At 41.0% G+C, this 72,089-nt stretch overlaps 2 protein-coding genes across 2 annotated transcripts; one reads left to right on the forward strand and one right to left on the reverse strand.

Moving 5' to 3' along the window:
- Window positions 1-5,138: 5,138 nt before the first annotated feature.
- LOC147610311 (uncharacterized) lies at window positions 5,139-16,529 on the reverse strand. The gene is made up of 4 exons (XM_086786336.1): window positions 16,272-16,529; window positions 14,700-15,777; window positions 14,446-14,612; window positions 5,139-5,458 (listed from the first exon to the last, which is right to left on the reverse strand). Exons 1-4 carry the CDS (start codon window positions 16,442-16,444, stop codon window positions 5,242-5,244), a joined length of 1,635 nt encoding a protein of 544 aa, XP_086642462.1. The 5' UTR covers window positions 16,445-16,529; the 3' UTR covers window positions 5,139-5,241.
- Window positions 16,530-63,654: 47,125 nt separating this feature from the next.
- On the forward strand, window positions 63,655-65,406 carry LOC147610312 (cytochrome P450 CYP736A12-like). Its single transcript, XM_086786510.1, has 2 exons — window positions 63,655-64,553; window positions 64,631-65,406. The coding sequence occupies exons 1-2, from the start codon at window positions 63,663-63,665 to the stop codon at window positions 65,270-65,272; spliced, it is 1,533 nt and encodes a 510-aa protein (XP_086642636.1). The 5' UTR covers window positions 63,655-63,662; the 3' UTR covers window positions 65,273-65,406.
- The last annotated feature ends 6,683 nt before the right edge of the window (window positions 65,407-72,089 follow it).

A 72,089-nucleotide genomic window follows, 5' to 3' on the forward strand; every position in this document is an offset into this window, starting at 1 on the left:
GATATCTTCATCACTCTGGTCATGAACTATACACTTATCATCAATAAAAATAACCACTAGGCCTACACTAGAAATGGCAGAGACTAACAACAAAAGTTCTTTTTAATGCATAGAACAAACAAGACTTCTAAGAGAGTGATTGTTCCACCATTTTATAGAAGTGAGTATAGTCTTACCAACTCCTTTCACTAGATATTGAGAAGTTGTTTGCACATGTGACTATGCCTCCTTGAGGAGAACACTCAAGGGAAGGGAAAATAAATCACATTGAGAAGTAATGTGCTTGTTTTAGCACCACTATCAAAATACTAAACATGATCTATCATTTACATGTATACATTATGGATAGAAGGGTCATAATTGCAATACACAATGAATAATCAATCATTCTGTGCATAGTTTACTGACTCTTGTACTTGGTGTTGATGCATCAGCCACCACCACAGCCATGCCTAACTCTTTCTTCTTCTCATTCTCCAATCTTTTTTTGCATTCATTGATATGATGGTCCAACTTCTGACAATAGTTACATTTGACTTTCTTTTTAGGCTTATCACACCCCCTTCTTGGCATCCTTGTCAAAAGACTGGGATGATTCTACCTTTGGCTTGTAGCCATTTTGAAAAAAGGCTTTGCCTTTACCTTTTTGATTGGCATAGCAAATGCATGATCTCCCACACGTATACTAGTCGGTTTTGTGAGATTCTTCTTCTTGCAAAAGCACTATAACCAACTCATCATGAGCCAAAGTGTGAATGGTATGAATCCGGTAAAGGTGTGAGAATAGTAGTCTCCAATAAACTGTCTAGATATGCCTCATCAATACATGCAAGCTGCTCCTTGAGATCTTTGATCCTTGTGAGGAACTCATCCCCCTTATTCATATGCTCGAACTCAAACTAGTTGTGCAAGTAGGCCACTTATTCATATGCTCGAACTCAAACTAGTTGTGCAAGTAGGCCACTTATTCATATGCTCGAACTCAAACTAGTTGTGCAAGTAGGCCACTCGTGCCTCGTTATATATGCACTTGCTAAAGCGCAGCAACAAGTGCATCCCAAGCCTGCTTTGTAGTATTACATGAGCAAATATGAGAAATAATGCTTCTTTTTATAGAAAGTGCCACCAATGCATGTACCTATATATCCGTGTCATCACACTTGGGCTTGTTTTGCTATTGGAGGTGCAGAGGCAGATGCCAAAGTTGCATTTAAACTAGTATAACCATCCAAAGTACCAAAGTACCTGTACTATCTTGTGCTGGCAAGATAGGGCATGCCTCATTGCTAATAACAACATTCCAAAGCACTTTGGCAACCAATACATGACCTATCATATGGACCACAATGGGTAGTTAGTCACATCAACAAGCTTATCCTCAGCTGAATGCATCCTAAGTACATCTTTGCTTGCCATCTTAGCTTGCAAATAACAACTCTCTAACACAAAATGCAAATATCATAACTACATGTATGTATAAACTACCAAGCAATTGAGATGGTGCCAGTAGATCCGTTGGATGATAAAAGAAATCTAAAAATATCATAATTACATGTATGTATTTACTGTCAATACCCACTAAACACAATTGAGATGGAGGCCAATAGATCAGTGATGATGAAGAAACCTGTAAAGTGTCTGAAAAATAGCATAGTGTAGAGTGTAGAAATGGAATGTAGAAATTAATGATAATGACAATGATGCTGTCAAATTGAAACTCCCCCAGGTTATTTGCAAAAACCTTACAGCATGCAAATGTGCCTTGAAACACACTATAGGGTACACCATCACCACCTAAGAGGATAGCCCAAGTTGAGATAATAAAGAGAGCAGCTCGAGGAGGAGATAACAAGGGGGTGAGGGCCAAGAGAACCTGTTTTGATACCAATTATTGGAGTGGAGACCAAGATGGTAGCGACATACACATAGATACAACAAGCAAGTAGAGATGGAGAGAAGCACATCACTCAAAGTAGATTGATGAAAATCAATGAAGTACAAGTGAAGTGACATGATAAGATCACTTACACATACTCATATGTGGTGTGTGCACACGCTTAGAGAAAAAAACCTCCTAATGAGGGAAAAAGTGAGCCGGCCCATTATTATTCTATGTCCAAACATCACTAGCCTATGAATGGCTACATTTGGTTGGGGTTTATGGGTGATGTTCCATTCCCTAATAGTGGGCTTTAGAGTGGCCTTGGGGGTGTGTGTGTGTGACTCCCTCCCCTTACACAAAGAGAAGGTTTCCACAAGAGTACTATCCACCACACCAAAGTACTGAAAAGCAACATTAATTGTAAGGGTGACATTGTTAAAGATGGAGTGTTAAGGGTATTCAACCCATAAAAGTATAGTATGGCTAACAACCTCTTTTGAAAAAGTGTTCTTGCACATAATGTCAACAACACTTTTGAAATAGTGTTTTTGCACATAAATGTCAAAAAAATTATAAAGGTCCCTTCAAGTTCCTACCAACTAGCATGAGAGTTACCCATGTCACAAATTGTTTGTAAAGTGAGCCAATGTGACCAAAGGTTGACACGAAGAACAAGGTGTGTGTGTTAATACATACAATAATTCAACAACATAGTGTATTGAAATAAGAAGAAAATACTTTTTATGCAGTAAACTAAGAGAGATTAATTTGGTCCAAAGTGAAAAATTTACAACCATTTGTAGAACGCTTGCGGTAGACCACATTCCATTGTCCAAACCATAAAGCCAAAGAAAAAGGATTCTTATATACCACCATTTTACTTAAATTGGTTTGATTGAAAGGTATGTGTCAATACCCTTCTCGTATGTTAGGACTCGACAACCCCAAGATACCAGATTTGACACATGCAATAATTTTATAATATTGAAATAACAATAAAATATTTTTACAATGTAATAAGCCAAGAGAGATAAATTTGGTCTAAATTGAAAAAATTACAATTGGTTTAGAGAGGATTTCCAATGCTACATAGTAATGATAATGAAAATTTAAAAGTTGAATTGATGTAGAGAATATCTGAGATAGAGAACATGCCATTGTCCAAATTAGAAAGGATTCTTATATGCCACCATTCTACTTGATAAAAAAGCATGTGTCAATTGTGTCAATATCCTTCCCGCCTCTTGTTTATCAAAGTCACAAATTTATAGAACAACAATTGATTATGGCATACCAACATCATACTCAGACATCATAAAGTGTGAAAGTATAGGGTTTAAAAAAGCCCCATGTGAAGTCCAACCCTTTTAGCACATATTGTGAAAGCTTTCACACAAATTTACACAAGATTCAAAAATAGAATAACCACCAAAAAGGATAATGTTACTAAGGCTACATGGAACCTAATTTTAAAAGGACTCTGTAAGAAAAAGACACAATACAAAGTAGATAATTAGCTCAACCAAATGCGTTCGGATGGTAGCAAACTTTGCAAAAGTGAAGGTAGAGTTCACATGTAAAACACTTGTAAAGTTTGATCACCATTTGAACACATTGTTTATCTTTTTCTTTTTTTTAGATTATAATGTCTAATTTAGATCAAATAAATAAGAGAACATAGCCTTGTGTTATTCATGTAATAAATGCCCAATTTAGATTAAATGTTTAAGTTTTTAAAAATTATAATTATTATTAATAAGTTATAGTCTGCTTTGATAATTTGACGAGAGGAGCCAAAATAAGTTAGATAATGACGAGAGGAGCCAAAATAAGAATGCCTAGTTTAGAGCACTGTGTTCAAAAGAGGAAGAGACTTTGGAGAGGCTCAGGATAGCGACCACATGTGGATATGTATAAAATTGCAAGGGTTTCACATGCAAGACATCTAGTGGAGTTGGGAGTGTTGGAATGGGGACAATAATGGGAGCATGCTTATAAGAATTACCAAGCGAAACACCAAAGAGTGGAAATGAGTACACAAATAAATGGCCATTTATTCAAGTAACCTAGTTATAACCATAATGAAATACCTAGCCCCATAGACAAAAGTGTGTATGAACAACAGTGACTTGAGAAGCACAGTGTGTATGAACAACAGTGGCTTGAGAAGCAGCTTGACCGAAGCATACATCTACTTGTGCTTTGTTCTTATGTTTCATCACCAAGACTAAACCTTTGAAATTAGTATCTATCTAGTTAAAACACACACACACACACACACACACACACACACACTAACACTCAAAGTACTTTCATTGTCAAAAAAAATAAAAATGAGATTAATCATCTTTAAACCATATTCTGCGAGTAGAATTGTTTCTTACTGTAAAAAATACCACCATTAAAAAGATAAAATGAGATTAATCATCTTTAAACCATATTCTGCGAGTAGAATTGTTTCTTACTGTAAAAAATACCACCATTAAAAAGATAAAATGCAGGCCATAATCTCTCTAAGAAAGATTAACTTGTGTATCCATGCATGTTGATTTAAAACCACAATTTACTTTTTTCCATGCAAGTGCCTCAATATTTCCAAGGCTTAGACATGAATTGGCAAGTTGATTAAGTAGATACAGGATACCTAGTTTTATAAATAGTAGAGAGAGAGAGAGAGAGAGAGAGAGAGAGAAGAGAGAGAGCACTAGTTTTCGATATAAAGTTGCATCAAGCATTGTACCTTTCAGATCATCAAATAACCAATTTGCAAGAACTTAGTTCAAACTTCTTCTCGAGTCTTCTATGTATTATAATTGTTGACTAGACCTCACAAGAAGCAAAGCCATATCAGTTCAGTAGCAGAAAAGCAGCATATGCAAGAAGGTGCACGCACAACAACAGGCTCCAAAGCACAGGCTTGCATACTATGCAACATATGCAACAAGGGTGGCCGAGGGCAGTAATAACAAGCATGGGGCAGTGAACTACTTGCAGTCCGGGCAACGCGAGGCCGGAGCACAGGCTTGCATACTATGAAACATATGCAACAAGTGTGGACGAGGGCAGTAATAACGCAGTGAACTACTTGCAGTCCGGGCAACACGAGGCCGGCAAAGGCAGCAAAACAAACGGAAGTAGGAACAAGAAGTAAGTTGTGCATGTGTATAGGGAGCAGCAAGCAGAGACCATTGTTTTCAAGGATTTCACTCGCTTGAGGGCTTACCAGTTTTTTTTAAATTAAGCTGAAGGACTCTTGAAAACAATGGCTTCTGAAAGCCAGAGGGCTCTTGAGAACTCCAAAGTAAACTTGTGAGGCCACAAGGCAAAGTAGTAAAACAGCTTACATTATGCGCATTGCATCACCTACATTTCTCACCCACCAATGCACGGGGTTTATGTTCTAGTACTGACAAAGCCATACCAGTCTGCCTGACAGCTCGAACAAAAGACAAATTAGCTGTCAAAGTAGGCGCCTGCCAGCAGTCCCCTGTTCCAAAAACCACCTTATTCTTCTCTTTAATCTTTCCGGTTTCACAAAGGTTCATCACACGAGCAGATGGTGTGTCGGGGACCACTCTGCAACATCAACGATAGTCAATCACCAACTTTGCAAGAAGACAGCCTCACATCGCCAAAATTATCTATAGCAGTACCATCACTAAATGCAGCATGCTCATCTACATACTATGACAAACCTAAAATAGAGAAAAATCCCATCACATAACATACACACGTTTATCTGCATACTATCACAAGCCAAACATAAATCAACAGCCCAACAAATAATGCAGACCCAAAACAATGAACAGCTGCTGTCACTAATCTCCTACTTTATTAAGTGTGTTTACATGTTAATCTTGGATTAAGGTTTCAGGTTGTGTGGGCCCATGGTGGAAGAAAGGCCCGTTGCTTGTGAGGACTTTGGAAGCTTTGGAGAGACCCATGACTGACTGTCATGGCTATGTGAGTGTGCACACCGTGTGACCGGCTGTCACAGGTATGTGAGTACTCTTGGAACTCGTGGCCAACTGCCACTAAAATTCCTTGGACTTATCATATCTCGGATGTACTTGAAAATCTGGTCAGACTCTCCCGGTCACCCACATCTTGTACAAGGACAATACACCTTTTGGTATTACAAATGGGGGGGGGGGGGGGGGGGGGGGGCGGGAAGTGTTACGTACCTACTATTAATCCTCGAAATTAGGGCCTAATCTAGTAGGCCTAGGGGATCCCTTAGATTAGGAAAAGCAAGCTAATATAGGTGACTAAGGTGGATTATTAGTAAACCCATGGTTATTACTAGCTATTTACGACTGAATGGTTATTTATAGTAGCAATAGTCACTATATGAGTGACTTATGGGTTTATTATTATTGTCATTGACAGTGGGTCTCCGCTTAGACCAAAGATACCCCGCCATGGACTTGGCAAATGGGAGTGAGCCTTAACCCCCTGGCTCGGGGTGGATTGCAATTGCAAACCTACTGTTGGGAGGTAAGCTAGCATGCATCCCCCCTCAGAAGATGCAAAGTCTCGTCGAACACCACATCATGGCTCACAACTTTGCCGGCCTGCTGATCATAAAGACGACATGCCTTGGACACAGAACTATATCCGAGAAAAGTCATACGCAGAGACTTCGAGTCCAACTTGGAGCAATGCTCCTTAGGCACATGTACATACACCGAACAACCAAATACCCACATATGAAAAACAGAGGGCTTCTCACCATGGAAAGCCTCATATGGAGTTTTATCTAGAAGAGCAACAGTAGGAGACCTATTCTGAATATAGACAGCAATAGAAGCCGCCTCAGCCCAAAAACGTCGAGGTAAAGAGGAGTGCTCAAGCATAGCAAGGGCTTTCTCCATGATAGTCCGATTCTTCCTCTCTGCAACTTCATTCTGTGATGGAGTATATGCTGTAGTAAGCTATCTCCAAATGCCGTGATCCTTGCAACATTGCTGAAACTCCTGGGATGTAAACTCAGCCCCTCTGTCAGTCCTGAGAACCTTGACCAAAGAACCAGTCTCTTTTTCCACCTCAATCCTCCAATCACAAAAGTGTTGAAAAGTCTCATCCTTGGACTTCAAAAAGAAAACCCAAGTAAATCTGGAGATGTCATCCACCATCACGAGCATGTACAACACCTTACTCAAGAACGCAGTACTCATTGGACCACATAAGTCTGCAGGAAAAAGAGAGTGATGTCGAAGATCTGTGTGCTGCCTCCTTCGGAAAGGCGGCTCGATGTTGCTTCCCTTGTAAACAAGAGGAACATACAGAAGTTGGAGCCTTGATGGTCGATAAACCCTCAACCAACCCATCCTTTTGAAGCCCGCTGTAGAAGTTGATAGCTCAAATGGCCAAACCGAGCATGCCAAAGAGCTGAAGAAGAACCAATAGAGAGCAAAACGGTCAACTTGTATAAGCCACTATCCTGGACTCCCTAAGCCAAGATGTTACCAGTCTCCTTATCACGAATAGTAATCTCGTGACGAGAGAAGATCACCTCCACACCCTGAGCTGTAAGAGCACTCACTGACAAAAGTTTAAATGCCAAATCTGGAATGTATAAAACGTCAGAGAAGTACCTCTTATCTTTGGAGGAGCGGAAGATGGGGATGGTGCCACGTCCATGAACTGGCATGGAAGAAGAATCACCCAAAGTGATATTGCTAAACTTGATGACGGGATTCCAACTTTTTCCTTGGATGACTGTCATCATCCCATTCCGTTCCGGGAGTCCCTCTGTCATCCATCCATCCCAAGCAAAACTCTCTGAAAACCCGGCCTAGTCTCCAAAAACACTCTGACTCTGAATAAGATCTTTGCATCTGTTCCTTCCATCTAGTCCACAATCCATACCTGCCCCGACTCTGAACACTGTCTTGGTCTTCATTCCTGAGAAATGAGTCTGGCACTCTCACATCGCCCTTGGAGGATAAACCTCCCTTGGGACCGTTGCCCGAGAACCTATCTGGCTCACAGGACTGCCATCCCCTTTGGCTTTGTGGAACACCACCAACAAACCTCCTGGGAGTTCTTCCCGCTTCTGTGCTCCTTGCCTTGGGCTTTGAATCCGTGTACTTTCCTGTACCTTGGACCTGTACACCATCATATGGGACTGAATCAGTGTTTAGCTTTGCTGAGCCTGATGCTCTGATACCAATGTAACACGCGGAAGCTCTGGGAGTCTTCTTTCAGCCCTAAACACTCTTGGAAACCATCTGATGCAAAAGGCAGATATAGAGAGAGAGTAGAGAGAGAGAGATGTGCTGGAAATTCAGTATATTCATATGGTACAAAAAGGTATCCTAATCTACAGCCATAGGCTACCTTACATAAAAGGTGGAACACACCAAAATCTCCTAGTCTAGACCCACACCCAAAGTGGGAGTGAATGATCTATCCTTGAGCACTATTGCCTATTTATAGGCTTCTTGAACAATGAAAGGCCGACTGCTAGTCGGCCAGCCGACTGGACATAAAACTCTCAAATTCTGCTCTGCCTGTACTCCATGCAGCCGACAGTCCACTGGTGTAGCCGACAGTCCCCTTGTGCAGCCGACAGGTCAACCATGTCCTTCTCCAAGTCCAACACTAGCCAAATCTACACTTCATGCTCCATGTCCTTCTCCAAGTCCAACACTAGCCAAATCTACACTTCATGCTCCAAATCCTAGTTCTAATCATCTTTTTCTGGCTGCCCCTTCTGGATTATCTTCTGAGAATGTCCATGGCAATTCTTGCACATGACACTGCCAAATCCCTCTGGCCAGCGTCATAAGTTTAATATGATTAATCACCTATGGTGTGCAATTAAGGAAGATGAAATAATGCACACGGACATTGACACGATCCCACAACTGTGCCTGAGCCTCCCGTTCTTTCCGAGTAGAGGGTAAAAGCTCCCCGTCCTCCAACTCTAGCCATGGAACACCAACCACAATGAAATCAACCAAGTCATAAGACTTCAAGACAAACTCCATCATTACCTTGCATATGCCATAGTTGGTCCCATCCAACTGTCCATCCACCGGAAATGTGGGGAGAGTAGGGATCTTCACGTGCTTCTCAGCCATCTCAAGCAAGTCTGGCATCTCAAGGGTCCACGAGGAAGGGTGGACGGGAAAAAAATGAGGAAGAGACTGCAAATAATATACAAGGTGGCTGTCCAACGGTGATGGCCGCCTTCTACCCAATCTCCAAGTCCCGAATAGCCAAAGCAATCTCCAATCAGCACCACAAATCAGCAAACCCTCAAGCTCCCATTGTCTCCAAGCTTCAAGCCACCTGGGACTCTGATACCATGTCAGAATGCACAGCGGAAATAAGAGACAACTACTGTAGAGAACAAAACGCAGAAGAGAGAGGGAGAGAGAAGCTATATAAACTCTGCTCTATACACAAGATCCAGTACACAATACTAAAGTGGGGGTAGGAGTGGTATTTATACCACCCCCCTATGCTGGTCGGTCAGCCACCAATTGGCTGCAGGGGATCTCCACGACTGCATAGAGGCAGTCGGCTAGGTACAAAACAGATGGCTAGAACTGACAACCCCCCCATGACCAATAAAATAGGAAAAATATATGGAAAAATGGGAAAAACTGAGCAAAGCTCCTGGGCGGGCACACCCACAACAAAGGCCCTCTATGAGCACTATGGTACAGACAAGAGATAACTGCTAACACCATCAAAATCTAGTATGAGGAGAAGGGAGATTACTTAAGAGGACCTTGATTGAGGGCAGGTATTAATTCACATATGATTTAGAGACATTAGATCAACCAAACTATGACACTCTTGCCAAGCAAGAGGGAATTTGTCAATGAGATATGAGACCTAGATGGGAAAGCCTTTTGACCTTAATGACATGGGTGCCACTTTTGCCAAGCAAGAGGGAAACCATCACATTAATGAGAAAGAGAAAAGTCTATACTGTCAACCCTAGCTACATGATAAAACATTATCAAGGAAGAAGGAGAGACCAGAGACCATAAACAATAGCTAGAAACACTTTAGAAACTTCATGAGTTACTACACATGAATATCCTTGTCAAGTACAAATTTACAATGACCATAGTACATGAATTTTAGCCTAGATAAATATATGATCGAATATCATTATTTCCCAAGTGTTGATGAAAACGGCATCTGGTAGAAACCAAAGTGCGGTAGACTAGCAGTCACCCAATCCAATTGTAGTCCAGCCAATAAACAATTAAACAGGACCTAGAGTGCTCCAAAACAAGAAAGAGAACGACACCTGTTGGCCCCAAAGCTTGGCGCCCCTTTCGGTATTTCTTTATTCAAATTCAATGGAAAGATTTAGATGATTACAACATGGCCATCCATGGCTCGTATGTCTGCAGTCCAATCTGCCAATCCTTAGGACCTCTTAGCATAGAGGTTACACAACCTGTGTCCCAAGAACACCACACTGTTATCTCCTCTAATCTGCTAAGTCTGTACATCCATGAGGCCTTGAATATGCAACTGATTGAATCATGCACATAGCCATAAACTCAGCCATGAAAACCAATCCACAAACTCATCCAAAACACCCCACAATCTTGTCATGCTTACACCCTCTAAACTACCAAACCCTTCCTCTCACAAAGGGCTAGAGAGAACCACTCTAGAACAGTCTTGAGCCAGTGAAAAGAGAGACTCCAAAAGACATCATCTGCGGTCTCACTTGCTCACAAAGAAAGAGAGACTTACAGTCTTTATGTCGCTTTCCACAAGAGAGAAAAAGACACGAGGAAAAGCCCCGTTCTGTCCTGCCTTCTTGTCTTGCAGCCGGGGGAGAGAAAACCAATGAGAGAACCTGCTGTCCAGCCTTGTGTTCCCTTCTCACAATTCACAATTCCCAACTGATAACCAGTTTCTTGCCAAAAGCAAAGGAGAGAGAAGAAGCTTCTGTAGGAGACTATTTTCTCTGCAGCATAACAGTCGGTTATCCTTCAAAGACCAAAGAAAGAGAAAGATGGTATGGCATGTGTCTCTGCCCTATAGCGCAGCACAGAAGCCAGTTTCAATCCCTTAATAGCATGCGTGGAGAAGTCCTAGGCTGCCCCTGTAGCCTTAGCAATTCAGCCCGCCTGCAGCCTTTCCAAAAAGCCACCTGTGGCCAACAGCGCAGAGTTCTCAGCATCTGATTTTCCCACGCCTCCAAACAGCGCCGCCTGTCTACTGTCCCTCCAAAAGCAGGAGTAAGAGGGGCGTAGCCTGCAGCCAGACTATTTCAGTTTTACTCAGAAACTCTCAGCTCCACGCTGCCCCTCAGCCGTCTTTTCCAAAAAGCAAGAGAGAGATGGAGAGGGAGGCGTGTACTCTAAAAGTGGAGTAGCCCCCTCTCCCCATAAATATCCTAGGGGCCTCATAAAGTTATTCAAACCTTTCTAGGGGCCACTTATGGATTTTAAAACCCACCTAGGGACCACCCAAGGTTATGAACCTTCAAAACTTTATTCCCTTGGTCCCCCTTCACACTTGGGGGTCCACATGTTAACTTTTTGTCCGGGCACCCAAGTATGAACAATTAAATATATAACTTACTCACTGACCACCATGCTCACACTTATGCTGCACCAATTTCACAGGGTCATGACAGTTGAAAAGGCCTAACTTAGAGATTTGATAGTGTGATGTCTCATGTGTATCTTCTAGACGCGGAAGAAGATACATGTTGGACTATCATTTATATACCTAGATGAATCCAGGAACATACCCAAATTCACCTTATAAGAAAGAGCAATTTATAACCTCATGGTAGTCATCCACAAGACAATAAACCATCAACTCCATCATGCATAGTATGGACTAGATACTACAACATCCCCACTAACGTCATCAGTGCCCAATAGTGGGTGTAGAACTTGATATCAATATATGCTCCCACACACACACACATAAGAGCATACATTCATACAAAGGTCTATGTACTAAGTTTCTGTCAAAGCTCCGGAGATACAGGGTAGACTCAGCCATAATGAAGCCTAGCACTAAAGATCATAACAAATAGAAAGAATTATTACAACAAAAAGGTAGTTGATAGGGCATATGCACCACTAAAGATAGAAAGAATTAACACAATATCAACTGGCTACAACTTGGACGAAAACTTCACAATGTGAAATTTGCATGTCCACTAATACAGCATATAGATATACCTATAGATGAATCCAAGAACATGCCCAAATTCACCTTACAAGAAGAAAGTGCAATTTATAACCTCATGGTAGTCATCCATAAGACAATAAACCATCAACTCCATCATGCATAGTATGGACTAGATACTACGACATCCCCACTAACGTCATCAGTGCCCAATAGTGGGTGTAGAACTTGGTATCAATATATGCTCCCACAACTTGGACTATCATTTGCTATCAAGACAATGACGCACATGTCTCACATGGCTAGCCACTACCGATGAGTATATGTTACTTATTGTCCATTGAAAGAAACTTTTAGAATATTGAACTTTGTTGTTGGGTCTTTTTCCTTGATGTCATACTAGTATGGGATGGCATATCTATTAAGGAATTTAATTGTAACAATCACGATATTCATCTGGACCAACTCGACACTTGATTGTAATTCTTATCACTTCATTTCAACAAGACTATTTAGATATTTAACATTTAGAGTTGGTATTATTTAAAAGCTCTCCATCCTTAAACTCAATCGTGCATTCACTCTAGAAATGATACTTGGTGCACACTTGAGTGGTTTTTCCACACTTGTCTAGACCTCATTATCTCATATAAGCAAATATGCAACTAAGGACGTTAGATATTCCACTCTAGGGTTGATCGGAAACGCCTGAGATACCGTTGTACCCTGCTGGTAGTTGGTATCATGGGTGATACCATATTAATACTGGTGGGCTAGTGTTATTGTTATATGCATTTGGAGCCATGCTACCCCCCCCCCCCTCCGATACACATGCGACGGTTTGAGTGCCTTTGTAGAGCAATCCCAAATTTCGAGGATACCTTTGAATACATGTTTTAGCCCCGTTTTATAGCAAATGTTGGATAGTCAAATCAATAAATACATTTGTTGTATGCCCTCTCCTTAGGCATATTTCTGATGCACTTTTGTCTCGTCTCAGTGGTGTGGACAAGAGATGCAACATAAAATGCTATAGCTTTTATATGTAAGAAGAGGTTCTCTTACATGACTTGCTCATTAGGAGTTTTTGGATCTCCTGGATAGGGCAGTTACATTCAGGTGGGCACACACAAAGGGCAGTTACATTCAGGTGGGCACACACAAAAGGAGGAAGGGTGGTTGGATGCCACCGTATGGTTAGGAACTTCATCGCCTTGGGATTTACTATTCAGGGTAATGCTTAACTGGACAATCGTGATATTTGTCCATGGGTCATTTGATTGGAATGACGAGCCGGTTGTGCTCTTCACGATATTTATGTGTAGACCTTAACTGTGGTGGCAATACTCTCAGACTGGCTAGCCATTTGTTGGATGTAATTTATGCCAGTGAGTGGCTACATGTACAACGTCATTTGGGTGCTGACATGGTATGTCGGTAGTCCCAAGATTGAGAATACCAGTAGGGAACGTTTTGTTCAGCAAATTGATGTGGGGTCAAACCTAAAAGTGACTAACATTCATGTAGAAGTTTGGTTGTCTAGAGACTAGAAAGGAATTGATCACTTTAAGTTTAACGGAAGTCTTATGGAGTATATCCCGGTGGTATGGGATGCTAGGATGTGTTGCATGTAGGGTTTTGGATGCATCTATATTTATGATTGGGTGATAGTCAACCAAAGGCTTCTCATTTGGGTGCTGACATGGTATGTCGGTAGTCCCAAGATTGAGAATACCAGTAGGGAACGTTTTGTTCAGCAAATTGATGTGGGGTCAAACCTAAAAGTGACTAACATTCATGTAGAAGTTTGGTTGTCTAGAGACTAGAAAGGAATTGATCACTTTAAGTTTAACGGAAGTCTTATGGAGTATATCCCGGTGGTATGGGATGCTAGGATGTGTTGCATGTAGGGTTTTGGATGCATCTATATTTATGATTGGGTGATAGTCAACCAAAGGCTTCTCAATCAACTACAAGGGGAAAAATGGATTGGGGATTGCAGATGATTGGAGTGTTGTTGCAAGTTGATTGCAACTATGATTGGATCTAGGATTGAGGTGGTGAAACTCTTTGTTTGTCACTGTTATGGTGAAGTTGTTATGTTTTACCATTGATAGTAGGTGAAGCTTTTATGTTTCGCCAGTTCTAAGTGATGCTGTGGAAACCGATCGGTTTGCCAGACGATCTTGATGTACGCACATATATATTCTGATGAGATCCGTACTCAGAGGTAGTTCACTGGATTTCATGGATAGATTTATTCTTCCGTGAAAGCTAGGACAATGTGGTAATGTGTTGACTGGTGGGGTTATACTACCGCAGTTTGGTACTTCTGCTGCAATACTTCTTGCCAAAAAAGATTTACAAGGATCCTGGGTGCTACTCAGCTTGTATGAAACACATTTTCAATAATCATGAGAAGTGTCACTTACGGCAAAAATTTCAATAGCTCTTCAGCACGTGTTTTCTCTTCAAAGCCCCCACATAATGACACCAATGATTTGAACTCCCTGCACACCGCCTCTGAAATGAATGGCCTTCTATCTGCCAGAAGGTTTGTCATCTCCTCCAGCAAAGGGCTTTTAAGCTCTTCTTCTGCCTGAAAAATTAACAAGAGGTTAACATAATTTTACAAAATCGTTTTTGTTTTTCGAATTAATATGCTGAGTAGTTATAGATCATAAACCTGGTCCCTCATGAACTGAGCTGTGTTTCCAAACTTGGATACCAGATCATTATTGCACATATTGACCAGCATAGATGCAACACCATTGCTAACTTCAGAAACCAAAGCTATAAGCGCTGTAGTATCCAGATTCACCAGATTTGAGGTGGACACACCCTTCTCACCTTTGCCAAAGAGAGACTCACGTTGCCATAATGTCGATAAAAAAGAAAGAAAAGCACCATTGCAGTCTCCAAAAACATAGTGGAAGCCATCATATGATTGATCAAGTTTTCCCCCATGCTGCGGTAGGCATAAGGTAAATGCGTCCAGTTCTTCCTGGCCATTATTTTTCCACCCTATCCCCATTAACCTGTGTGAAAGTAGGTTCTTGGAAGGTGCCTGCTTGTGAAGCTCCTTCAATCCGGGACCCCCGAGATCTAAGACCTCAAATCCATCCAATGAAGCATTGATGTCAACTTGAAATGTAACCCAACACTTGCAGCTTGCATCCACTTTAGTGGAGGTGAACCTGTGCTGTAAATTTTGAGATGGCACGCCCAGATCAGCCTGTTTTTTTGACACCTGTATGCATACCCAGTCCTCGTCATCTGTCTCAAATGACATCTCTCCAAACTCTCTGCCTAAAGTTTCCATAGCATTGCTGAGAGTCACCTTCTGCTCCCCAAACAACTCTATCCGTGAAGCGCCAACCTCTGCTTCAAAGCCTGTTACTAAACTGCTCGAAACACCTCTGGCAAAGCAAAAGAACACAGCGGCTGGTTGCAATACACTGTAAGACTGAGCTACGTTAACAAGTAGCTGCACCCGAGATCTCCAGCCCTTTACAAGGCTGCATTCATCTGACCAATACGAGTACTTGGGATTCCTATCTGATACTACAATCCAAACAGGTTTTGCTTGAAAGGTACAGACTATATCTACATGCACCTCAGCCAATTTTCCATGATTTTTGTTGGTTTTTGCAGCCTTGTTGAAAGAAGACGACACCGTGAATGTTTGTAAAACAGCAGACACAGCATCAACGCAGGGGTGCTGCATAACCTCCACCACTGCCTCAAGGTATCCCAGATTTGTGCTGCAAGAGGATATGTGTAAGCTTCTACCTCCCTATTATAGAAAATGGTGAACAAGAACAAGAAAGCTCTAAGTATCATTAAGTGGATAAAAAATCTCAGCTTATGGCCTTAATTATGTACAAGAAGGCTTGTAAGTAAACATTAATTAGCCAGATTATGATCAAGATGTATCAACAAACGTTAGTATGTGCATTAAACGGGCCCTTAATGATGATTATGGATTTTTTGGCCTGATTCAAAAGAGTACGGATTTTTGGCCTTGATATTTTGATATCCAAAGAATTTACACTGCTCATCGATAATCCAAAGAATTTGCACTGCTCATCGAGGATGACAATCAAGCCCTTAATGATCAAATTTACCGCTCAGTCAAATGGTTCAGGATTGTATTCGCTGTAACTGTACAGATTAAGCATTTTGTTTTCCGTAACTGCACAGATTATGAATTGTGCTCGCCCTTACTGCACAGTGAAAAGGAAGAGATTGAAGGTACCTGTTGATTGCCGAGGCGGTGTGATCTGAGAGGCCATGGAGGAAGCGAATCTCGGAGCGTAGCAGTTTCGATAGGCGGGAGCGGGCGGAAGGGGTGAGCTTGTACGGGGGAAGGCAGTCCAGCTGAGACAGAAGTAAGCTCGCACGGCCCTTGATGTCTGGGTCCATGGTCATCTTCTCTCTTTTCCTAACCGTTAAGTGCACCAGTCCATGGGTCTTTAAAGAGGCGATGGGCGGCGGGCAACAATCTTTTAATAATGTTCGCCGGGCAACAATCTTTTAATAATGTTCGCCTCAGTGTGTGAAAGAGGAGTGGAATTGCCCTTGGGTTGACATGGATCCACCGTATTCCCCGCCATCAGTTTCCCCGTCGTCAATTGATCTCTGTATCAACGTAAAGCCCTCTCTCTTCATTCTAACTTCTCATTTGTTTTCTTGAGTTTCTTATCTATTTCATTACGCGTTCCCCATGTCACATGTCACTCTCTCTCTAAAACCATCTCCTCTCCTCCTCCTTCGGCCCCGAAACAAGGGTGTTCAAAGGGGCACCATTGGGAATTGAGCAAACATCCTTACACATCTTGGGAAGTGAACTAGCCACTATACCATCCACCTCTTATTGTCATGATCACTTATGTTTTTTAATATTTATCTTTCCCCTTTCCTCCCTCTCTCTCCTCTCCCCCTCTCTCTCTCTCTCTCTCTCTCTCTCTCTCTCTCTTTGGGTTATTGTGTTCATGTGCATGAGTGCTTCCATGCCACTCAAGTTTTGCCCGACAGAACCCGGGTTGAGGGGGGATGGAACCCAGGTTCTACCCGAGCAGGAAGAGAGCCCCCACCAACTCACACACACATACTTATGGCATCATTGGCAACCAGAACGCTCACCACCTGTTCACTCAGGGGCCTTTTCCATAGTTCCTAGCTCATAGTAACCGGCAATATATTCATATAACAGAATGGAATCTCCGTGGAAGATCAGCAAGATCAACCCACAGATCCATATAAAAGAGCCATGGACTCATCCGGTTGTTGAGGACCAGCAAGGTCAATCAACCAGATCCATGCCCGGTTTCAGAAAACAGCTCTTATTCCTTGTTCCAATATCTTCCACGACGCACGTGTGGGTATCTTCGGCGACCCAGAGCCCGAGCACCGTATGGTTAGCACCCTCTAGGATCCTTAGCGCTTCACTCATAGGCCGCTTCCTTGGTCCCTCATCCACCGTACACCGGAAGCTCACCATTTAAATCGAACCGAGGCTGGTCAAGACCTCAGTCGACCTTGCTACGCGAGACGTCCTCCATTGACTCTTCGTCAGCAGTTGCAACTTTAACAGTTAGGTCTTCATGACCTTAATCCACAAGACGATCAAAATGCTTCCCCAACATTCTTGACATAAAACAGTCATTTACAAACAGTCACAAAATACAGTTTCTAAATCGAACTCTCGTCTTTCCACATTATCCCTCCTTAGTCCACATTCCATTCAATGTGTACTCATTCTCATCCATTTCCTCATATATCGACGACACATTAATTCACATACACATTAACATTCACATCCATACATCCACATCTACATGCATACATCCATTTTTAAATATTTAATCTTAGTAATTAATATTAATATTCATAATAATTATATTAAATATTAATATTAAATATGAATATTATTTTATATTTTAATTTTTAATTTTTATATTTATGTATATATCATATATTATAATAAAAGTGAATTTTAAAATTTACGTTAAAATATGATATGTGTGTGTGTGTGTATGCAAATACACACACACATATATGCAATGAAAATATAATATAAATATCTATATATAACTATAATATATATATATATACCTAAAATTTTAAAATTTACTTCTATTACAATATATGATATAGAAATATATATACATATATTATATTATATTAAGCATAGGTTTCTCCCCTACCACGTGTCAACAGTGAACACCAGGGGACTGTTATGCAGTAGTAGCCACAACAGCAACACAACAAACAGGGAAGAGGGGCACGTGTGTTAAGGGACTAGTAAGCTATAGAGCTTTAAATAAGCTTAAATTTTAAAGGCTTAATACACACACATGCATACAAACACACACACACACACACACACACACATGTGCATACATAGGCACTCGCATGCACATATGCGCACACACATACACTTACAAATATGCACACTTGCACGCACACACACACTCAAGTACACATGTATGCACGCCACAATGTACATAGAGATGTATATTCACATACACACGCTCACACACATAAGTGCACATGTATACATAGACACACATATGCTCGCACACATTAGTGCACATGCACATACACACACACACACACATAGATGCACATAGACATATACATATATATAGACATGTGTATACATATACATACAAAGATACACACACACACTCACATGCACACACATAGACACATACGCATACAAACACGAGCTAAAGAGAATGTGAGAGAGAGGGAGAACTTGAGTTCCTTGCAAGAACAAGTACACATACATAAGAGAGAACAAGACACAAGAGAGATAGATGGCTGAATTTTCTTCTCTATTCTTTTCTATAACCATAAACTTCATAGATATGAGTACATACTGTAAGGGAAAGTACTCTCCTACTATAACATGCAATGGTTAGTCCATAGTGTGAACCCGACTATATGAGTTGGTGCTATAACTATGCCATACTCGAGTAACCCAAAAGTGGTTGTCACATAGCCTATCATCCACTGGCAGCATATCAACCATAATCTCACCAATCATGCCACTGGCATAAGTATGAAAGCTATCAACCATGTGGGTTATCAACGTCTCGCAGCACTAGTGGAGCTCGATCTCTCACCAGTCCCCCTCAAGCTCAACTCTACACACTGCACTCCAACTAAGCTCCTAAATATGTGGAGCTTCTCTATGCCCAATGCCTTCGTGAAGATTACCACCTGATCCTCTGTACTAACATATACCAGTTCTACATCACCTGCTAGAACCTTCTCTCTCAAAAGTAATAATACACTTCAATGTGTTTCTTCCTCTACATCACCTGCTAGAACCTTCTCTCTCAAAAGTAATAATACACTTCAATGTGTTTCTTCCTCTACATCACCTGCTAGAACCTTCTCTCTCAAAAGTAATAATACACCTCAATGTGCTTTGTCCTGGCATGGTAAACTGGGTTACTGAATGACTACTCATGTTGTCATAATAAATGACAATGGCCCTATCCATGGGTTCATCCATATCACCAAGTAGCTTCTGAAACCAAGCTACCTCACAAGCTGCCACCATAGCTGTGGGAAATCCCAACCCTAAACTACTATGAAGAGAGGGATAGGAAGAGCTGTAAGGAGGCTAAAAGATGAAAGCCATAGCTAGCAATGAGTGAGGGTGAGAGAGAGATAACGTGTGTGTGAGAGAGAGACAATAAGCCACAATAACAAAAAGATAACAAGTCACATTTTCCATTCATAAGATGCCTATTTTGTAGGCTAATACAAGTGGGAAGAGCTAAGCCCAAATACATCATGTGTGATGTCACACCCATGTGCTAAGTTGATGGTCAAGATACATGCTCCCCTTTTCATGTGGAGTTAGGGAGCTTTCCTATGCTCATTTCTCATTGCTCATTGCTCAAAACAATTCCAAGCACTAAGCCATGCGAAGCACCACATATTCCAACAATAGCAACACCCCTAGTACTCTGCTAAAGCTTTGTGTCTAAGCTTATCATACCATATTTGGATAACATGTCTAAGCCATACTACCGCTCATACCATATTTGGACAACATGTCTAAGCCATACTGCCTACAACAACAAAATGCCATGAGGTGATTTCACCACCTCTATACCCAAGAAATATCGCAGCTCACCCAAATCCTTCATCTCAAACTTTTGCTTTAAAAGCATCCTAACATGTCCGCATTACTATCACCAATGATAATCAAGTCATCCATATAAATGACTAGTAGCATGATCCCTCTATCTTTCACATAAAGTGAAAATGCATTGGATATCTAAAATCCAATGGAAACAAGATACTCCTCAATCTTGTTTGACCATGCTTTGTGTGCTTGGTTCAAGCCATACAAATTTTTATGTAACCTGCACATAAAATCTAGGTGTGCATCACTCTCATAACCCGGTGGCTACATCATGTGTACTTTTTCTTGCAAATCACAATGTAAGTGCTAACACATCAAGCACAAAAGGTTGATCTATCTTTTCCTTCCCTTTGTGTGATACACGTGTCCTACATTTGTCCTCACCCTACCTGACCATGCACTAACACTGGATCCACTGCTTGAGGACTTTGTAGGTTCACTAAGCACCTGTGATTATTGCTCTATATGTGGGCAACATCATTACTTCTTTCCTCTACATCTTATGTTGCCTTTCTTGGTGCATACTAGCCACTCAACTCATCAAAGATAATGTCTCCACTTACTCGCATCTCACGAGTGGTAGGGTTTTAACATCTATAACCTTTCTTCTCCAAAGCATAACCAATGAAGATGCAATTCTTTGCCTTTGGATCCAACTTTGGAACATGCACATATACAATACATCCAAACACTTTCAAGTGAGACACATATGGTTTTATGCCTGTAAACTTCTGTTCAGGTGTGTCATACCATAAATAACTGCAGTGATGGGGGTCATGTTCATAATGTAAATAGCAGTTGCTTTGCTACTTCTATCCAAAAATTAGCTGGCATATTCTTTTCAAACATCAAGGCACATGTCACTTCTACAATGTGCTTATTTTTCCTTTCGGTAACACCACTATGTTGGTGGAGTGCACTTGCATGTGAACCGTCTCTTGAGTCTTTGATTTATCAAGAAATCACTGAACTCATTAGAGAAATGCTATCCCCCACCATTTGATCTTAGGCATTTTATTTGCATGCTGTTTTTCTTCTCGAGCTTCACTGAATCTATCCTTCATAAAATAAACCCACACTTTCCTCGTGTGATCTTCAATGAATGTAACGTAATACCTACACCTATAATTGTTATAGTCTTGGTCGGTCCCCAATATGCAAATGTATAACATCCAATGGACTTGCATTGACGTGCTTTTCATGCACGAAAGTATGTTTGGTCTGCATGATTCACATACTCTATGCATACAGTCAACTTTAAACTTGCAGACCTATAACTATATTTTAGGCATGCATATAGACTTAAGCTACTATGTATTCACATAACCAATGCACTTGTACCATATGTTAATATCTATAATAACACCTATCCTATGTGCAAACATGCTTCTCTTCACCCCAGGCATGTTCACATCCAAAGTAAACATCTTGTCATTTCTATTATATTTTACAATCATGGAACTAATTTTTGAAGTCTTCCACACACATCCTTGAGGATTATGTTGAGATATCGAGCTCATCTAGTGAGGCGGTGGACACTGATGACCCGCCTGGGGGATGGGCCCCACACTTACACCACTGGCATGGTTGGTGAGATCATGGGTGATATGCGGCCAGTGGGATGACAGGCTGTCTGGCATAGTTATAGCGCCAGCTCATTTAGTTGGGTTCACACTATAGAGAACCCTAGTATGTATTTGGTTGAGTACCTTTCATATTGTGTGTCTTCTTATCTTTGTATATGGTGTGTTGAGTGTTGTGTGAAGAAGAAGAAGAAGAAGAAGAAGAAGATTTTCAGCCTCTCACCTTGTGTGCTCTTTTTTTTTAAGGGTTTTATGAGTGTGTGTGTGCTTGCAAGAGCGCAAGCTCTCCCCCGCGTCTTTTCATGGTATCAGAGCCTGGTTCATGCTAAGGGCTGAGCTCAAGTAAGAGAAGCACAGGAAGCGGTACGAGGGTAAGAACTTCAACAAGTCATGGGGAGTGGTTCAAGGAGATGAAAAACCTTGAAAGACCAAGTTTTATGGAAACAAGGGATGACACTGCTCATCCAATTGCCCATATTGGAGATGTGCCATTGTCTATGCAGGATGGCAAAGTGAAGTACCTTGCAGATGTACTTCATGTTCCGAACATAACAAAGAATCTGGTTTCAGTTGGCCAGATGATTGAGCAGGGTTTGCAGGTTCGGTTTAACCCTGATGGTTGTTATGTTGAAGACTTTAAGACAAGTGCAGGTTGGTTTGCAAAAGGCAACAGAGTGGGCAGAATGTTTACATTGAATGTAAACATGCCTGAAGTGAGTGTGTTGCGATTTTTGCAAATGGTTCATGAATTGTTACAGACACAGACATTTGGCATAAAAGAATTGGACATGTGAATGTGCAGAGAATGAAGTCTATGCAGACTAAAGGAATTGTGACAGGGCTGCCAAAGTTTAAAGTTTAAGGTATGCAAAAAATATGTAAAGCATGCCAATTTGGAAAGCAAACAAAGCATGTATTTACACATGACAGAAATGTGAGCAGAAATGCACTAGATGTTGTCCATTCAGGTGTATGGGGTCCTACGAAGACCATGTCTATGGGAGGCTGCAGGTATTATGTGACATTTATTGATGACTACACAAGGAAAGTGTGGGTACACACACACATATTTTTATTTGAAAGGTTTCATTCACATGTTTCAAAAACATTCTTAACAATATGTGAAGATTGAGATGTTCACACACACATGGGTGCCCTGTCCTTGCTTGCACACATAAAAAGGATTGTATTAATTTTCTCACCCGAAATTATGAGGGTCCTCTGCCGGCCCGAGCCTGGGGAGCTCAGAAGGAATGTAAATGTAATGTGCGTTGAGTTGTGTATGCATGGGTGTCGCACTTCATGGGTTGGTTCCCACCCGAACATTTATGTTTAAATTGGACTTAGTGGTTCCGCAGTGAGCAAGTGGGCTCAAAATAGACTATGTGAACGCACCCTAGAGGTGCTAGATATTATCTTGAGTGTGTGGATGGATTAGAATACCACATAAGATATTGTGTGAATGGTGAGAGCCACATAAAAGAATGTGGAAGAGGAGTCACCAAATGGCATGATGACAGGTAAAGGAGATTGGGTCAATGGCTATCTATATGAGAAGCCATAGTGTATCATGGTTCATTATGCATATGCAATAGAACTTGTGTTAAGTGTGCTACTCTCTCTCTCTCTCTCTCTCTCTCTCTCTCTCTCTCTCTCTCTCTCTCATGGAGTTATTGGTGTGGTTTAACCCACCTTAGTTATGCTTAGTCTATGTTGCTAATCACCATGATCAATCCCATAGTAGGATTTCAACACCTCAATGTTCCTGCTTTCACCCTCAATGTTCTTGCTTTCACCAATATACATAGACACATGCATGCACTCTCAATGTTCCTGCTTCACCAATATACATAGAGACACATGCATATACAAGAAAGGAAGGCAAGCAAGGAACTCACAAATCATTCCAGCATGTAATGGGTGACAACATTAGAAGGAACTAGATTTTTCCCTCACTCATTTCCATAGAGATAGACCCACCTTTTACACTCTTCTCTTGCTCACAGTCACTTAGCAATGCTTCTCTATGCCTCTCTTGATGGTGATAGGCAACGGCTTTCTCCTAAAAGGTTAAACCCCACTCTTTCTCCCTCAAGGGTTTAACATAGTTCATGCACTCTTGCACACCTACTTCTCAACTTATAAACCCTTGAAGTACATCTCACCTGTGCCCAAGTGGAGAGATTGGGAAACCACCCAGCCACAATGGTCTATGCTACAGAGGATGGCACTGGAGTCAAGTAAAAGGAGGTGCTTGTCGCCAGCTAGACTTTGAGCATGGCAACATCACCCTCTAGCCACCATGTTCTCAAAGAGAACTAGCTAGGGAGACATGAGAGGGGAAGGCCAGGCTAGACTAGATCACCACTTAGGTTGGTGTCTGAATGTTGTGTGGTGAGTAGGTTATGGTGTTGTTGAGATGATAGTGATGCCACAGTCACAATTGACTATGGACAAGGCTCCACCACCCCCAGCCATGCCCATAGAGGGATAATAGGTAGTGATGTCTAGAGCTCAAGAAAGAACTAGAAGAAGTCATCCATGTACTTATGGCTAGAAGCTCGTTTGCCTCGGTGAGCAAGAAGGGCATCAAGTGTCAGCAATTGGGAGAGGGGAGCAATGTGCATAGGGTGGAGAAGGCGAAGAAGATGCCACATCATGACTTGTAGAAGCATGGGGGTGGCAAGGGTAGTTGAGATAGGCAAGTATAGGGCATAGCTTCTGGGGGTAGAGGAGCTACGTGGGGGCCCAACTACCTGTGAAGACAAAAGGGAAAGGGGGAGCGGCATGGGGGCATGCCTTGAATTTGAAGGGTGCCTCTATTTTTTATTATGAAGGGCTTTTCTTTAACTTGCTTTTCTTTATGACTAGTCCCCCAACTCGTCCTCTGGATGGGAGAGGTTTCGATACCAGAGAGTAGGCCTTAAATTTGAAGACCATTTTGGCAATCATGGATGACTTTGAAGAAAGCATCAAAATTGGTATACTTGTATATAAAGGCACCATGCTTTGCATATATACCCACGAAGGGAGATCCTCCAGCACTTCATTTTCTTTGAACAGAGCACCAAACTTGGCATACATAGACACATGGAGAGAGATGTGTCCTCTTTTATATATAGTAAGAAGTGGCATGACCCTTCTCCGACAAGAAGTAGCCATCTAATGAAATATAAAATAAAATATAGACTCCTAAGCCTCCACCAGAACTATTTAAATATAGCCTCATAAGGATTCCCCCTAAGTAATGGAGTAAACAAAATGTCTAAGTGATCTCATAGAAAGGACCATGCTGCCATTATGAATAATATGTGGCTCTCTCTCTCTCTCTCTCTCTCTCTCTCTCACACACACACACACACACACACACACACACACACACACACACACACACATACACACACACACACATATGAACATGCAAAATAACAAAAATACATAGCTCTCCCTCCCTCTTTCTCTCTTTGATCTCTCTCTCTCTCTCTCTCTCTCTCTCTCTCTCTCTCTCTCTCTCTTTGTTCTCCACATACATAGACAAAGACACGTAGAAAATAATCTCTTTAAAAAAACAAACCAACACAATCTCTCTTTGCATTTTCTATGTATGTGGGGAGTCTCTCTCTCTCTCCTTTAAACACACATCTCTCTCTCTCTCTCTCTCTCTCTCTCTCTCTCTCTCTCTACATATATATATGAGAGATGTGTGTTTATATATATACATACATATATATATATATATATGTAGAGAGAGAGAGAGAGAGAGAGAGAGAGAGAGAGAGATGTGTGTTTAAAGGAGAGAGAGAGAGACTCCCCACATACATAGAAAATGCATACATATATATGTGTGTGTATATGTGTGTATGTCTAGTATGTGTTTTTGCTTGCCTTGCATGCATGCACGTGCACACACACAATATATGTATGTATCTACACACATACATACACACATATGCTCTTATAGATACATACATACATACATGTATGTATGTATGTCTGTATACACACATATACATACATACATATAATCTTATAGATACATACAAAAAAATACTCATATAGAATTACTAAGAAATTCAAAGTTAGACCATATACACGTATATGTTATATGTATATGTTTGTGTGTGTATGGATGCCTATGCTTATGTATGTGTATTTTTGTATGTATTTGTGTGATCATGCATGTGTGTGTGTGTATATATATATGTACACATGTGATCCCATGGATTTTGACCTCGTATACTTTAGCTCATAGTCTCTCTCTCTCTCTCTCTCCTCTACTGCCACTGTTGCCTTGTAGTTACCCACTTTGATTTCCCCCATTTTTTCCTTCATTTTATTGATCCCACCTTTCCCTCTAGCCATTTCCACTCAAGTTTTTACTTCATTAATGACGTATAACGGCTTGAAACTCTTAGCTTTGGATGCACACTCTTAGCAGAAATATATACAGTTCCTCTAGAGTCCCAAAGGTTCACAAACTCAAGTTTGTCACCCTAGTGGGTGGAGTTGCCTCGGCACACTTTTCGCCCCATTGTCCCAAAGCCTAGGTCTACCGCAATACATTTTAAAACCTTGGATTTCCATACATTCTGATTAGGGCCCTTGGTCAATGTCACCATCTATGACATAAGTGTTGTAATGGATGGTCATCAATAGATATTTGCAAGTTATTGAGAATGGGGGATTATACAAAATATGTAGCACCTTTGATCTTGCACTAAGTGCGTAGGAGAATGTCATTAGACATAAATATTTGATGGTGTGGCCATTGGGGCCAAGGAAACCACGCCTCCATATTGCACCCATGTGACCTTCTCCAACAATAGCGCTACTTCCTTATTGTTGTGCTCCACTACTACTGCCTTTCTGAGCTTCGCCACATCACCACCACTTTCTGAGAGCTGCCACACGATGGCCAGAATTGCCATCATTGCGCTCCACTACTACTGCCTTTCTGAGCTTCGCCACATCACCACCACTTTCTGAGAGCTACCACATGATGGCCAGAATTGCGCTCCACTACTACTGCCTTTTTGAGCTTCGCCACATCACCACAACTTTCTGAGAGCTGCCACACGATGGCCAGAATTGCCGCAGCGCCACTGCCTTCAGAGAGCCACCACCACGATGGCCAGAATCGCCACCTCTTCTGACGTTGCACTCCACCACCACTGCTAGAACCATCTCCTCATCTTGGCTGCAGTGCTACCCCGACACAGGCCGCTATGCCTGTTTCTTGATTTGTAGGAGAAGGTGGTGAGTGGTGGTGCTGCGTATACATGACGAAAGCTCATACTAATGGCGGTGAAAGCTCATACTAATAGCGGTGAAAGCTCCATGCATGAGTCAAAGCAATGTCGACCAGCTCCTGGTGTCCTGCGGCTTTCTATGTCCTGTGGTGGCTGCGCTAGTGTTGCTCGCCTTTATTACAGTAGTGGTCTTTTGTACCTCCTCCTTCATTGCCGGTCCGGGTGATGGATCATGTAGTAGAGAGCAAGTCATCCATCCCTAGAGTAGTGGATGCAGGCATAGACTTTGTCCATCCCTGTGTCAGTGCAATAAAATTGACAGAGACGACCCACAGAGTATGGTGCTGGTGAGGGCAATGCTGCACGAAGGAACTGGGGTGGCGAGGCTGCATGCTCTACATGGCCCTCTGGGAAGTATTTCACCTTGGTGCCCATTGGCTAGCTTACCACTTAGTAGTAGCTCCCTGTAGGAGCAATAAGCTATATGGTGTTGCGTGCAACCCTCTAAGAGAGAAAGAGAGGATGACCCAAACGGCTAGAATTTGAATTTGAAATAGCAATAGCCTTTATTTTGAATTTGAAATAGCATTTGTATGCAATGAAGAGAGAGAGAGAGGACGTCATCAGGTGATGAGGGCCCAAGGCAACCTAAAAAACTTGCCATGTGGCAAGAGGGAAAAGTCAACACCATCCCCCTGTTATATCATCCCCTTGTTATATTATATATAGAAGAGATTAGAAAGGCATATAACTAAAATTCTCAAAACCTTTCCCTTCCTTTGAAGGGTAATTGTGTTTTCACCCTTCTTGTGAAGGTTTTGACCCCCTTGAAGGGTACTACAACCTTCAAATTCTAGCCTTGCATGAGGGCCAACTACCTGTAAAAGACAAAAGGGAAAGTGGGACAACAAGCTACATGAGAAGGGGGAGATAGGGGGTAAGAAAGGGGAGGGGACGAGAGCACATCCAAGAGTCCTTGCACAAAGTACTTGTAATTCTCTCCAAATTTTTGCAATTCCTTTACTTGATTTTCCTTGGCTCTAATACCACTGATAGGATCTTTAATCAAAACAAGAAAGAATAACCCACATAATTCTCTTCTATGTACAAGATGTCGACATGGTCTTGCCATTTGTAAGCTTGTCATATACACTTTGAACACAATAATTCCTAGGAGTAGGTTTAGGCTCCTTACGCAACAAAGATGAAAGAACTTTCTCCTTTATTATCACAAACTAAAACTCTCCACAAAAGCATAGAAATAATAAAAATAACCCACAAGAGAAGCATTGTGTTGAATCTCCCCCTCTATGTAAGTCGCTCCTCCTTCCTCACAAGAGTATTTTAATCATATATTAGTAAAAATAGCCCAAGGAGCCATCAACAGTATACCTTTTCCAAAATTTTGCTTGTTTACATAAAAATAGATGGACTAAATATAAACCTTAATACAACTAATAAACTAAATATGAACCTTAGTACAACTAATAAACTAATGTGTGAACTTAAAAATAAGTGGCTAGCTCAAATGTACAATCCTAGCACATGTATACAAAATATTGGGCGTAGTGTCATAGTCCAAAATAATTAAAATTATGGTATGAACCACTCAAAATAGATGCTAAATAAATAGAGCCATGTGACACACATGGCTCAAAATAGATGCTCAATAAATAGAGCCATGTGACGACACACACATACACCATAAATCTCGAGAGACTAACTTGACCGTATATAGATCATCATCCACGACGAGAGGCACACTATATTGGCCTGCATGGTATTAGAGAGTAGATCCATGTCTACTATGCTCACTCAAACTCTAGGTTATCATCTATGGTAACATATGATTATTAGTACTAATCTATTTTATAATCTCAAAAGTCATGAAACCTTCTCCTCTCTATTCTCACAACCATGGGGAGCTTGAATGCTACCCACATTGGTAACCAAAGCTCATGCCAATCTTGGGGAATCTCCTTAGGGCCTAGGTGTAGCCCACCACCTTGAGCTCAATGCTCCAAAAAGCCATTGTTGTAGGGTCACTGCTATCTCCAACTAAACCAGGAGGAGAAAAATGACCAAATGAAGTAAAATTAGTCTCTATGCTATGAATTTCTCTAATTCCTTTAAGGTCGAGGGGTTTTTGGGAGCTACAAACATGCTTATGTTGTTAAAATAAAGAATGGATAACTGTGGTGGCCATGATTCTCAACCTTGGATGCTTCATAGAAGCCTCTTTTATTAATATATTGATTAAGGGATAATTATAATACCTAATGAAGTGCTTATGGGTCCTAAATTCATGTTAACTCATTGTTATAACTACCTCCTAAAGCTCATTTGATTTGATTTGGTGGAGGTCTCCCATTCTCATAGTCCAAGAGCTCTCTATTTTTTGCCCTCAAAACAGTGAATCATTCACTAATTATGGCATTAATGATGGCTTAATTTATGTTATTGGCTAATCATTATTTGAGGTCTAGTATACCTTCCTCTTTTGAATCCTCAAATGCCAAACATATTGAGCCCAAAAGAAGAATCAAGAACCAAAAGTCCAAAACCAAAGTAGACACTAAACCATGGTATTATCATTATGCCAAAAGTCAAAGTTTTTCTAAATTTTTATCTACTCACATGCATCTTTATGGTGATAGAGGATTCTAGTATCTCATAAATCTTATTGTAAGGGTTTAGACATTACCCTTGGATTAAGTTTCCAAGGATTAAGACATACCCGGATCATGTCACAATCAGGAATGATAAGTTTAAAGGGTACAATTTTCGTACATGGTAAACCAAGGTCAAGTTTACCCTTATGAGGAAAGGGTTATGGGGTGTTGCAAACAAGAAGGAGAAATATGCCAACCACTAGGGAATTCCATAGACACACTAGTTTAATCCTCAAATTTGATTATGATTCTCTTTCATTGCATAGTGTTCATGAAGGAAAATAATTATGTCTTAAGGGATTGGTAAAAGGAGAGAGTACTCTATTACTTGGCCATACATAGGCTAAGCGGGCTTTGAGGAAGAGGGAAAACACTTAACTTATTCTTGGTTAATAAGCTTATGGCTTCTGAACGTACTCCAAATATGAACCCTCACATCAATATTTTCTTTCACAATTCTCATATTATTTCTTAAATGACCTTGTAAGATTCCTCCCTCTAGCTTTTGAGGTGTATCTCCAACAACTCTTGAAGTTTGCTCTTCTCCTCTTGGTGGACCAATTGATTGGTTGGGGGCTTCACTGCTGTTAATTAAGAATCAAGCCAAACTTGGAGGTAAGGTTAATTTTTATTGTTTTTTCCAATTATCTCAATGACTTTCTTCTTCTCAACCCCTCTCAAGCTTGAGAAGCTTTCAAAATGATTGTTTTTATTCAAATCAAGCTTTCCCTAAGATTCTTAATGTTTAATTAGCATTAAGTTAATCTTTATGCTTAATTGTAATGCTTTCTTTAAGTAAATCTCTCTCTCTAAAAGAGTAGTCATCTTTAAGTAAATCTCTCTCTCTAAAAGAGTAGTCATCTTTATGGCTAAATCTTTAGCAAAAGAATGCTTCTCAATGATAATCTCTTATTTCAAAGCTAAACTCTAGGCTTGATGAGCTAGAGATTAAGAATTGATATTTTCATAATTTTGAGTTAGTAAAAATAATGGTTAATTCCTTTTAGATTGTTTATGAGTAGAAAAGAATTACTTTGACTCATTCTAAGTGAGCAAAGGATTCTCCTAATAATTTGGGAAAGGAGGAATGTCTAGATTAGCTTAATCTAGTGGAATAATCATAATTATGCTTATAATTATGGTGGTTAAAATTATGATATGTATACATAGTTTGATTTTAAGCTTTAAAGAAGAACTTCTATCATATTTTCATTACAAGCTTTTATTCTTTTAGGAAAATTGAGAATTATCAGCTATAGCAGTGAAGCTATGGTATATTTTTCAGAAAATAATACATATCTTATTTTTATGCATAATGCTAAAAGAGGACTTCCTACCATATTCTAGGATTAGACATCCTATGAAAAAAGATCATATTCATGGACTTTTTTTAGTATTTATGCATAATTAATTGATTATAAGAAAAGAGTAATTTTTGATAAATTTATTTTTATGCAAAAGAGGAATTCCCTTGATATTCGAGATCCAAAAAATTAAATGTTAAAAGATAAATTTTTGGCATAATTCAAAATATGAGTATTTATCAAAAAGTTGAATTTTGAGTATCATCATTTTTATTGAGAAATATGGGTAGAATTGATTTTTGTAAATCCCATGAATCTTTTATTCAAAAAGAAGAATATTGAATATATCTTGTTTGATAAATTTGAGAAAGAATGGAAAAATATCCATCGAGAAAACTTGGATAATTCTTAATCAAAAAAAGGGAATCTAGAATCCCTGGGAAGATAAAGGATCCAATAAGAAAACAGAAGTTTAGATTAATCCTCATTAATGAAGCTTAAGGAATGAAAACACAATACGTAAATGCTCTATAAAATTTTGATAAGGTTCATTTTTCCTTTTTAAACCTTCAACAACACTCTGATACATAGATTTAATGGGATTAAAAAAAAGGTGCCTTTAACTAAGCCAAGCAATTGGTAGAAACCTAGAAAAGTTCTATCACTATTCGAAAGTAGAGTAATCGTAGTAAATGGATGTGCTGAGAGTTATGTTTTACTTTGTACACCCAATGGCTTTCTTGCCTTCAGGCAATTGCACTAAATCCCAAGTCTCATTTCCATATAGTGCATCCATCTCCTCATCCATAGTTTTCTCCCAACACACATTTCCAAGAGCCTCATCAATGCATGTGGGCTCTACAACCTGTACAACTATTGCCATGTATGCATAGTGATGTGCCACATAACCATCATAGGTAAACCTCTGCACAGGGTTCTACACTCTCCCAGATCTTCACAGCTTTGCATTCATGGCTTCCATAGCCTTCTTTACACCAGGTGTTCTCATAGAGCTGGTATCCCAAGATCCTCATCAAGGCTCATCTCTGAGCCACTAGACTCTCCATCAACATGAGAATGCCGTGCAAAAATGTTAGGCATACTAAGGGACTCAATCACTTTCTATTTGCCTTTCTGTGATGTACTAATCACATTTGCAGGACTAGTATTATGATGTAGCCTGCCACTCCATGGTCTATCAACTGAACCACTAGATGAGGACGCTGTTGGTCCACTCAAAGACTGTGATTGCTAACTTGCATTCTGTGCAACCACATTTCCACTCACATTAGCCCCAACAACTTCTTTTTCAGCAGCATACCAGCTGCTCATCTCATCAAAAACAACATCCTTGCTTACCCTCAACTCACGTGTAGCAGGGTTATAACACCTGTATCCCTTTTGCTCAAGGGAGTATCCAATAAACACACATTTTTCAGCTTTTGGATCTAGCTTAGTTCTCAGCTCATCTGGCACATGCACATATGCAATGCATCCAAAGACTTTCAGATGAGACAAATCAAGTTTTCTACCAGTAAACCTCTCCTCTAAAGTTACATCATGTATGGCTGTAGTTGGAGTCCTATTCATGATGTAAACTGCTATAGAAACAGCCTCAGCCCAATAGCTATGCGGCATATTCTTCTCTTCCATCAATGCTCGCGCAATCTCAGAGTAATGTGCTTGTTTTTCCGCTCCGCAACTCCATTTTGCTGTGGAGTGTATCTGCATGTAAACTGTCTCCGAATACCATTCTTCTTCAAAAATTCAGAGAACTCATTGGAGAAGTACTCTCCCCCTCCATCTGACCTTAGGCACTTTACATATTTCCCTGTTTGCTTTTCAACCATAACTCTGAAATTCTGAAAGTGAGTGAACACCTCACCCTTCTCCTTCATGAAGTATACCCACACTTTCCTTGTGTGGTCATCAATAAATGTCACATAATACCTGCAACCTCCCATAGACATGGTCTTCGTAGGACCCCATACATTTGAATGCACAACATCCAATGCATTTTTGCTCACATTTCTGTTACGTGAAAATACATGCTTTCTTTGCTTTCCAAATTAGCATGCTTCACATATTTTCTGCATACCTTCAACTTTAAACTTTGGCAGCCCTGTCACAATTCCTTTAGTCTGCATAGACTTCATTCTCTGCACATTCACATGTCCAATTCTTTTATGCCAAATGTCTGTGTCTGCAACAATTCCTGAAGCATTTGCAAACATCGCAGTACTCACTTTAGGCATGTTTACATTCAATGTAAACATTCTGCTTACTCTGTTGCCTTTTGCAACCAACCTGCACTTGTTTTTAAAGTCTTCAACATAACAACCATCAGGGTTAAACCAAACCTGCAAACCTTGCTCAATCATCTGGCCAACTAAAACCAGATTCCTTGTTATGTTCGAAACATGAAGTACATCTGCATGGTACTTCACTTTGCCATCCTGCATAGACAATGGCACATCTCCAACATGGGCAATTGGATGAGCAGTGTCATCCCTTGTTTCCACAAAACCTGGTCTTTCAAGGTTTTTCATCTCCTTGAACCACTCCCCATGACTTGTCATGTGGTTCGAAGCACCTAAATCAACATAGTTTTTGCTCGAGGATGAATAGTTGTTTTGCTGCAATTTCCCATTCTGCATGTCAGCCTACTTCTTATAACAATCTACCTGCACATGTCCAGGCTTACCACAATAAAAGCATCCACGTGTATCATTATACTACCTTTGCCAATTTCCACGACCTCTTTGACTTCCCCTGCCTATGAATTGGCCTCTTCCACCTGCGTGTTGTTGTTGTTGTGAATTTTGGGATTGTTGCTGTTGCTGCTGCTGCTGGCCATAATTCTGATTACCTATTCGGCCACCTCCTTGGCTGTGTCCATGGCCTCCTTTATGTCAACCTCTTCCTGAACTTGTGTAGAAGGCCTGTTGCTCTGAACTGTTTTTGTTTTGTGAAGGCTGTTGGTCTTCACCCAAGCTCTTCTCTTCTATAATCAACATAGACACCAAATCTGTGAAATTGGGAATGTTTTCCCGAGTCTGAATAGACGTCTTGAATGCCTTGTATTGTGGCCCGAGACCACGTAGACAGACTTCCACCTTATCATCATCATCGACTGAAACACCAATAGATGCAAGGGATTCCACAATACCCTTGATCTTCAATGTAGTCATTCACAGACATACTCTTTTTCTCCACAGTATGAAGTTCATTCTTCAACTGTATCTTTCGTGCCTTGGTATTCGTTTCATAGAGTTTTACCAAGGTGTCCCATGCCTCCTTGGGGGACTTGGCATCCTGTATGTGCCCAATCATGGTGTCCTGTATACTGATAGAGAGCTAATACATAACTTTTCTGGCTCCTTCGTTCCAATCCTTGAACTCTTTCACATCTGCAGCAGCAGTCGGATTGATCTCCGGTATCTCCGACGCCTCTTCATGCTCACCTTCTATGTAGTCCCAGTAACCCTTTCCCATCAAGAAATTTGTCGACCTGAACCTCCAAGCATGGAAGTTGTTCTTATCAAGCTTCTCAGCAAAATCTGGTTTATGCCATCATTTGACATCTTGCCAGACACACAAATTTACGAGAAACAACACTCTGGTTTGTCCTACACAAATTGCTGTATTTTCTGCGGTAATGTACTACACTCAAATGTCACACAACCAGTGACCTCAATCTGCATACATACACCCAATGGCAACTGTTGACCTCCTTCTTGCAGCACACACAATGTCTGCACAACCAATCTGTCTTCCTGCAGTTCTTAAAACAGAGTTCTGTAGAGAATCGATGACTTACCCGTCGATCGCAGAGCTCGAAATCGCTTTGCTTTCTGAAAAACGGAGGTCGTAACGTGCTCGAAACGCGTTTTCTTCTGAAAAAATACTATCTAATAGGACGATATAGTTGCCTTATAGCTTTACTCCTGCGAAGAAAGCTCCTCAACCAGAGATCGTTTGCCGGTGCCTCTCGTAGAGCTCCCGACAAGGGTGTAGTCACCCGCCAACACAAATAGGGAAGAGTAGTTGAAGTTCTTACCCTCGTACCGCTTCCTGTGCTTCTCTTGCTTGCAGCTCAACCCTTAGCATGAACCAGGCTCTGATACCATGAAAAGATGCAGGGGAGAAGAGAGCTTGAGCTCTTGCAAGTACACACACACTCACAAAACCCTAAAAGAGAACACACAAGGTGAGAGGCTGAAAATCTTCTTATTCTTCACACAACACTCAACACAACATATACAAAGATAAGAGTACACAATATGAAAAGGTACTTAACCAAATACATACTAGGGTTCTCTATAGTGCGAACCCAACTAAATGAGCTGGCACTATAACTATGCTAGTCTCTAGAATGGCTATCACACAGCCTGTCATCCCACTGGCTGCATATCACCCATGATGTCACCAACCATGCCAGTGGTGTAAGTGTGGGGCCTATCCCCCAGGTGGGTCATCAGTGTCCACCGCCTCACTAGATGAGCTCGATATCTCAACAGACGAGATGTGAATGGATGTGATATGATGTAAATGGATGTGAATGTGATGTGATGATATGTGGATGTGATGTGATGTAAATGTGATGATATGTGGATGTGATGAAATGTGAATGGATGTGATGAGATGTGGATGGATGTAAATAGATGCAAATGTGATGTGATGATATGTGAATGGATGTGATGAGATGTGAGTGGATGTGATGAGATGCGCATGGATGTGATGAGATGTGAATGGATGTGATGTGATGTAAATGGATGAGAATGAGATGTGATGATATGTGAATGGATGTGACGAGATGTGAATGGATGTGACGAGATGTGAATGGATAAGATGTGATGTGGATAGATATGAATGTGAATGAATGGATGGATGTGAATGAATGTGATGAGATGTGAATGGATGAGGTGTGATGTGAATGTGATGGGATGAGATGTAAAGGGATGTGAATATGATGTGATGTGTGATGTGATGTGGATGGATGAGATGTAATGTGGATAAATGTGATGTGATGTGATGTGGATCTGGGTAGATGTGAATGCATGAGATGTGACGTGGAAAAATGTGATGTGGACCTGGATAGATGTGAATGGATGAGATGTGATATGGATGGATGTGACGTGATGTAATGAGGATATATATGGATAGATGTGATGAGATGTAATATGATGTGATTGGATGAGAATGGATGAAGGACGATGGGAATAGATATGACTGGATATGGAATAAGCAATGTGAATTGATGAAGAAGAATGTGGAATAACAAGAAATGATGTGGAACGATGTGGTGAGGAGCAGCTGGGGGAAGCAAGGGCAAAGGGGCAAGCGGGGGCAGCAGAGGGGCAGGCGGGGACTGAAGAAGGCAGGGGGCGGGCAGCAAAGGGGGAGGCGGGACTGCAAAAGGGGGGCTGGCGAGGGCAGCAAAAGGGGGCAGGTGAAGGCAGGCAGAGGGGCTGATGGGGGTAGCTGAAGGGCAAGTGGGGCAGCAAAAAGGGGACTGACATGGGCAACAAAAGGGGCAGGCGAAGGCAGGCGGGGGGCAGCAGAGGGGCTAACGGGGGCAGCTGAAGGAGGACAGGCGGGGACTGAAAGGCTAGCGAAGGGCAGAAGATGGGCAAGCGAAGGGGGGTTGTGAAGGCAGCAGTTGGGCAGGCGAAGGCAGCAGAGGCAGGCAGGAGCAGCAAAGAAATAGGCAGAGGCAACAGAGGGCAGGTGGGGGCAGCAGCGCATGTTCACATCACTTCAGCAGCGCCAGTTCACAGTACCAAAAAATCCTATTCAACTTATCTTCTTTCAACCAAAATTCAGAAATCATCATCTTTTAATCAGAATCCAAATCAATTCATCAATTCTCAACCAGAATTCTAAAATCATATCAACCAGCATTCGAATTCATCATCTGGATAGCATTTTTGCTTATAAATTCAAGGTCTTAGATGTACTCATATATATTGCCCCAGTAAAGAGCTGTAGTTATACCCACAGTATATCATGGGTAATCACGGTCCTTAGAACTATTAGGTAAATACCATCATATCTAGGCCTCAAGGAAGTCAGGGATTCCACACATTTGTGGTACTTCCATTTGAAGACCCAATTTCTAATTTATGAATCTTCATTCTGAATATCAATTTGTATGAATTTCATCACACAATTACAATCTTTTACTAATACAAAATTTTTTGACATTTCTTGATTCTCGGTTGATCCACTTTAGCCAATTCGCTCTGATACCTGCAAGATCCCTCCCCCCACTGTGTATCGAATTCGGGGGTGCTAGCAGTGGAAGGAGTACTTCTTACTTACGCACTTACGCAGGGCAGAGTCTCCCACTCGGAGCCTTGCCCACGAATATCCAGACAAGAGACTAATCCCTCGATTCTTCCAAAACCGAATCCAGAAAAACTTCCCTCGCCCAGCAGACATAGGCGATTCCACCAGGAAAATCTATTCTATCATAGTCAAGAGCCTTAATTTACCCATTAACATTCCGACCTACACGCAAGTCATATGGCCGGGTCAAGGGAGGAACTTGCACTTGGATTATAGAGACCAACACTTTTTTCCTCATCAAGAGGCACATCCGTTGATTCTTTTCCACCATAGAACAAGGATTATCCATGATTTACTTCAACTATCGTAACTTAACAAAATTTAGTCTTATTTTAGGGATTCAGTCTAGCCTACCCCATCCAATCGCCCCAACCACTGTATTGATAGGATCCATTTAGAAATTTGGTTATATTTTGCCCTGCGTACCAGGGAAAAGAGTTCCCATGCCCCCTAGCTAGCGCTTTAAGCAAAGTTCAAGATAGTCACACCACTTACACACCCAATATGAAATTACCTCTTTTTCATAAATTTAGCTGTCTCTTTAAAACAATCTTTTAATGAAACCATAGTATCACTGATCATAATCCTCCAAAATATCTAGCTTGAAGTCCAATTTCCAATCATTCCTTCATCGATGTACCTATGGCATCATTGGCAACCAGAACGCTCACCATCTATTCACTCAGGGGCCTTTTCAATAGTTCCTAGCTCATAGTACCTGGAAATATAATCACATAAGAAAATCCAAATGGACTATGCGTTGAAGATCAACAAGATCAACCAACATGTCCATATAAAAGAGCCATGGACTCATCCGTTGAAGACCAACAAGGCCAATCAACCAGATCCATGCCTATGTTCAGAAAATAGCTCCAACTCATTGTTCCATTTTCTTCCTTCCTCGACGCATGTGTGGGTATCTTTGGTGACCCAGAGCTCGAGCACCCTATGGTCAACACCCTCTAGGCTCCTTTGCAGGTCAACTAGTGCTTCACTCATAGGCCGCTTCCTTGGTCCCTCATCCACTGTACCGGAAGCTCACCATTTAAATCGAACCGAGGCTGGTCAAGACCTCAGCCGACCTTGCCACACAAGACATCCTCCAATGACTCTCCGTCAACTATTGCAACTTTCACTTAGGTTGTCATGACCATAATTGACAAGATAGTCAAAATGCTTCCCCAACATTCTTGACATAAAACAGTCTTTTAAAAACAAGTTTCATAAATACAGTTTCTAAACGATAGTACTCTCAAATGTCACAAATGCATACACACACCCAATGGCAACTGTTGACCTCTTTACAGCACACACTGTGTCTGCACAGCCAATCTGTCTTCCTGTAGTTCTTAAAACAGAGTTCTGCAGAGAATTGATGACTTACCCGCAGTGCTCGAAATCGCCTGCTTTCTGAAAAACGGAGGTCCAAACGCGCCCGAAACGCATTTTCGGCCCTGAAAATTCCGTCCGATAAGATAATAAAGTTGCTCTATAGCTAAACTCCTGCGAAGAAAGCTCCTCAATCAGAGATCGTTTGCCGGTGCCTCCCGTAGAGCTCCCGACAAGGGTGTAGTCACCAACACAAATAGGGAAGAGTAGTTGAAGCTCTTACCCTCGTACCGCTTCCTGTGGTTCTCTTGCTTGCAGCTCAGCCCTTAGCACGAACTAGGCTCCGATACCATGAAAAGATGCAGGGGGGAAGAGAGCTTGAGCTCTTGCAAGCACACACACACACTCACAAAACCCTAATAGAGAACACACAAGGTGAGAGGCTGAAAATCTTCTTCTTCTTCACTCAACACTCAACACACCATATACAAAGATAAGAGTACTCAACCAATACATACGAGGGTTCTCTATAGTGTGAACCCAACTAAATGAGCTGGCGCTATAACTATGCTAGTCTCTAGAATGGCTGTCACACAGCCTGTCATCCCACTGGCCGCATATCACCCAAGATCTCACCAACCATGCCAGTGGTGTAAGTGTGGGGCCTATCCCCCATCAGTGTCCACCGCCTCACTAGATGAGCTCGATATCTCAACAATGCTCCCATGCTCACAAGCCTAATGTGGGTTAGCCTCCTAGTATATGCAGCATAATGTGCATATAATATACTTTCCCTCTCTCAAAACATTGCACTCTTGCAATAAAAAAGAAGAAGAACTACACTGAACAATATCAACCGACTCCCACATACACAACTGTGCCAATCTGATGTATAACTCAAAATTGACCACAATATCTAGGAGATAAATTCGAGCATCCCTTCGGAGCTGATTGTGCACTTTCAGGATACTCATTTACTTGGTCGAGGCTTCTTCCAGGTGGAGTTTCATTCTTCAGAAGCTACTTCTCAAGCTTTGGCTAGCAACCCCTTTCCTTTTGGTCCTAGGAAGATTTTCTTCTTTTAGTACCAGGTGGGCTTTGATCCAATGGTGGAGGATTAGTGCCTTACCCCGGTCTCACTATGGTTCCTTGCTCTTTCTTGGTCCTATTGGAAGCTTTTAGCTTCCATAGGGGCATCCTTTGGCCAGGTTCTAGAGGTACTAATCCTCCCGAGCTCTCCCGCCCCTCAGCTTTCGCGGTCGTTACTGCCACTCTTGATGGTGTACCCCGGGGTCCTTGTGCTTGTTCCTGATCCATCGATTACTGATGATCATGTTATGCTTCAGAGACCTGACGGATATCATTTCTGCCAGAGGATGGAGATTGTAGGTAGACCTGACCAGTGTCGGATTTATCGTCGACGACAGGGTCACATTGCTAGAGATTATCCCAGATCGAGGGGCCATGCTAGGAGGCGGCATGGTCCTACCCATCAGAGGCCTTCTGCAGATGCGAAGACTCCATCTGCTCCTTTGCCACAGCAGACCACACAGTGTTGGGTTGTGGTTAGGGATGGCAGGCACCCTCGGACCCCCGTACCTGCCCCTTCACCCACACCCCCTGTGGAGCACCCTAACCCCTATGCAGCTCTTGCCCCACAGGATGTTGATCCTTCTTTGGAGGATGAGGCCTTGCAGGCACATGATCTTGATCCCTCACAGGAGGATGCTGCATTACAGTTTACAGGATGATTGCACCCTTGAGGATGATGTTGCACATTTGCATTGCCATGTACCTCTCCAGTTCTGAGGACTAGGCCTGGATTTTCCCCAGAGGAGTGGGAGAGAGAGGTAAGGTTTACATCGGCAGATTTTCCCTCCCTTACCTATGCAAGACGTACTTCTGCCTCTAAAGGGGCTCCTTCATCGACCACAAGATTTGGTCATTCCTACTCTGAGTCTTTATGAGGATTGTCTCTTGGAACATTGAGGGTCTTGGGGGTTTTTTTCCGCATCGACGGAAACAAATTGTAAATCCCAGCTTCATTGTGCAGTCACAAGTGAACCTATGGATATATTGCTCTTGCAAGAGCATAAACTAGATGCTAGTTAGTGTGGGAGATCAGGCAAGCTTCTCTCGGGACACACCTTTTGGACACACCTTTTGGTCACCGGCTGTTGGTACCAAGGGTGGTGTTTGTATCTTTGTTTCAGCTTTGATCTTGCCTTGCATCATTGGACATGGTGTCATTTTTCCTACGAGAGCACAGTGGATCCTTCTTATGCAGGGTACTACACGCATTGGTATTCTCAACCTCTATGCTCCTAACCATAGAGGTGAGAGGATTTCCTTTTGGAAATCTCTCACTACATTGATGCCTCTTGCTGACCATTGGATTATTGGTGGGGATTTTAATATGGTTGAGATGCCAACGGATAAAAGAGGTGGACATGAGGGCGTGGTGCATCCTCTTGAAAGAGCGTCTTGGGAGAGGTTTATACTCTCCATTCATGGTAGAGATTGTTGGCATGAGGATGACATTTTGAGGAGTCCATCCACTCTTCTTTATTCATGGTCTAACAGGAGAAGAGATGTAGGATGTATCTGTGCATGGTTAGACAGATTTTATGTGGATGATTGGGTGCTTGATAGAGGTGGACATACTTTGATTGCTACAGGCACCTCCAAATCGAATCATTGCCCAGTGGTTTTATGCATTAGAGATCCGAATTGCCATGGATCAGCACCCCATGTATGCATCCCTGATGATAATTTGTTTTCAGGATGTAGAACTATCGTGTCGTATGCTTGATATTTGGAGATCTCATGACTTCTTACAGGCCTCTCAAAGCATGGCCTCTGCTCTCTCTGATATTAGTGACTTTTATCACACATGTGCCCTGTCTAAGAGGCAAGAGGCCTTGGACATAGAAAGGGCTATTAGACGTAGACTGGCTGCCTTGCAGAAAGAGCACGAGAAACATCCTCATGCTCAGTGGGTTGCAGATTCTTTATGTACTGTTAGAGTAGAACTTCATCACTCTCTTGAGCAGGGCGTAGAGTATCGTTTCCATGCCCAGGAATCCTTTTGGACATAGATGGGTGGCAGATGTAACAAACATTTCTTTGCTTCTCACGGCCCATCTCATGCCAGAAATAGTGTCAGGCAGTTATAGGATTCACATGACACTCTTCACTCAGATCCTCTTATGGTTAGACAGATTGCCACCGATTTCTATTGCTAGCTTCTTAGTGTTGAGATGCATTGTCATTTGAGACATAGGGCATAGAGGAAGGTTTGGAATGCATTGCCACATTTGATCACCGAGGAGATGTGTGCCGCTCTGGATGCCCCTTTTCTATGCAGGAGTTCAGTCATGCTCTTCATGCCTTACCTCATGGTAAGTGTCCAGGGGAGGATGGCCTCTCCCCTATTTTTTTCACTAATTTTTGGGATGAGATTGGGGCTGAGATAACATCGGCTTTGCAGGAGATGTGGGACACAGGTTCTATGCCTTCTTCTCTCACTGAGGGGCTTATTTATCTTATTCCTATGAGCGGGGATAAGACATTAATTGGCCAGTGGAGACCTATCACCTTACTTGGGACTGCCTATAAGATTCTTGCTAAGGCAGTGAGCATCGGGTTGCAGCCAATTTTGCAGGATGTTATTCATGATACCCAGAATGGATTCTTACATGGCAGAAGCATCTTTGATAACATTTTCTCATTTTGGGAGACCGTCGAATGGGCTAAAGCGAGCAATCAGTCCCTTAGCCATTCTGCTCTTGGATTTTGAGAAGGCCTATGATAGAGTGGATTGGGACTTCCTTGAGGGTACTCTTAGTCATATGGGCTTCTCTCAGAGATGGATCAAGGGAGTTTCATGCATGTATTGTGATGCCCACAGTAGAGTTCTTGCTTGCCGGTGATAGAGGAGAGCAGTTTCAGATTTCTTGCTCAGTACGACAGGGCTGCCCATTAGCCCCTTTATTATATATCATAGTTACAGAGGCCATGAGCATCTTTCTCCACTCCACTGCTGGTATTTAAGGATTGAGGTTGCCTCTTCGTAGTCATGAGGAGTTGGTTGACTCTGAGTTAGCTGATGACATAGCCCTATTTTTGGAGGCTTCACATATATGCTTATGTTCCTTCCGGGTAGCACTAGAGGAGTTCCGTTTGGCAGCAGGGGCACTCATTAGTTAGCACAATCCTGTTGGTCTTTGGGTTAGTGATTCACCGAGAGTTAATTGGGGTGCAAAGCTTGGTTTTACTTGGATCAGCAGAGAATGCATTGCTAGATATTTGGGATGCCAAGTTGGGATTGATATTTCTCCTGCACAGTAGTTTGCTCCGATACTTATGAGCATCCAAGAAGAAGCTCCTCCATTGGAGCTCCAACAGATTAGATTTAGCCTCCAGCGCTTTGGTGGCTAATCAGGTTTTGCTTGCCTCAGCTTGGTTTATTGCCTCTTGTTGGTGCTTCTCTCGTGCGTGCATTGGCCAATTGCGGAGATTGATCCGTAATTTTCTCTGGTCGGGCTTGGATGGCACCTCAGACACTCGTGCCAGGGTAGCTTGGCTCATAGTTATTCAGCCCAAAAGAGAGAGCCCAAAGGAGAGGGGGGCTTGAATATTATCAATCCGGATGTTCAGTGCAGGGCATTGCTTTGTAAACTTGTGGTTAGAGGTTTCCTACCAGGCGGCGCTGAGCCTTGGAAGGATTTTTTCTTGTCTCAGATTTCCAGATGTACACCCAAGGTCGGGAGAGACTGGATGCCCAACACACATTTTTTATTCACAGAGGCTGATATTAGGGCACCATCTTCCCCTCTTATTGCACCCATTGTCAGAGCATGAGATATTTTTTGCAACAAAGGCTTCCTAGGTCTTTGGACGAGGCTGATCGCCAACCTATTATGTGGAACGAGTTCATTAGGAATGAGGCTGGTCGGCGGCCACTTGGTGTATCTCGTTATATGCAATGGTCAGGATGGGAGAGATGCGCATACACAGTTCTTGCTTGGAAGACCTTTAAGAGTCTTCTGGCAGGGAAGCACTAGTTCATTGACCCTTCTCCTCAGATAGTGACTCATGGCTCTTGGTGTTTGTGGTTATATGGTGGCAATCCTATCAAATATCTTCAGTGGGATCCAAGAGAGTGGGAGTGGATTGATGCCTTCGATCCTTTGAAAAGCCTTCCTTTTTTCAGTTTCACTGTCCGGAATTCCAGGCTTCTCCTCACTCGACAGATGCATAGGATCCCTACTCTCAGGCCTCATTGGGAGAGCTATGATATTTCTCCAGTGATATAACACAGATATTGGCATAGACTTTGGCACTCATTTAGAAGGAGCCAGATCTCTCATTTCTTTTGGTTATTCTTACATGGTGGTCTCCCCACTAATCAGTGGTGGAGAGAAGTTTTTGGTGTAGTACCTTCCTGTCCTAGATGTGCGGCAGATTCTGAGTCCATGCAACATTGTCTATGGGGATGTAGCATTGCACAACAGATTTGGGGTCCTGTAGCCCAACTTATGGGCAATTTGAGTGGCCGAGCCATGCATGTGACTTGGGGGGCAGTTGCTTGGCTCTCCTAGTCCGATCCGTGACTTTTTTATGAGGGCAGTGGTATAGATTCTATTTTTTTCATTCGTAGAGGTATTGCCTAGCATGGTTTATTGCAGGATGTTCCTCACTCTGATTATACAACACCCCCTAGACAGAGGATTGACACCAGTTGGGAGATTATTGCCAGTATTACAACATGGCAGATCTGGAGAGATAGATGCACGGAGGCTATTGAGGGTGTCCAAATTTTTGGGTCTCAGTGCATTAGTACTATATGGGGTGATATCATCCACACTCTTATATGGCTACTTGGGCTCACATTCAAGTGCCCTCTCGTTCTGTGCAGGCAAAGCGTGTGATATTTATGCGGGAATGGGACCATGGCATCTTCTTTTCCTCTAGTACTACAGGTCTTACATGGCATCATGATGCTCCTCAGAGTGGTTGAAATCACCTTACATATTGGGGTGATTGGAATGTTTAGATGGGAATTTCGGTCTGATGGACCATTATTGTGTTAAGAAAATGAATGAATTATTCTCTGGTAATGAGTTCTGTATGTTCTTCTTGAAGAAGGGATCTTTATACCAAGATTCTGTGGGGGCTGACCAATCTATAAAGAACCCCATAAATCAGTTGGATCTAAAGTCAAATTTGAATTATAAATAAAGTGGTATTTTCACCTGAGCGTCTTGGTTAATTTGAAGAAGCATGTGGAATAACGAGAAATGATGTGGAAAGATGAGAGTTCGTTAGAAATTGTATTTATGAAACTTGTTTTTAAAAGACTGTTTTATGTCAAGAATGGTGGGGAAACATTTTGACTATCTTGACGATTATGGTCATGACAACCTAAGTGAAAGTTGCAATAGCTGACAAGGAGTCATTGGAGGATGTCTCGTGTGGCAAGGTTGGCCAAGGTCTTAACCAGCCTTCGGTTCGATTTAAATGGTGAGCTTCCAGTACGGTGGATAAGGGACCAAGGAAGTGGCCTATGAGTGAAGCGCTGGGTGACCTGCGAAGGAGCCTAGAGGGTGCTCGAGCTCTGGGCCACCAAAGATACCCACACGTGTGTCGAGGAAGAAACTGGAACAATGAGTTGGAGTTGTTTTCTAAAAATGGACATGGATCTGGTTGATTGGCCTTGCTGGTCTTCAACGGATAAGTCCATGGCTCTTTTATATGGACCTGTTGGTTGATCTTGCTGATCTCAACGGAGAGTCCATTTGGATTTTCTTATGTGATTATATTTCCCGGTACTATGAGCTAAGAACTATTGAAAAGACCCCTAAGTGAACAGGTGGTGAGCGTTTGGTTTACCAATGATGCCATAGGTACACCGATGAAGGAATGATTGGAAATTGGAATTCAAGCTAGATTTTTTAAAGGATTATGATCAGTGATACTATGGTTTCATTAAAAGATTGTTTTAAAGACAACTGAATTTGTGAAAAAAGGTAATTTCATATGGGTGTGTATGTGGTGTTACTATCTTGAACTTTGCTTGAAGCGCTAGGGGTCGTGGGTACTCTTTTCCTTGGTACTCGCGGCAAAACATAACCAAATTTCTAAATGGATCCTATCAATACAGTGGTTGGGTGGTTGGCTAACCCACGGGATCGGATGGGTTAGGTAGGATTGATGGATCCCTAAAATAAGAGTAAATTATGTTAAGTTACGATAGTTGAAGTAAATCACGGATAATCCTTGTTCTATGGAAAAGAATCAACAGCTGTGCCTCTTGATGTGAGGAAAAAAGCATTGGTCTCTATGATCCAAGTGCAAGTTCCTCCCTTGACCTGGCCATGTGACCTAGATGTTAGGTTGTAATGTCAATGGGTAAATTAAGGCTCTTGACACGATAGAATAGATTTTCCTGGTGGAATCGCCTATGTCTGCTGGGCAAGGGAAGTTTTTTTGGATTCGATTTTGGAAGAACCAAGGGATTAGTCTCTTGTCCGGATATTCGTGGGGGCGAGGCTTCGAGTGGGAGACTCTACCCTGTGCAACAAGTGCTATTTCCACTGCTAGCACCCCCGAATTTGATGCACAGTGGGAGCAGGGATCTTTCAGACCTTTCCTTGGACTACCTAGTTCTAGACCCAAGGATCATAGAATTGATCTTATTTCTTGTAGTATGCCCCTTTGCAGAGATCCTTATAGGGTAAATTAGATTTAGAAAAGAGAGATTCTAGCTTAAATAGAGGATTTTTTAAGCTAGAAAATTTATTAGACCCAATAGCTCACCATACGGAGCGCCGGTACTTTTGGTCAAAAAGAAGAACAACACCTATTGTATGTGCACTAACTCTGACAAATCCTTCATACCTTATGGTATAATACCACAAACCCATGCCTTTTGTCGGTCATACCCACCAATGGTCTAAACTGCAGCTTATCAAGACACTATGACATCAGATCCCATTCTTGCATGCAACATCCATGCCCCTTGCCCCAACACTTTGTATTCTTGCCTTCGATCCAATTGTCTTGCCTTATCTTTTCATGGAGTCTCGTTTTACTCCATCATCCAACCCTCTTTCCCTCCATGACTCACAATTTTGACATCTACACAATCACAAGGGCTATGAGTCTTCCATCCATGCATGACATGCTTGGACTTCGTGAAGATACCCACCATAGAATCCTCCGTCTTGCCCGCGGGCATCCCAATCATGGTCAATGGAGCCGTCGGATCCATGCACCCAAATGGAGATCTTTACACAAGGCAGTGATTCAATCAACCACACTCTCTACACCATCTCCCTATAGGGCACAAAACTTGCCTACATTTATGCTAATTAAACAAGGTATTAGGTTTGTTAAATTTCACAAAATACTCCTCTATGACTCCTTTAACACTCCTTGACATAAATATATATGTCACCATCATAGGATAAGTTTTTTAATGGGTCCCATTGAGTTTATTTAGATAGTGGATCTTTGACTTCAAGGCATGGAGTGAGATAAAAATCAATCATGCATTGTCATCCTAGTTGATACCCATTGCCTACATGGAAGCCCAACTTTACACCCATAAAATTTTCCTCATCCACATTGGAGTTCTATAAGAATTCTCCTTAATGATATATAGCATTGCACAGTCCTCCCCCCCACCATGCCTCCCACATGTATCCTCATTGTCAATAAGTGTATAATTCTTTCAATGAGTGTATATTCATGCACCCAAAAAAACTCAATGGCATGCATTGACACGTTGATTTTAATGCATGCAAGGTACAACAATGGTTTGCTAATGTCACCCTCTACATGGATCCATCATTGAAGCCCTCCCCACTTTCACTGATCATCATTGTCCCCACTTTCACAAGCCTCAGAGATTTCTTGCTAAATGCTCATTGCTTTCACAACAATTTAAATAACAAAGCTATAATACCTTGGAAAAGCATAAGGGATGGATGGCATAGTATTTTTTTTTGTTTTTTTAAAAGCTATAAAGGTGGGGGATGGGGGGACTAATATTTTATTTACTTTTTTTAAAGCATTGTAAAGGTGAGAGATGGGGGAGGGAGCATGTAAAGATGAGGCTTACTTGTAATATAAGAGTACTTGAATACATGTATTATCTAAGTTAATTCTTCACAACATTATTTCAAATTACCATTCCATATACCAAAGTATTTATAAAACATACTTATGATTACAGTGCTACAATCTATTTTACTTTAGCACAGGCATGCACATGCGGGGCGGGTGGAGAGAGAGAGAGAGAGAGAGAGAGAGAGAGAGAGAGAGAGAGAGAGAGAGAGAGAGAGAGAGAGAGAGAGAGAGAGAGAGAGAAGCTTGTAGAAAAAGCTCAGCCAAAAATGACATCTTAAAGTAGGGAAGCTTGTAGAACAACCAAAAGTGGTCTCTCTCACTCACTCTCTCCCTCTCCCTCTCTCTCTCTCTCTCACACACACACACACACCCACACCCCATTAGTGAACCTTCTCCAGTTCTCCCTTGGTTGTGCACCATTGATTCTTTGTCTTCCTCTCCCTCTCCCTCTTCTTGGTTGTGCACCATTGTTGGACCTTCTCCTTCTCCCTCTCCCTCTCCCTCTTCTTTTCTTCTCCTTCTCAAGCTTTCAAGCTTTGCAACATTTTGTTCTCTTCTCTCATAGCCACTTTTTCCACCATAATCTTTTTCCCTCATTTTATGTGTGCTATTCCTCTATTTCCTTACAACCAAGCTTCAATATCTCTCTATAAGAATTTTAATCATATTTTTCTGATCCCAAAACCATTTCATTCATGGTATTCCACCAAACACATAGGGAGCAAGAGTTTTTTTAGGAAGAAAAGGTCCCATAAATGATATTAATAGTACTAGCTCACTCTACTTATACTTCCAATAGATGTGAATATGTATATTTTGGTTCAAAGATAAGACACTTAAATTGTTATATATTCATAGAGTCTCAAGTCATAGCATCCCCATGCCAATGTAGGCTAACTAATCTTCTTGTGCCTTTATTATAGAAATACCATGCATTTGAAATGGAAGACTTTTGCATCAAGTAGTGAATATGAAGGTTACCTATTGCCTCACATGATGGGCCTTTTGATGAAGGTATCTCTCTCCTTTCTGCTTCTTTACAGTTGGCAGACCGCCACAGCGCTATTGTGGCCATTCACTCAAAGGGTGTCATTTCATATGTAGAGTGTAGTCATCGCTCTCCCTCCATCACACGCTCTCCTATTGCATCATGCCTCTCTATCAAGAAAATTTTGCCCACTTTAGTAATCTCCTTCAATACCCAATGTCAAAGGACAACACCCAAATTAAGAAGTTTCTAGGAGAGGGCTTCCACACTTAGCAAGTCCTTGTCAAGTACAAGATGATGTCCAAAGGTTTTTGGCCATTCATCTCTGGCACTAAGGTTATTGATCAAACTAAGGCTGAAGATATTGAAGATGATGAGAGGGCACAAGCCATCATCATGCTTCATCTTGAGGCTCTCATTCACCATGTGGACCAACTGCAAAGAAGAAATGGGATGCTTGATAAGTTCTTTAGAGCTCGTGGTGGTAAGAATTCCAAGATCTCACTTAAAATTGAATTTTTTAAGCTTGGAACTCAAAGAGGGAGACATCATTGGAGCCTTCATCTCTCACTTGATGGGCCTTATGGCTAAACTTGCATCAGTGAATGCGAGAATGGATGAAGATGATGCAGTGGCTATTTTGCTAAAAGTAGTTAACTAAGGTGTACCCCACCTTAGTTACCACCCTGAAGAACATACCTAATCCCACCCTTGAAGGAGTCATTCAATCTTGTCTTGATGAAGAAAAGAGGCCAAAGGGAGGAGCTGAATCTTCAAATGCAACAACTTCATTGAATATCGAACAAGCTTTGTCACATCAAGTGATCAAAGTAAGATGTGTCCATTGCAAAAAGGTGGGTCATTTGGCAAATAATTGTTGGATCAAATATCCCAACAAAATGAAATGTAACAAATGTAAACAAACAGGACATATCACTTCTAAATGTCCTAACAAAGAGTCAGAGGCTAACTTTGTATCAGCCTCTAACTCCACTGAGAAATTGTTTTAAATCTCAATGTAACCACACCTATATTCCTAACCTTGTACGCCTAATGTTATAAAGGCAACCTATGTCCAATACCACCTCTTCCTCTGGAAGGAATAAGAAAGGCTAGTTATTGAATGAAAAGTTTAGTGGTTTATTGGGAATTCCTAACGGGATGGGAGGTGGGGTTTTTGCAAATGATTGCATTTTTTATATTTGTGTGAGCATTTTTTTGGGGGGTTTTTTCGCTCACTTTGTTTTTGAAAATCATAAGCAATGCTACATGTGATTTGTGTTATTGGGGACACCAAGAGATGCTAATAATGGGAGAGAAGAGAGGGAAAGATCCATAGGATTGTAGGCTTAATAATCAGAATGAGATGGTGATTCTGAGTTTCTCATTTGATTCATTAAAGTGACATTCATCAGTTGAAGAAATTGGCCTTCGATGATGTCCCTTTGTGTGGTAGAATTCTTGTCAAATGTTGTTGAGTAGGACCTATTCCTACATGCTTCTCCCCTTGTGCTTTTTATGTTTTTATGTATATTTAAGTACTCTTTATGAAGTAGATATACATGAAGTACAAGAAGTGAGTCATATAGACTCTTATTGAACTGCTCTATGTTAAAGTAGCCACTTGTTAGAGCGGATTGAAAGAATTACATCGACTTGGCGAGACTAATTATAGATATCTTCACTAAGGATTGAAGATCATTGATTTGTGAAGATGGTCGCGTTGTTTGAAGAGGTTTGTAATTTGAAGGAAAATTCCAAGAGATGGGTTGTACCATTGACCAGGATTTCACCTACCATGGCCCTCCCATCCAGAGATGTACTTGGAAGTTGTCGATGCTTCCTCCAGTGCATGAGTATGGATATGTACTCATGGAGCAACTGCTACATTAATATAGCCAAAAGAATAGTAAGCGATAAGTTTAACAAAATATAATGGCTCTATTGAAGATCCTTGGGAGTTACCATATGCGTTACTCCCTTGCTTTTGTGTTTTTTTTTGTTACCACCCTGCGAGCAATAGGTTCTTGTGGCTACTCTCCTTTTTGAGAGGATAGGTTCTTATGTCTACCCGCGGAGCTTATGCACTTGCGCTTCACATCCAAGGGGTGAAAAGAGCATTGTGAGTTTGTCTTTGATGCGCTCATAAGTCTCCGTCAGACGTGGGAATTGATTCTTGAATTTTTGGTTCAAATGTTGTCGAGGCGATAGGCAAGATTGTTGGTTGGTTACCATTGGGGTTGCTTGAACACACAAGCTCTTGTGTAGGTGCTGAATGTATGAGAGTGTTTGAGTGACTTGCTTGGTGTTCTTTGGGCCTCCATTATTGTCGAACTTTAGGTGAAGCTATTAGGGTTGAAGTCTGTGGTGGTGAGGCTTTCTTCACATTGTTTGATTTTGGCAAACCATATGATGGCACTACACCATCATAGTATCCTTGTTGTGGTGAAGCACATGCATAGGCACCCATCTTTGATGAACATTATAAATTGGTGGGATGATACGTTTGGTGCTGAGGTTTCCTTGTTTGTGCAAGCCTAGGGGGCTTTGTGATGCGCTTGGAAATACAAGCGTTGGTATTTCCTTGGTAGTACCCTTGAGCTTGTAGTAATCTTTTTGGTACCCACATGTGTTGAATTGGTGGAGTTCTTTGAGGAACTTGCATAGGATTTTGTGGATGGTGGTGTGGAGTACTTTTCTTTTTCCTTGGCCTTTGAGTGCTGCGTTGAGGAAGAGGCTTTGACTGTCGAGGCACCAAAATTTGATTTACACCTTCCTTGTAACCTTGAGCAATAAGTAGCTGCTTTTCCACCCACATTTTGATACCATTAAGATACCTTGATTTGTGTTATCTTGGTGGATTTTTATTCTTGGTGGAAGTGGAAGGTTTTGGGTCCTCCTTCACATTGGTTTACACCTTCCTTGTAACCTTGAGCAATAAGTAGCTGCTTTTCCACCCACATTTTGTTGATACCATTAAGATACCTTGATTTGTGTTATCTTGGTGGAAGTGGAAGGTTTTGGGTCCTCCTTCACATTGGTTTAGTGCCGCTGAGGCTACAGGTTTGGGATTCATGTGCATTGTTGACGATGATGATGGGGGTAGAGTCTCTTAAGGAGTGGCTTTCGATGATGAGGCTTTTGAGCATGCGGTTGTCTCCTTTGGTGGGGTTTGTCGATGAAGAGGCATAAGCTCTAGGGCTTTTCGTTTGAGTTCCTTGCTAGAGATAGATGGTTGCATTGATTGTGTTGTATTGGCATCTAACTTGGTTGGTGAGGATGGGGTTGAAGGAGTAGATGCTTTATCGGAGTCGGTCATTGATGCAAATGGTAGGTCATTGTGTCGAGGGGCTTCTGTGGAAGAGGCTTGTAACTTTTTGCATTCAGCATCATCAAAATCCATTAGGGTTGGATCCTCTTTCTTGCAGTATGGTATTGTGAACTTTTTGTCTCATTGACCATCATGATGACTCTATCGCTAGCAAAGCACAGTGGTGCTTGGGCAGCAATAGTCCATTTATGTCCCAAGATCAAATCACCTTCCAACCACAAAAAACTTGCAAGTAAGGGGGTTAGTTTCAATATACATTGTATGTTCAAAGTACCCCAAACATGGCATGTTCAAGTCTTGTGTAAAGGGAATTCTTTCCGAATGAGCCGTGAGTATTGGTTGACCTAACAAATTCCATAACTGAAGGGTCATGAGATTGTGTTCTCGTGTTGGATAAAGCTATGCTTGAGATGTGGTGATTTCATTTGAAATTTCCAATCCAACCAGAGTCCTAGGGATCTTTTCAATAAGATATGTTGGAAGTTCCAGCTCCTCTCCAAGGTCTCTTCCTCCCGTAAAATAGCAATTGTATAATGCCTGCATGAGTCTTCAAGGTGACTGTTTGCATGGATTCATCTATTGAATACAACGAGTCACTTATCCAAGTTCCACCAAGGATGACATCGTACTCAAGGGAATCTAGGGTAACATGGAATGTAAATTCCACATCTCCACCGATTGTTTGAGTAGCATAGCTAAAGTAGCCTGGAACTTCAATGTTTTGTCCATTGGCTCCTCTTGCAAGACCATTGTCTGTAGGGATGAGTTTAAGTTGTCCTAATGACACTATTGTCAATGATGTTATGACTAGCTCGAGTACTAATCAATGCGCGTTTGCACTTAACATCATTACTTGTAGGGGAATCTAACCATACCATGATAGAATCTTCTAAAGGAGCCATGTATGTTTCAGTTTTTGTTTCAGCTTTAGATCCCATTTTGGTTTTGATTTTCCCATTCACTTTCATCCTCTTTTTGGCTCTCAGTTTTTTCAAGAGTACCCAATGTGTACACTGGCACACTTGGTCCTTTGACAATTCTAAATGAGGTCTATTTGGAAACTTGTGAATCCTTACAGTCCTATTCTATGGAGTTCTTTATGTCTTGGTATAACTTATATTGAGCTCTTAAAGGTGCAAGTGCTGATGTTATGCTGGCTTCACCATGAGAGAAGAGCATTCATCCAAATGAGGTTTTGAGAGTCTACTTTAATTTTGTAAGGGATTTATCAAATTTCTTACATGCTTTTTCAACCGTATAATTCGTGCAATCCGTCTCGAATGACTCTTCTCTGTAGAGAGTATGTCTTCCTCTTGAAAAGGGGAGTGGTACTCCTTAGGGCTTTGCATTTTGGTTGCTTTTTTAGGTTGGCATTATGAGGCTCAATCACAACCGGCGATCCTATAAGACATTCAACCATGCTAATACTCTCCTGAGCTCGCTTTTTACGTTTCGCATATGTCATGTGATCATTATTTTCAATTTGGGGTGGTTGGGTGGGTTATAGTTTCTTGATTGGTCTATGAGGTGTACTGAGTGAAGAATCAAAACTTGTTTCATCCTCACTAAGTGACGTACTAGAACTTGTTTCACCTTCTGACTTTATTTGGATCATCAGGTTTTCATTATGTTTTGCCCATGCAACGAGATCGAATTCTCTTTTGGGCTTTTGTAATCCTGTGTCGTACATATGGGTTTTGTGGTTTGTGTGGTGGCTTTTGAGGTGGATGCTTCTGTATCATGTGTAGCTTTTGGCTCTTTTGGGTTTATGTCTTCCACAGGCTCCTTTTCCCTGTCCTTTAATTCAACCTTGGTTTTGATAGTTTGTTGTTCCTTGTTTTTCTTGGGTTTAAAAGGTTTTGCCTTTTCTTTTGGGTTCTGCTTTAAAGCACATTCTTCTACCCATGTTGAGGTATTATCTTTTGCGTTCTTTTTTACTGTTTCTTGTGTCTTGGCTTGTAAGTGTGTAAGCACATTCAAGGGTACCGTGGACAATTGCTCGTTTTATACACTTAAGATGTTAAGAGTTGTATTTTGTGAGACAAGTTGCATTGAAGCAACTCGACTTGGGCAATCTTGGAACATGTGATCAATGCCACATCGTTCACACATGGGTTGCAAAGTGTCAATAACTATGGGCATGTAAGTATTCCAAATTGTGCATTCTGCCACTTTGTGGAATCCACGATAATAGAAACACTAAAGTGTTCGATTAAGTACTTTCTGAGCAGTTTCTACCCTTTGGATTATTTCTGTTGCATGGGAGATGGAGGTTTTAAGTCAATTGTTGATGAATTGGGCACTTTGTAGTATCATGATCAAAGGATTTACAATATATGCAGTACATAAAAACAGGTGCCTTGTGCACAATGAGGATTGGAATGGTCGTATAGTGATTGCACTTAACACAAGGCATTTCTCTCCTCACTTGTAGATGCATGAAGGATGGTTGGTTTTGAAGGATTTCATCCTCTCTTAGAGATGTCGATTGAAAGCTTTTAAGCAGGATTAGAGATGTCGATTGAAAGCTTTTAAGGAGGGTTGCATAGAATTTGAGGAATGACAATTCCGAGATCAATCTTTCTTTTGCTTCACTTAGTTTAGACGAGGAACACCTCATAGCATGATCATCTTCCAGCATGTTGTCATCTAAACGTATTGCTTCTTTACAACATTGATCGAATATTTCTGGGTTGGATACAATGATCAAGTTGTGTAAGGTGTTATTCCTTAAGCCCATCATGAAAAATTACTTCAATTAAGAATTGTTTAATTTTTCCCATGACTCACATCGTGAGTCCAAGAGTTTTATCCGAAGGATAAGTCTCTAATGTATTCAATTGAATAGAGTTCTTTTGTTGCACTCCACCGATCACCTTATCTTGAAAAACCGTGGTAAAGGCTATTTTCAAGGTTCTAATGTTGTTCTTGATTGCCGGCATCAATATGATGAACCATTGAATAGCCTTTCCCTCTAAGCATAGGTTCAATGCATGAACCTTGATGGGGCAGTTGGGATTTCCAAAGGCTTCACATCTCTGTTCAAACATTTGTATGAATTGAACAGGATCAATTGTGCCATCGTATCTGCCCATGATTTTGGAAATTTGTACGGTCGTATGTTTGTATGAGTCAATGAGGCCGTATGTGAGTGCTTTTATGGGCAGTCTGAAATTTTGAAAATGAGTGAATGCCTCACTCTTCTCCTTCATGAAGTATATCCACACTTTCCTTGTGTGGTCATCAATGAATACCACATAATACCTGTAGCCTCCCATAGACATGGTCTTCGTAGGATCCCATACATCTAAATACACAACATCTAGTGCATTTCTGCTTACATTTCTATCACGTGGAAATACATGCTTTGTTTGCTTTCCAAATTGGCATGCTTCACATATTTTTTTTGCATATCTTCAACTTTAAACTTTGACAGCCCTGTCACAATTCCTTTAGTCTGCATAGACTTCATTCTCTGCACATTCATATGTCCAATTATTTTATGCCAAATGTCTATGTCTGCAACAATCCCTGAACCATTTGCAAACATCGCAGCACTCACATTAGGCATGTTTACATTCAATGTAAACATTTTGCCCACTCTGTTGCTTTTGCAACCAACCTGCACTTGTCTTTGAAGTCTTCAACATAACAACCATCAAGGTTAAATCGAACCTGCAAACCCTGCTCAATCATCTGGCCAACTGAAACCAGATTCTTTGTTATGTTCGGAACATGAAGTACAAGGTACTTCACTTTGCCATCCTGCATAGACAATGGCACATCTCCAACATGGGCAATTGGATGAGCAGTGTCATCCCTTGTTTCCACAAAACCTGGTCTTTCAAGGTTTTTCATCTCCTTGAACCTCTCCCCATGACTTATCATGTGGTTCGAAGCACCTGAATCAACGTACCACATACATCATCTTTATGTGCTGCTTCAACATTTTCAGACATGGCATTAATGACATGCTGCATAATAACAATAACCTTTCATTATCCTCATTGTTTCTACTTGAGGATGCATAGTTGTTTTGCTGCAATTTCCCATTTTGCATGTCAGCCTGCTTCTTATAACATTCTGCCTGCACATGTCCAGGCTTACAATAATAAAAGCATCAATGTGTATCATTATACTGCCTTTGCCAATTTCCACGACCTCTTTGACTTCCCCTGCCTCTGAAATGGCCTCTTCCACCTGCGTGTTGTTGTTGTGAATTCTGGGACTGTTGTTGTTGTTGCTGCTGGCCATAATTCTGATTACTTGTTCGGCCACCTCCTTGGCTGCATCCACGGCCTCCTCTACCTCGTCCTCTTCCTGAACTTGTGTAGAAGGCTTGTTGCTCTGAATTGTTTTTGTTCTATGAAGACTGTTGGTCTTCACCCAAGCTCTTCTCCTATATAATCAACATAGACACCAAATCTGTGAAATTGGGAATGTTTTCCTGAGTCTGAATAGACGTCTTGAATGCCTTGTATTGTGGCCCGAGACCACATAGATAGACTTCCACCTTATCATCATCTACTACTGAAACACCAATAGATGCAAGGGATTCCACAATACCCTTGATCTTCAATGCATAGTCATTCACAGACATACTCTTTTTCTCCACAGTATGAAGTTCATTCTTCAACTATATCTTTCGTGCCTTGGTATTCGTTTCATAGAGTTTTACCAAGGTGTCTCACTCCTCCTTGGGGGACTTGGCATCCTGTATGTGCCCAATCATGGTGTCCTGTATACTGATAGAGAGCCAAACATAACTTTTCTGGCTCCTTGGTTCCAATCCTTGAAGTCTTTCACATCTGCAGCAATCGGATTGATCTTCAGTATCTCCGGTGCCTCTTCATGCTCACCTTCTATATAGTCCCAGTAACCCTTTCCCATCAGGAAATTTATCAACCTGAACCTCCAATCATGGAAGTTGTTCTTATCAAGATTCTCAGCAACAACAATCTGGTTTATGCTATCATTTGACATCTTGCCAGACACACAAATTTACCAGAAACAGCACTCTGGTTTGTCCTACACAAACTGCTATATTTTCTGCAGCAGTACTGTACTACACTTAAATGTCAATCAGTGACCTCAATGTGCATATATACACCCAATGGCAACTATTGACCTCCTTGCAGCACACACAATGTCTGCACAACCAATTTGTCTTCCTACAGTTCTTAAAATAGAGTTTTGCATAGAATAGATGACTTACCCGCAGGCACAGTGCTCGAAATCACCTGCTTTTTGAAAAACGGAGGTCCTAACGCGCCCGAAACGCATTTTCGACATGAAAAATTTCATCCGATAGGATAATATAGTTGCCCTATAGCTTTACTCCTACGAAGAAAGCTCCTCAATCAGAGATCGTTTGTTGGTGCCTCCCGTAGAGCTCCCGACAAGGGTGTAGTTGTTGCCAACACAAATAGGGAAGAGTAGATGAAGCTCTTACCCTCGTACTGCTTCCTGTGCTTCTCTTGCTTGCAGCTCAGCCCTTAGCATGAACCAAGCTCTGATACCATGAAAAGATGTAAGGGAGAAGAGAGCTTGAGCTCTTGCAAGCACACACACACTCACAAAACCCTAAAAGAGAACACACAAGGTGAGAGGCTGAAAATCTTCTTATTCTTCACACAACACTCAACACACCATATACAAGGATAAGAGTACACACCATATGAAAAGGTACTCAACCAAATACATACTAGGGTTCTCTATAGTGTGAACCCAACTAAATGAGATGGTGCTATAACTATGCCAGTCTCTAGAATGGCTGTCACATAGCCTGTCATCCCACTGGCCGCATATCACCCATGATCTCACCAACCATGCTAGTGGTGTAAGTGTGGGGCCTATGCCCCAGGCGGGTCATCAGTGTCCACTGCCTCACTAGATGAGCTCGATATCTCAACAAGAGATTAGCAAGAGAAAGACTCAATTGCACAATGGGAGAGTATGTTGTATTATGAGAGAAATTCACTTATATACATGGCCATAAGTGTTCACACTCACTTAAATTGTGGCCGATCGGGCACTTTAGGCTCATAAGAGTCCAAATGCTATTACAATGACTACTCTCATAATATATCCATGAAGTACATCACTTAGGACTTCCTTCTAACTTGCTACCACACGCTCTTGAAGCGAGAATTGTCATAAATACTCCATCACACCATTACAGATGCCCGTCCAAGTTGTAGCTTTGGACACTATTGCTTCATATCTTGAATGTATGACCCTTTGGTGTATTTACCTTGACTCCTAGATGTAAGATAATGGTGGTAGCTCTTGTTAACCCTAGGAATGGGTTAACATTCACTCTACTTGTACTTAAAATAGATGTGAATATTTTGGTTCAAAGATAAGACATTTAAATTATTATATATTCATTGAGTCTCAAGTCATCGCATCACCATGCAAATGTAGGCTAAGTATCTTCTTATGCCTATATTATAGAATTACTATGCATTTGAAATCGAAGAGTGTTTGCATCAAGTAGTGATATGTGGACATCAATGAATTTTGGATGTCATAAGCTTTTTGAACAAGCTTCCACCTTTATAAAGCTATAATATATATACAAAAGTTAAAATTAAGAGATACCATTTTTGGGTGTTAGGAGTGGATCTACCTAAGATAGGACAAAAAATGTCACTGATTTTTACAAAAGGCTTTCTACTTGAAAACAACAAAATATTGTTCCCCAAAACAAGAAGGGCCAAAAAAACAACAAATTTTGAGGATGATTAAAATGCCATAATAGGCTAGAAAATAACTACAAGGTGGAACGATGGAAGTTAAGCTTTCTATCTGATTCTCCCATCACATAGGCTACAGCTTATGCCAGAAATTTTGTTGGCAACTACTGAGGGCATCAAAGTCCTTCAAACCCTAGAAAAGGCTTCTTGGGAGAGCCAAAGAGGCCGAGGTGGTTGGCAAAGAAATTAGAATGTAAATATCATAGAGTGCTATTATTGTGGCAAACCAGGGCACATGGTAAAAAGAAGGACTGCTATAAAAAGTAGAATGACATTAAAAGTGGGAAGTTGCAGCAAGGTAACTATCCATCATTTAGTAAACAGGGAGGTGATGACAGAAGTGAGCAGTTGTTTGTGATGTAACACATGCTCAGTTCCATAATAGGAGATGTGTTAGCATCTCAAGATACATGGTATGTGGATTTGGGGCCTCTAAATACATGGTATACTGCACATCCCATTGCGCATATCCCATTGCGCATGTTGGTAAAGTACCATTCTATGTAGGATGGCAAAATGAAGTACTTGGCAGATGTACTTCATGTTGCAAACATTACAAAGAACCTGGTTTCTATTGGACATATGGTTGAGTAGGGTCTGCAAGTGAGGTTTAATCCTCAAGGATGTTTTGTGAAAGACTTCAAAAATCAGTGTCGCTTGGTTGCAAAGGGTAACATAAATGGAAAGATGTTTACTTTGGATATGAAAATGCCTGAAGTAAAGGAAGCCATATTCGCGTATAGAACAAGTGTCATTGTTGCAAATATTGACATACGGCACAAGCGCATTGGTCATGTGAATGTACAATGACTGAAGTCTATGCAGACATAAAATATTGTTGCAGGTTTGCCAAAGTTTAAGGTATGCACAAAGTATGTGAAGCATGCTAACTTAGCCAAGTAGGCCAAACATGCTTTGTCACATGAAAACCATGTTAGTGCAAGGCCATTAGATGTCATACATTCAGATGTATAGGGACCGGCCAAGACTGCAACAATTACAGGTTGCAGGTATTATGTTACATTCATTGGTGTGACCAATGACCACACTAGGAATGTGTGGGTTTAATTCATGAAGGAGAAAAGTGAGGTGTTTACTCACTTTCAGAGATTTAAAGCCTTGGTCGAGAAGGAAATAGGCATGCAAATAAAATACCTGAGATCATAGGGTGGGGAAGAATATTTCTCCAATGAGTTCAGCGATTTCTTGAGGAAGTAGGGAATCAAGAGACAGTTTACATGTAGGTACACTCCGCCAACAGAATGGTGTTGCAGAAAGAAAAAATAGGCACTTTCCAGAAGTGGCACGTACTTTGATGGCTAAAAAGAATATGACACATTATTTTTGGGCAGAAGAAATAGCAATTGGACACCCACTGCAGCTGTTTATGGTATGACGCATGAAAAGAAGTTTACTGGCACAAGATCGGTGTCTCTCTTGAAAGTGTTTGGGTGTATTGCATATGTGCATGTTCCTGATGAAGTGAGAACAAAGTTGGATCCTAAAACATACCCATATTCTGTTCTATGATCTATGCACAAAATTTCTCAAAACTTACAGAAAAATCACATCATACTTTAGAAAACGAAGAGATTTTCAATAAATCATAATCGTTGACAATCCAAAGTAACACAATAATCGCCAATATAAAATCTCAAAAAATCAAAGAGAGAATCACTAACAAAAAGATCTAGCTAATCTAGGGCTTTTCTCTCTGACGCCCGTCCACCCAACCTCCATGCTGGACATCGTCGGCTATCCCGAGTATGCCTCTTCTAATTCTCGTTGTCTCTGGGTTCTACCAAATGGATCCCAGAGGGCATAAATCAAATTCTCTATTCGGTGTTCCCTGTCTAAGGACAACCGGCTTTCTCTCTCTCTTGGCAACCATGAGAGCTGTCATTACTATGGGTTGCAGCAAAGGGTTGGTCTTTATATCAGATGGATGTAAACAATGCCTACTTGCATGGTGATTTGCAAGAAGAACTTTACATGATGCAGCCACTAGGTTATGAGAGTGATGCATACCCAGATTTTTCGTGCAGGTTACACAAAGCCTTGTATGGCTTGAAGCAGATGGCTTGAAGCAGATGGCTTGAAGCAGGCACCTAGAGCATGGTCAAACAAGATCGGGGAGTATCTTGTTACCATTGTAATTCAGATATCCAATGCATATTTTTTATTTTATGTGAAAAAGACAAATAGAGGAATCATGCTATTAGTAGTCATCTATGTGGATGACTTGATTATCACTGGTGATAGTGATGTTGACATACATGATGTTAGGAGGCTTTTGAAGTAAAATTTTGAAATGAAGGATTTGGGTGAGCTGCGGTATTTCTTGGACATAGAGGTGGTGAGATCACCTCATAGAATTTTGTTATTGGCAGAGGAAATATGGCTTGGACATATTGTCCAAGTATGGTATGATAGGTTGTAAGCCTATTTTAGTGCCATTGGAGCTGAACATAAAGCTTTGCACAGATACAAGTGAGCTTTTGGAGGACCCCACTATATATAGGCGCATATAGTGGGTAGCTTGATCTACATGACTAGTATTAGGCCATACTTGAGTTATGTTGTTGGACTTGTGAGTCAATTTATGCAGGCCCCTAAGAAGCCACACTTAGATGCGGCTAGACGGATTCTCAGGTACATAAAGTCCATAGTTGATTATGAACGTTTCTATTAGGCTGGTATAGAGATACAACTACATGGGTACACAGATGCTGATTGGGCTAGTAGTGTTGCAAGACATGAGATCTACCAGCAGTTTTATATTCTCATTTGGGAGTGCTGATGTGAGTTGGAGCAGTAAAAGAAGCAGCCACAATTGGGGCTGGTATAGAGATACAGCTACATGGATACAGAGATGCTGATTGGGCTGGTAGTGTTGCAGACATGAGATCTACTAGTGGTTTTATGTTCTCATTTGGAAGTGTTGTTGTGAGTTAGAGTAGTAAGAAGCAGCAACAGTTGCCTTGTTGAGTACAGGGGCAAAGTACAGGGGTACTGCTATGGCAGCTTGTGAGGTAGCTTTGTTTTTCAGAAGCTACTTGGTGATATGGGTGAGCCCGTGAATAGGACAGTTGTCATTTATTATGACAGCATGAGTAGCATACAGTTGGCTAGTAACCCAGTATACCATGCTAGAACGAAGCACATTGAGGTGCACTATCGCTTTGTGAGGGAGAAGGTTCTAGCAAGTGATGTAGATTTGGTATATGTCAGCACACAAAAGATTAGGTGGCTGACATCTTCACGAAGGCATTGGGGGGAGTGTTGAGATATTGATGACCTACCTGGGTGACAGCTTCTGTACTTATGCCACTGGCATTGTTGCTCGGGGGGTTCACCTCAAAAAATGTTAGTGTACCACGTGAGTTCAATAGGAGGGGTTTTTTAATTAGATACATTGAGAAAAATTAACAGGAGGGGTTTTTTAATTCAACTTTAGAAAAAAATCCGTTAATTCATAAGTAAAGAGGGGTTGTTTTATCGGGGGAAATTCTTTAAGGGGTTTTTTAAATACCTCTTGAATGCACGTGATACATAGGGTTTTCTAGTAGTGCACCCCCTGAGCATGGTTGGTGAGATCATGGTCGATATGCCACCAGTGGTGGATGACAGGCTGTGTGGCAGTCACTTTGGAGTACTAGAGTTATAGCATTGTTATAGCGCTAGCTCATATAGTCTGGTTCACACCATGGACTGACCATTTTGTATGTTGTTGTAGGAGAGTACTTTTCCTTTATGTATGTACTCTTATCTTTTAGTTATGTGGTTGTAGAGAAGAGAAGAAGATAGAAGAAAATTCAACCATCCATCTCTCTTTTGTGTCATGCACTCTCATGTTTGTGTGTGTGTTTGCTTCCAAGGAACTTAAGCTCTCTCTCTCTCCCCCACGTTCTCTTTAATTTAGACATAACCATACATATTTTGTTAAGTTAAACATAAACATACATATTTTGATAATTTTAAAAAGTCAAGCTAGTTTATGAACTTCAAACCTTCTAGAAAAGGCTTCTTAAAAAATAGGGTTGCAAAAGAAGATCTGATTATGGCACCAAAATGTTATTTGCATTTCCATTAAATATATTATGTGAGATTTTCAAGAATAAGAGTGTTTTTCTAAGGTTTCATTTTAGTATGTAATGATTAATGCTTGAAAAAGTTAATGAAATGATGACCCCCATATCCTCTCTATTTAAGGCAATAAAATGATGACCCCCCATATCGTTTCAATTTGCATGCATTCACCCATATGTTTTCTATTTGCAATCCTAACTATTTAAGAGAATAAAATGATGACCCCCATGTTGTTTCTATTTGCATGGGTTCACCCATATCCTTTCTATTTAAGGTCCACAATTCTCTGTAAAAAGCCTCAAAGGGCTCACTCAATGAGTAGAGGGAGGGAGAGAGAGGAGAGGAGAGGAGGGAGAGGTGGGAGAAACTATGGTTGTATTAATTTAATGTCACTCAATGACATTTAATTAATGCAAATCAAATAAATTGTCTGAATATGCATATCAAAGAAATGTAGACAAATATACATATTTTGTTAATTTAGAAATAAACAGACATATTTTTGTTAATTTAGACAGATATTTTGTTAATTTAGACAGTGTTAATTTTAGAAAGTCGAGATAGTTTATGGACTTCAAATTGAAGGTTTGGTGGGCCTTCCAGAGTATCGCATGAACAACCAATAATTAGGGCCCTTTAAAGATAAATGTATCCAACCTCTGCATTATTCGGTAATCGGGCCTCTCGGACATGGGCATACCTTCTAGCTATTCGCTACTGTTCCTCTGTTCGTTGGCCGTAGTCGTCTGCTCCGCCTGGCTCTACCGCCTGAGTTTTGGGCGGAGGCGGCTTCGTCTTCCCCCTGGCCCGCTTGGTTTGCCTGTCATCGGCCATCTCCATCTGCTGGGCTCGCTTCCTCACAGGTCCCTTCACAAGCTCTCGCAGAAATACGGTCCCATCTTCTTCCTCCGCTTGGGCAGCCACCCAACTGTCGTCATCTCCTCGCCCGATCTCGCCAAGCGATTCCTCCACGACCATGACGACGCTTTCGCTTACAGACCACGCATGGAGTTTGCGGACCTTGTCTTTTATGGCACTCAGGGCTCTGCTTTCATGCAGCAGGATGCGAGGTGGAGGGCAATCCGTAAGCTGTACACGCAGGAGGTCCTTTCTGTGAAGAGCGTGCTGCTATACAAGACGGTGAGAGATGAAGAGATGAGCTTGCTTCTGCGGAAGCTGCGGAAGAAGATGGGCTCCTCCGTGGAAATCCGATCGGTGGTTTTCGAGTGGATCCTCAACGTCATGACGCGCGTGCTGTTCAGCGAGACGTCGGAAGGGCAGCTGTCGGAGTTTCCTGCGGTGTTTCGACGGCTGTCGGATCTATTTTCGAAGCCGCCGGTGGGCGATTTCGTGCCGTATCTCCGGCGTCTGGATCCCGGCGGCCTCCGGAAGAAGGTCGAGTCTGAAGCCAAGCGGATGGATGCGCTCATGGAAAGCATTTTGAGCAAGAGGTTGCTGCAACTCGAAGGAGGAGCGCCGTCGGACGTGCTGACAGCGCTGTTGGAGTTCTTTGGCAAGACAGATCACACGCAGACTTCCGGCAACCCATCGAGCAACGGCGCGGTGAAGGCTTTGCTGCTGGTAAGTGCCCCTTGCCATAGGAAGGCCACAGAGCTGCGTGCCTCCTACTAACCAATACTCGTACTTATGCGCCGTAGGAGCTGCTGGTTGCGAGCACGGACACCACCACTGCTGCCGTTGAATGGACCATGGCCGAGCTGTTGTGCGCTCCGGCATCCAAAATGCGGAGGCTACAGCAAGAGCTGGATGCGGCAGTAGCTCCAGAGCTGCAAGTGGAGGAGTCCCATTTTGCCAGTCTGCCTTACTTGCAAGCGGTGGTGAAGGAAGCGCTGAGGTTGCATCCACCGGTGCCGCTGCTGCTTCCCCATCTCTCCAAAGATGCAACGGAGGTGGCTGGGTTCACCCTGCCGGGAAACACACGGCTTCTGGTGAACGTATGGGCGATAGGCAGAGACGAAAGCGCCTGGGAAGCAGCGCAAGAGTTCAGGCCGGAGAGGTTCTTGGCGGGCGGCGGAGACAGCGACGTTGGGCTGGGCGGCCAGAGCTACCAGCTATTGCCCTTCGGACGGGGCCGGCGAGGGTGTCCGGGCAGCCATTTGGGCTTGGCGATGGCGAGCCGGCTTGTGGCTAACCTTGTCCACAGCTTCGAGTGGCACACGTCTGGCGTCCCCCTCGAGGAGGTCATGAGCACCTCTAACGTGCTCGCCCAGCCACTCGTGGCTGTTCCCACGCCACGCCGCGCCACGCCACGCCACGCCGCCCTCCACCTAGTAACTTAATTAATTAATTGGAAAATTTTCTTTCCTAGTAGGTTGCATTGTTTAATAATGTATTGATAAACTACGTTTTACTTAATTAATTAATTGGAGAAATTGTAGCAAGATTTCTTTACTAGTAGGTTGTATTGTATAATAATATATTGTAAAACTAGGTTTTTGTATTCACTTGACAAACAATAAAACAAAGTTTTCTAAAATAGTGCATCACCCATGTCCCAACTCTTGTGTGTCTCTAAAGCTTGGAATGTGGATTGAATTGCTTCATTATTCCTTTATCTAAGCAATTGCCTTCCAACTTTCATCTCCCCAATGCAAAATTAAATAAATAAATCAAGAACTCCTACATTTTATTTATTTTGTTGCAATTATCCAAAAATGAATTGCGTTCATTGAAATAGACCCAAGCCAAATACCCTACACTCTAAAGTAGAGAGTATCTTGCTTGATGCTCTTTTACATCCATAAAAATATGGAATCGAAATTGTCTTTGAAGCATGGTATTGGTTGTCCTAGAAATTGAAACAAATTCCTAGAGTAGCCAACATTCAAGGCCTAGAGGAATTATAATGACAAGCATTGAATGGCATTATCGTATATCCATATAGTTATCATGGTAAAACTTTCAAATTGTGACCCCCACTAGTACAATTCAAAAGTTTTCACATAGAGCGTTCCTCCTCTACAATGTAGGTATGACCTCGAAACAAGACCCCCCCACCCAAACATGTGTGCTGTCTCTCCTCCTCTCACCCCATAAGAGGTGCGCTTAAAGAAATGAACCTCTTTATTTTAAATAAGAAAGGCTTTCTGAATATCAATATCTTTTCTTTCTTATAGTGACCAGGTAAAACTGCTACACACGCCTTAGACCTACTTGATAAATATATTTTATGCATTTCATGTTTGACTTGTAGGGGTATACCCTCTAAATTATAAGTGAGTCGCCCCTTAAAAATTCCAAGTTGCTTACTATGCTTTTACTTAAGGAAACTCATGGCTTGGTCCCACAAGTACAATTCAAAAGATCGTTCGTGCGGCGCTATAGTGTGGGCATGAATTTAAAATTCACTCCCTAACCCCACCCACCCCGCCTTCCATTCTCTCTCTCTCTCTCTCTCTCTCTCTCTCTCTCTCCCACCCCACCCACCCCCCCTTCCATTCTCTCTCTCTCTCTCTCTCTCTCTCTCTCTCTCTCTCTCTCTCACACACACACACACACACACACACACACACACACACGATAAGGGATGCGAGCCGTTGAAAGTATATCCATATAAGAATCCCTCCATTCCTTGATGGAAATCGAAACCCACTTGAAGAGAGTCTATAGGAGTATAGCATGGAAGCCTTGGGAAAATGTGTTTAGGTTTCCATCAAGCAAGTGAAGGAAGAATGGTGAATTATCATTCTCAATCTTAATCTCACTCTCAATCTTAATCTCACTCTCAATCTCAATCCCAATTTATAATCTCATGGTATGTCAATCGTAATGAATCCCAGAATAAGATTAAATCTTAGGTTTAGGGATCTTAAGAATCTTTCTAAATCATGTCTTCTTATATATTTCTTAATATATTGTCTATTAAGAGCTATTCAACACACAATATTACTCTGGTCATAGTTGTAGGTTTAGGGATCTTAAGAATCTTTATAAATCATGTCTTCTTATATATTTCTTAATATATTGTCTATTAAGAGCTATTCAACACACAATATTACTCTGATCATAGTTAATATATTGTCTAAGAGAATTCAACACACAATATTACTCTGGTCATAGTTGATGTTAAGAAAAACTAAGGCAAAACAAAGTTTGCAATGCTCTATATCTTCTAATCGGTGAGAATCTACTCATAATTCCAAAGTCTTAGTACTTAAATCCTCTACAATACTAATCCTTTTTAAGGGTCTCTAAAAATAAGTATATCTATCTCAAATCATGTTCACAAAATGGTCACGAAGTCAAATTCTACAAAGAACTATAAAAAATGACCCTCCAGCCAGGCATATTGATCAAACATATCTCCCAATCTAAGGCGAATTTGATAAAGCCTTTGAAATACACTTTTACATCTCTTTTTATAATATATAAATTTTGTGTTTACGCTAAAATCTAAATCTTAATCTACAAAAAGAAACACTACCTTGAAAACAATCTCTGACTCATAAACTCAAACATGATTTACAATTAATAAAATTGAAGGAATATCTCCTCAATCCTTGTTGCTCATACACCATAGAGCTAGAAGACTTCTTTGATGCACCTTGTTAGGTCCTGCAATCTTCATTTGTAGTCTTCCTTCCAGTTAGAGAGTTGCTTGTCTTGACTCCAACAACAAATTATTTTCATCATAAATTCTACATCTTAACTCCGAATATAGTCATCAAGGTACTCGATTGAGAGACATCTAGTCTACAAGTAAGCATGGGTAGAACTACAAAAATCATCAAAATCTAGATAAAAACATGGCATCTTTGAAAACGTATGATTTTTCTACCATTTTGGCATTTATGGATAATGCTTAACATGTAGCTATAGGTAGAGGTAGAGGTGGTTAACATGTAGCTATAGGTAGAGGTGGTTAACATGTAGCTATAGGTAGAGGTCTTTATGCAACCTCTGTAAAGTTGGATTAGGCTTGGAAGCATCAATATGTGCTATAGAGGCCATTTGCCTTTTTTACTTCTAGTTCAAGAAGTAAAGGATTATGACCAATTTTGAAATTCCACTTTAGTATCATTTCTAACTTCATGAAAATCAAAACCCTTGAGATAAAATTCTAGAAGTATTGTAACAATCATACTCTAGGTAGAGAGGAGGGAAAGTTACTAAAACACAATTTTAAAAAAACTATGGGGACAAGGTTTTAAAAAAAGAAAGGTTTTTGGTGCATGTTAACCTTGTCTCACGGTCATTATGCTTCAACTTCATGTGATGGGAAGTCATGGTAAAGCTAGAAAATTAAGTCACATCAAAGTCTTCAAAGCTAGAAAATTAAGTCACATCAAAGTCTTCAAAGTTGTACATGGGGTAGAGAGTGAAAGAAATCCAGTAGGGGGATGATTAAGGAGTGCTAGGGAGTTGACATGTGAAATAGTAGCATAGGAAGAGTGGAAGAAAATTGACCAGGAATGTGTATGATTATGGAGTGGAAGGTTGTCTTGAGTGGTAACACTAAACCAAGGCCGATTTTGTGAAATGAACCTTGTATCTTGAGGAAAGAGGTGGGGGGGGTGTGGCTTCACTTAAATGTAAGAGGCAAAACACATTACCATGGTCCTTATCCATAATTTTATATTTATTGAAGAGTTGATATGAAGTCTTACACATTGGATATGTGTGACTTGATTTAGGCCTCGTTGCACTTTATAAGGTAAGAAAATATGATCAAAGTTAAGTTTAAGACACATCAAGGTGCAAGACTCTTGGTATGATATGATGCACTGAATGACAAAATTAATGAGTCTATTATTGTGGAAAAGCATTTTCTCAATGCTTCAACTCTCATGTTGTCATTGTTCAGGTGACGTATGTGTGCTCTATTTTGTAAGGCCCCCTATAATATGAGGAGTAGCCATTGTCATTAGTGGTTCCTAGTTTAAATACTAATGGTAGTCAAATGTGGCCAAATAGTTAGGAAATGGCTTAGTACGTACGCTTGGCACCATCCCAAGTGGGATGCTTGCTTATGCAAGCTATGTGAACACATTTGTGAGGACACACTATTCTCGTATTATGAGGTCTATTTAAGAGTCCAAATGGTATCACATGGTTGTCGTATCTATGCATAGCCTCTATGGGATTGTCTTAAAGTCTTATATAACCCTAATTGGATGATATGGTTGGTTGATCATTTTAGAACATGGCCGACTTATGTCCATACCAAACCATGGGCACTATATATATACTAGTTTGGGAGCCTTTGTGTAAGAAGATCTTTTCTCCAAGAATTTACGTAAGCTCTCTCACTCAAATTAAAACATCATGCAATCTCCCCCCTAACGTGTGTGGCTCTCTTTCCCACACACGAGATTTTTATCATATCCATATTTTTGGCCCATAGAGCCATAAATATGTTATGAAAATCACTCGTGTTATTGGGAATTATATTTCTTATTTTATATCATGGGCACCCTTGTGTGCTATGCCAATGGGTGGTGAGATGTGAAACGATACCGATTGAGGTGTCGTACAGATGGTGGACTAAGCAGTGGTGTGAAGATGAAGATCATGTATTAATTATGACATTTTTATGTTAGCATTTAATTGATTATTTTGTAGCCTATCATGTGGCTAGAGTTTATGTGCATGTGTGCACAATAGAGTTTAATGTGTGTGTTATAACAAATGAATTTACAATCATTGGTCCATTTGTTTATGTTACTGGGCCATGGTTTTATCATGTGCAAATCTTACAACTTTGAACAACGTTATTTATTATAAAGTAAAATCCTAGAAGTGGACTATGTACTATTTATGGTTCTATGGGCTAAAAATATGAATATGAAACACTTTTGGAATAAAATAAATTCTTTATGCATCTTTCTATGCATAAAATCAATTTTGATGAAAGTAATACTTTTATGATAAAAAAATTCTTTTATGCATCACTTTATGCATAAAAATCAATATTGGTGAAAGTAAGACTTTTATAATAAAAAAATTCTTTTATGCATCACTTTATGCATAAAAATGAATATTGGTGAAAGTAACACTTTTATAATTAAAAAAATTCTTTTATGCATCACTTTATGCATAAAAATCAATATTGGTGAAAGTAACACTTTTATAATAGAAAAAATTCTTTTATGCATCACTTTATGCATAAAAATCAATATTGGTGAAAGTAACACTTTTATAATAAAAATATGTCCAATATGCATCTTTCTATGCATAGAAATTAATTCTAATGAAAATAACACTTTTATAATAAAAATATTTTCAATAGGCATCTTTCTATGCATAGAATGAAAATAACACTTTTAGAATACACAAATGGAGGTGATTACTCTTTTTGAATAACATAAAGATGAAACTTATTTTCACAAAATTTAAGAAAATTTTGCCATAACCTCCTTTGTATGACTGACCATTTCTCAGTTTTTACATTCTAAATCTACCTAGAATTTACCCCAAGATGAATTTAGCACTCTAATTTAATCAATTCCCATTTTTTAAGAGAAAACAATACGAAAAGTTTAACTCTATTTATTTGATTACACATCTTGGATAAAGAAGGACTGAATTAAATGAAGAGAAGGGGGGAAGCCTTTCCATCAAGACATAACATCCAATTTCAATTTAAAAGAAGCAAAAAATCATAAAACCATAGAATAGAATTAGAAAAAAGTAAAATTTCTAACTTACATGGACTTTTGTAAGCTATCCTTTGGCTTGAGGGATTGAGGGTTCTACTCTTGCTTGGATCAAGAGTGGCCACCAATTCTTTGTAGAGGAAATAGTCAAAAACAAGTTAATTATTAATGAATTCAATGTTTTTGGCTCTAGGGTGGAGTAGAGTAACAGTGCATAAAACACTATTAAGCTTTTACAAAGGGGGAGGCTTCTATTTATAGGAGAAAGTGAGCCTCTAATCAAGCAAACTCATTCTAGAATTTTCCAGGTCAGTTTGGTCACTTTTTGACCATTTCTTGGTCAATTTAGCTTACTTTTTGGTTCTAGTTGAAACAGGAGAGAGGAGAGATGAAAATATCTCATTATTTGTGAGTTTAAAACTCATCCACACATGTGAAATAGGTGCCTCCTTCATGAGGGGAATTCCCCCACACTGAGGTGTCAAAAATGCATCATTTTCTCTAAATATATCTTCTTTTTTAACTAATAACCTTGTCCTTAGTCAACTCTTCATCTTATGTGAGTATTTACTCATTTTTGGAGAGATTTTCTTTATTTCTTCAATTTATCTCCTTTCTACATTTGATCTAATTGGCCCCTCAGAACCTTAATCTAGAAAATCTGGACCCTTAAGCTAAGGCCTTTTGAGCAGATTATAATTTATTTCTAATGCACCTTCTGAAATCCTTTTTGAACTTCTATTTCAGGGGAATTTATTTTTAATAAGAAGATATATTTTTCCATCCAAAAATATCTAAAAATTGAATAACCTCTCTCTAGAATATTTTCTCTCTCTAAGCCAAAATAGGTAGAAACAAGATCTGTTAATATTCTAACAAGGGGAATGATTTTACAGGAGGAGAGATTGGACATCTTGAGGGGTTGGGGGAGGAATCTTACAGGCCCCTCTTGTTCTCTTTCTCAATGGTTACTAATATCCTCTTTGTGTGATGGAAAAATGCTAAGGAGAGTTTTATGTTTATAATGAGAGAGAGAGAGAGAGAGAGAGAGAGAGAGAGAGAGAGAGAGAGAGAGAGAGAGAGAATGATCATGAGGATAGAATCACTCTTAGGAGAGTTTACTGTTTACATAAACAATGGCTGAGAGAGAGAGAGAGAGAGAGAGAGAGAGAGAGAGAGAGAGAGAGAGAGAGATTGAGCTCAACTAGTGTTGCGGACATTGATGACCCACCAAGGTGATAGCTTCCCACTCGCATGGTTGGTGAGATTATAGTTGATATGCCACCAGTGGGGATGATAGGCTGTGTGACAACCACTTTGGAGTACTAAATTTATGGCATAATTATAGAGCCAGTTCATATAGTCGAGTTCACACTATGGATCGACCATTGTATGTTATTGTAGGAGAGTAATTCCCTTATAGTATGTACTCTTATCTTTTAGTTATATGGTTGTAGAGAAGAGAAGAAGATAGAAGAAAATTTAGCCATCCATCTCTCTT

The sequence above is a fragment of the Cibotium barometz genome, chromosome 49 (genome assembly GCF_041138505.1).
Source record: "Cibotium barometz isolate CiBa-2024 chromosome 49, ASM4113850v1, whole genome shotgun sequence".
Classification (NCBI taxonomy): domain Eukaryota; kingdom Viridiplantae; phylum Streptophyta; class Polypodiopsida; order Cyatheales; family Cibotiaceae; genus Cibotium; species Cibotium barometz.

What these genes read in the sequence shown, in the direction of transcription:
- LOC147610311 (XM_086786336.1), bottom strand. Translation starts at nt 16,444, where the DNA reads ATGACCATGGACCCAGACATCAAGGGCCGTGCGAGCTTACTTCTGTCT. An exon ending in CTCAGTTCATGAGGGACCAG is followed by an intron (nt 14,613 to 14,699) that starts GTTTATGATCTA and finishes TTAATTTTTCAG; the next exon opens with GCAGAAGAAGAGCTTAAAAG. An exon ending in GAGCTATTGAAATTTTTGCC is followed by an intron (nt 5,459 to 14,445) that starts GTAAGTGACACT and finishes TTGATGTTGCAG; the next exon opens with AGTGGTCCCCGACACACCAT.
- LOC147610312 (XM_086786510.1), top strand. Translation starts at nt 63,663, where the DNA reads ATGGGCATACCTTCTAGCTATTCGCTACTGTTCCTCTGTTCGTTGGCC. An exon ending in CGGTGAAGGCTTTGCTGCTG is followed by an intron (nt 64,554 to 64,630) that starts GTAAGTGCCCCT and finishes TATGCGCCGTAG; the next exon opens with GAGCTGCTGGTTGCGAGCAC.